Source organism: Abramis brama, assembly GCF_963993115.1.
Source record: "Abramis brama genome assembly, chromosome: 4".
NCBI classification, from domain to species: Eukaryota; Metazoa; Chordata; class Actinopteri; order Cypriniformes; family Leuciscidae; genus Abramis; species Abramis brama.
Genome location: NC_139966.1, coordinates 24,247,853 through 24,319,941, shown reverse-complemented (window position 1 = coordinate 24,319,941; position 72,089 = coordinate 24,247,853). Strand labels below are relative to the sequence as shown.

The 72,089-nt window shown below is 40.6% G+C and overlaps 3 long non-coding RNA genes across 7 annotated transcripts; 1 reads left to right on the top strand and 2 right to left on the bottom strand.

The window, feature by feature from the left end:
- Window positions 1-14,917: 14,917 nt before the first annotated feature.
- On the bottom strand, window positions 14,918-16,441 carry LOC311080670. The gene is made up of 2 exons (XR_014605673.1): window positions 15,848-16,441; window positions 14,918-15,719 (listed from the first exon to the last, which is right to left on the bottom strand). It is a non-coding gene; the product is annotated as an uncharacterized lncRNA (long non-coding RNA).
- A 6,193-nt stretch (window positions 16,442-22,634) lies between these two features.
- LOC311081517 lies at window positions 22,635-30,960 on the bottom strand. Of its 5 annotated transcripts, XR_014605903.1 has the most exons (5): window positions 30,831-30,960; window positions 30,553-30,604; window positions 30,243-30,350; window positions 23,189-23,352; window positions 22,635-22,788 (listed from the first exon to the last, which is right to left on the bottom strand). It is a non-coding gene; the product is annotated as an uncharacterized lncRNA (long non-coding RNA). The 5 variants fall into 5 exon arrangements; XR_014605902.1 differs by having other exon boundaries at window positions 22,635-23,352; XR_014605904.1 differs by lacking the exons at window positions 22,635-22,788; window positions 23,189-23,352 and adding an exon at window positions 29,231-29,251.
- A 17,560-nt stretch (window positions 30,961-48,520) lies between these two features.
- LOC311081889 lies at window positions 48,521-50,168 on the top strand. The gene is made up of 4 exons (XR_014606046.1): window positions 48,521-48,701; window positions 49,502-49,570; window positions 49,835-49,988; window positions 50,098-50,168. It is a non-coding gene; the product is annotated as an uncharacterized lncRNA (long non-coding RNA).
- The last annotated feature ends 21,921 nt before the right edge of the window (window positions 50,169-72,089 follow it).

Below are 72,089 nucleotides of genomic sequence, written 5' to 3'. Positions count from 1 at the left end.
CTTTGGATACAGGAAGAAGAATTGGAAATGACGCATATTGCGTCTTAAGGTTGTCCGTACGTCCCGACGCTAACCGTGCGTCGCCGTTTACATCGGGATATTCCCAACTGATTACAAATTCCATGTATACAGGAGTAACTCTCTCTGCTCACGCATGTAAACGGGTTATTCCGAATGTTTCAGAAACCCAAATAGTGACCCTAACCCGACCATAACCCGGATATTGGCTGCATGTAAACGTAGTCACTGCGGTCTTAGGTGCACAACCCCAGTCAGCCCCGCCCTTGGCCGTGGGGGCGGTACTTCCGCCTACGTCTCTGTGACCTTTCCAAAGTGGTGACGTAATAACTGGCATAAAAGAATATAAATGTCTATTTTTTTTTTAGAAAATGACAGATAGTTTGGCTAGATGAGACTCTAATCTTCAGCTGAGAGCGTGCAAAAGCCGTTTGGAGCTCTTCAAAGACCTTAAAACTGGGTTGATTTGGACTTCAACATGTTAATATCAATTGAAATCCATTGTAAGGATAAAAATCCTGAAATGTTTTCCTCACAAAAAGTTAATTTCTTTTCCACTTAAGGAAGAAAGACATGAACATCTTGGATGGCATTGGGGTGAGTAAATGATCAGGACATTTTCTTTTTGGGGTGAGCTAATCCTTTAAGGTGAACAATAACTTTCTTGTAGAGCAAAAACAATCTCTGTTCCCTAAATGTCTGCGTTATAAAACAATCTGTGTTATAAAAAAAAGCTATATAAATGAAGATGACTTGACTTGTAATGGCCCAAGGGCAGTATGGCCAAGAGGTTAAGGCACTCCTAATAGTACATGCACATGGCTGGGCAGCTAGGGTATTTTGTAGGTGGTTACTAGGGTATTTCCAAGCAGTTGCTAGGGTGTATAAGGTGGTTATTCATTGTCAACAAAGAAGCTTACCATTTCTGTCAGTCTTAGAGGATCTCTTCATTTTGGTCTTTATGTAAGTGTCAGGGCCTTGTGGGTGAAGAGAAGAGACAGCCAATGATATACAGGTGCTTCTTAAATTAGCATGTGTTCATTTATTTCAGTAATTCAACTCAAATTGTGGAACTTGTGTATTAAACAAATTCAATGCATAACGACTGAAGTACTTTAAGTCTTTGGTTCTTTTAATTGTGATGATTTTGGCTCACATTTTAACATAAGGTTATGGTAATGACTGTTATATTGTCTGTTTTGAAATGTAAATAATATAGTCCTTAAATTTATTTCTTTATTTTTGTATGGTATCTAATTTTTTTTATATTGGGTTTCATTTGTGTTATGGTAACAGAGGTCTTTTATTTTGACGTTCGCCCGCGTGAGCGGATATAATGCGCATATGGTCCAAACATTTCAGTATGGAACGAGACCCAAACATACATGGTTGTGGTATCAAAGGTTTACGGTTTGCAAGGAGTTTAAAAGGATTTAGCTCCTGGTTTAAATGGAGAACAAGGTACAGTTATAGACTTCCTGCTATCTTTGTTTTGTTTTGATTTATTTTCTTTGTATTAAAATTAATTGTTGGTTGTTTTGTATAATGTTTAGGTATGTTTAAGTCATTAATCTTTACTTATGTGGTTTTGATGTATGTCTATTTCAAGGTTTATTCATTTTGGTATTTTGTTTTCTTTTGTACAAGCTTTTACGTTGATTCTCAACGAGTCAATGGTGTCCAACGGTGATCGTATGTGATGACAGACATTCAAATAAAGTGTGTGAGAATCATCAATCGAAGAGTCCAACCTTTTTTAAACCAGGCAGCTACAGTAAAAGCTTGCCATCATCGGGACATTCTAAAACGCTTAACGTGAAAAACGCTTAACATGGCTTACTGTACTAAGACAGTGATATTAAATGACCAAACTCAGTACACAACATATTTATATGCCATACTATGTATAAAAAATCAGATGAGCCCAGAAATTGCACGCAACGCGTTTAATTACACGTTAAGCATTTTTCTCCCATAGAAAACCGTTATAAGAAAACGCTTAACGTGGATTACTGTACTAAGACAGTGATATTAAATTACCAAACTCAGTACACATCATATTTATATACCATACTGTGTATAAAAAATCAGATGAGCCCAGAAATTGCACGCAACGCGTTTAATTACACGTTAAGCATTTTTCTCCCATAGAAAACCGTTATAAGAAAACGCTTAACGTGGATTACTGTACTAAGACAGTGATATTAAATTACCAAACTCAGTACACATCATATTTATATACCATACTATGTATAAAAAATCAGATGAGCCCAGAAATTGCACGCAACGCGTTTAATTACACGTTAAGCATTTTTCTCCCATAGAAAACGTACTCGGTTACTAACGTAACCTCGGTTCTCTCTAGAGAGGGAACGAGTACTGCGTAAGAACTTACGCTTGGGGGAAAGTCTCTTTCCGCGAGATACTGAAGCCAAAAATTATCCTTAATTTTTATATAATGCAAAACGCGTTGCAGCAGCATACAGACATAGGCGAGGCAGCTTACGCGCCTATTGGCTGCCCTGCGGCAACTGCAGCAGCCTATCGAGAAGGCGCTCTTGACACCTTGACCAATGGGGGTGCTTCGCGCCCATTTGCATAGCGTCCGCCGAAATAGGCGTGGCCTAGGGCTATAAATATAGCGTCGAGAGGCTGGTTCAATGGTTTTCATCGCCGGAGCGAACCAGAGCGAACTGCAGGCACGGCAAGGATACGCAGTACTCGTTCCCTCTCTAGAGAGAACCGAGGTTACGTTAGTAACCGAGTACGTTCACTTAAGAGAGGTTCTCTCGTACTGCGTAAGAACTTACGCTTGGGGAACACAATGTAAAACGCCGTGCGTGCTGAGATCCAATACCAAAGTCCCAAGGGCATGTGCCCGGGGCCCATATGGTACATGATCATCAGGAACTCACAGAGAGCCCAGGAAGAGAGGCTAAAGCATCATTCCTGAATAAGTAGCATCCCATCAGGGTGCTTTAAGATAATAGTGTTCCACACAGTCAGGGTGAAATTAGGCCTGATCTGATGAAAATTATGGGTCTTACAATTGCCCTCAGGGCTGCATAATCGATCCGTGAGCATTGCTCATCAACTCCCAGTATTCTGAGCTGACATCGGGGCAGATAGTACTGGCTTATTAGACCGACAACAGCTTAGCCTGCAAAGCGGGAACTTCCAGGTTATAAAACCTGATAAATGTAGACGGGGAGGCCCAGCCTGCCGCCATACAGATATCATGTAAAGAAATCCCACTAGACCAAGCCCACGAAGAGGCCATGCCTCTTGTGGAGTGCGCTCTGACACCTAATGGGCATTGTAGGCCCTTAGAGATGTATGCCAGCGCTATGGCATCCACTATCCACCTGGATAGGGTCTGTTTCATCACAGCTAGCCCTTTAGAGCGCCCGTAGAATAAAAAAAATAGCTGCTCTGTCTGTCTGAAAGCAGACGAGCGAGACACATAAGCTCTTAATGCCCTGACCGGGAAGAGCAAAGCGGCGTCCTTCTCCTCGTCAGGGACCGATAAGGCCGACAGGGAAATGACCTGGGACCTGAAGGGTGTGTTGAGGGATTTAGGAACATACCCGTGTCTCGGTTTGAGCCTGACAACAGAGTCATTTGGCCCAAACTCCATACATGTCGCGCTTACTGAAAGCGCTTGCAAGTCCCCCACACGCTTTACTGAAGCGAGAGCCAAAAGAAACGCTGTCTTGAAGGACAAGTGTTTGATATCAACAGATTGGATTGGCTCAAATGGGGCACCTTTCATGGCCTCCAAGACCGTGGAAAGGTCCCATATGGGAACTGAAGGAGGTCTGGGAGGGTTTAACCTCTTCGCTCCTTTTAGGAAGCGAATGACCAGATCGTTCTTCCCAAGTGACTGGCCTAGCGTTGGTTTAGCAAACGCCGCTATAGCTGCCACATAAACCTTGAGCGTGGAAGGGGTTCTGCCCTTTTCCAGAAGCTCTTGTAGGAAGGAAAGAACGTCCGTCACCCAACAGTCCTGGGGCGACGCGCCACGGGCTGTGCACCAGCTAGAAAACACAGACCATTTTGAGGAATAGAGCCGTCTCGTAGAGGGCGCTCTAGCCTGCGTGATCGTGTTTAGCACTCCCGTAGGGAGGTGAGCAGGTACCCATTGATGGCCCACACGTGTAGGGCCCAAAGCTTCGGGCGAGGATGCCAAATCGAGCCCTTGGCCTGGGTGAGGAGGTCTCTCCTCTGCGGTATCGGCCATGGGGCAGAGCTCGCTAGCTGCATCAGAACTGGGAACCAAACCTACTAGCTACTAGTAGTACCGAGCATCCACTTTCCCTGATCCGCTCTATTACCTGAGGTATGAGCGAAATGGGGGGAAAGGCATAGAGCGGGCAGCGGGGCCATACGTGAGCCAGCGCGTCCCTGCTCTTGGAGAAGTATATCGGGCAGTGAGCGTTTTCTTGAGACGCAAACAGGTCTACTTCCGCTTTGCCGAACTTCTTCCACAGCAATTGGACTGTCTGTGGATGTAGGGACCATTCTCCTGCCGGAACATTGTTCCTGGACAGTCTGTCTGGTCCCAGATTCAAGTGGCCGGGCACATGGGCTGCTCTCAGAGAGCGAAAATTGTGCTGGGCCCAGACCAGGAGGTGTTCCGTCAGCCTGTGAAGGGTTCGGGATCTGACACCTCCCTGGTGATTTATAAAGGCAACCACCGCCATGTTGTCCGAACGGACTAAAACGTGGTGTCCTGCTATCTGGGGATAGAAGCGCCTGAGCGCTTTGTCGACTGCCATCATTTCCAGGCAATTTATGTGTAGAAGCTTTTCCCGTTCTGACCATAGGCCAAAGAACGGTCTGCCCTCGAGCAGCGCTCCCCATCCCGAGGTGGAGGCGTCCGTGGACACCACCTTCACACTCGAGGAAGTCCACAGGCTTACTCCTGACCGGTACCAGTCGGTCGCCGTCCAAGGTTTCAGAGCTGAAACGCATTTCTGATTGACCTTGAGGCGAACACGACCGGAAGTCCACGCTCGGTGCGGCACACGCGCTTGTAGCCAGAACTGTAGTGGGCGCATCCGAAGGAGGCCCAGCTGAAGCACTGGCGATGCTGCGGCCATGAGGCCCAGCATCCTTTGAAACTGTTTGAATGGGACCATAGCGCCGCAGCGGAAGCTTTCCATCATGCGCTGAACGGCCAGTCTGCGTTGTGGCGATAACTGAGCTGTCATAGACAGCGAGTTCAGGTCTGTGCCCAGAAAGGATATTTCCTGACTGAGAGACAGCGAGCTCTTCGCCCAATTGACTGTGAGACCTAATTTCTTGAGGTGCTCGAGCAAAACGGTCATGTGTTCTGTGAGCTCTGTACGAGACTGAGCCAGAACTAGCCAATCGTCCAAGTAGTTCAAAACTCGCATCCCCCGAATTTTCAGGGGAGCGAGGGCCGCGTCTATGCACTTCGTGAATGTACGGGGTGCTAAAGACAGGCCGAACGGTAGGACTGCATACTGATATGCCTGGCCCTTGAAGGCGAATCTCAAAAATCGCCTGTGACGTGACGCTATTTGTATCTGGAAATACGCGTCTTTCAGATCTATCGACGCAAACCAGTCCCCCTGGCGAATTTGCGAGAGGATTTGTCTGGTCGTGATCATTCTGAAAGGGCGCTTCGAAAGCGCTCTGTTCAGCCGCCTTAGATCTAAAATGGGTCTGAGACCCCCGTCTTTTTTCGGTACCAGGAAATATCTGCTGTACAGGCCCCCTTCGCTCTGAGCTTGAGATAGGGGTTCTATGGCCCCTTTGATGAGCTACTTCCTTCTTTACCGTAGTTTCGACTCGCGCCTCGCAGCGGCGAGGGCGTCGAGCGAACTGTAGCGAATAGCCTCTTCTTATAATGTTCAGCACCCATTCTGATACTCCGGGAAGCTGTGCCCATGCGTTCGCATGAATAGCTAGGGGTTGAATGAAGTCTGCGCTCTGGCCGTGACAGTGTGGTGGCTGAAGAGCTCTTATGTGCTGAGACATAGGTGCCGTGCTTGCGGCAGACGAGGCGGGGGGTGCGCTGATAACAGCGGGCAGCCTGCCCGCACTCAACTCTGATACAGCGAGCAGCTGAGAGGAGGCGAGCGGGCGAGACCCTTCGGGGTTTAACATGTCTGTGAGTGCATATGGGCGCGACACAGTGGGCACATGAGAAGCACTGAACACATCTTTGGCCAGTGACCGTATGTGTTTTGGTTTCGTTTTTACAGAAACCGGAAGACATGCAGTGTGCAGTGTATGTGGGCACTGAGTTGTGGGCACATTCACTACTTTTAATGCGCAATCGACCTGAGTCGATTTTATGAGCGCGAGCTCTGTGTGAAGAGCTATGCTTGTGTGTAGGAATGAGCACGTGACAGTAGGCATTTTTTCTACACTCATAACACCATCGGCCGTGGCCGGAATACCAGAAATTACACTCTTTGAGGGATATATCTGGGTCGCCGTAAAAACGTCGTTTGTAAGCAGGCAAGCGGGCTGTGTTACCGACTTGTTTACTGCTAAATAAGCTGGAACAGTCACATTTTCTGGAACTGAGCGAGCTGGTAGTTTTGGTGGAAGTCTGGCCGCAGAGGGACTTGAACACCGTCGTTTTCCTAGAAGGGCTAGGACGACTTTGAGGTCTCGGGCTTGATTTCAATCTTTGGCCGAGGACCACGTTGAGGGCGGCGGCCAGAGGAGTGAGAGCGCGGTCTCGAGCTTCGGGCCTGTTTCCGCTGTGAGGCGGCAGCGGGCGGTGGCTGCGGCTGTGAGCTTCGAGCAGACGGCTGTTTAGAGCAACCTGTTGCGGAGCTAGCGCGCTTAGGCAGGAAATGTTTCATGGCCTGCAACGTCTTCTGTACCTCAGCGAATCTGTCCGCAAAATCCTTGACGGACGATCCAAAGAGCCCAGCAGAGGAGATGGGAGCGTCGAGGAACGCAGCGCGCTCCGAGTCCGGCATCTCAGACAGTGTTAGCCACAGGTGTCTCTCAGCAACGGTGAGAGAGGCCATAATCCGCCCTACGGCCTGTGCAGCAGACTTAGTAGCGCGAAGAGCGAGGTCTGTAGCGCTTCTCAAATCCGCGACGCTTACAGCTTCCAGTCCTTCCTCATCAAGTTTGCAGAGAAGGTTGGCTTGGAAAACTTGTATCGTGGCCATCGTGTGCAACGCAGCTGCAGCCTGTCCAAGGGTGCAGACCAGGGTTTCGCGAGTTCTTCGTGAAGCTCAGGAAGAAACGGCGCGGGTCTAGACGGTGTTGCAACACGGTCCCCTTTAAGAAAACAGCCATCCAGTCGGTTGTGTGCTGGCTCTACGGGCGTCGACCACTCGAGGCCGAGGCTCTCAACGGCCTGAGAGAGCAGACGCGTCAGCTCTGACTCAATGCTGGCCCGTTTCCCAGACGGCTCACGGGCAGGGGGTGCGAGATCCACAGAGCTCGGATAATCCTCACTGCCTGATGCTAGGATAGAGCAGCTGTCCTCCTCCGCAATTTCCACATCATCAGATTCATCCGCGACCGAAACGGCGGCAGACAGCGGCCGTTGTCTGGGGGTGATCGACTCAAGTGAAGTGGGCGGTGAAGCTGGCGGGCGAACCGGCGAGCTTGCCTCAGTGGGAGGAGGTTCAGGGCCTCGCTGAGCGCGGCGCTTCTTACGGCGCGGCGGGCTGGGGTGCAGACTCATGAAACTGTGCTATGCGAGTCCTCAGAGTCGCCATAGACATCATCTCGCAATGAGGGCATCCGCCGTCAGCGAGCGCGAGAGCGAGCGTGATACAAGTCGCGGGGCGAACACACACTAGCAATGAAAAGGATATAATGCACCGGATAGCGCAGCAGGAATGTCAGCAGAAGGCGGCGCGGCCAGCGGCTTCGATGCAGACTCGTCCCGCTGAAAGGCTTCTTCAGACGGCGCGGCTTCTCTCAGGGTCCAGCGATGCGTGAGCTCCGCTGAAGAGATGAAAACCAGCCTCTCGACGCTATATTTATAGCCCTAGGCCACGCCTATTTCGGCGGGACGCTATGCAAATGGGCGCGAAGCACCCCCATTGGTCAAGGCGTCCAGAGCGCCTTCTCGATAGGCTGCTGCAGTTGCCGCAGGGCAGCCAATAGGCGCGCAAGCTGCCTCGCCTATGTCTGTATGCTGCTGCAACGCGTTTTGCATTATATAAAAATTAAGGATAATTTTTGGCTTCAGTATCTCGCGGAAAGAGACTTTCCCCCAAGCGTAAGTTCTTACGCAGTGCGAGAGAACCTCTCGTAAGAGAACCGTTATAAGAAAACGCTTAACGTGGCTTACTGTACTAAGACAGTGATATTAAATGACCAAACTCAGTACACATCATATTTATATACCATACTATGTATAAAAAATCAGATGAGCCCAGAAATTTAACGCAACGCATTTAATTACACATTAAGCATTTTTCTCCCATAGAAAACGTTATAAGAAAAAAAAAAACTTTTCCTCTTTATCTCCCTTTTGTGAACACGCCCTTTTAGAGCACATGGTTGCCTCCAACCAATCACAAATCTTTGTTTTTGATTCGTCCAATCACCACACAATGTAATTTTTTGAAATGCATGCAACTGTTTTCTGTAGGTATATAAGACACTGTCAGTGGCACAAACTGTTATTTGTGCAGTCGCCTTGCTAGAGTCGCTGTATGTCTTGCCGTCATTCAGTTGGATTCAGACTTTTGAAATCAAATCTAAATTTCTTTATAAAAAGCCTTTTTAAAGGCTACAACTCATTTTCATACTAACTACCAGGGTATTCTTAATATACATATATTATATTATATTATATTATATTATATATTTTTTTGTTGTATTACATTGTTTTTGGAATCGAATTTTCTTTATAAAAAGAACTCAATTTTACAACTCATTTTCACTGGTGTCATACTAATTACCAGGGTATTCTTCATATACATTTATTATATTATATATTATTATATTTTTTATTATATATATTATTATATATTATATTTTATTATATATTATTATATGGCCACAGGTGAATATAAAAAAAAATGACTTTAATGCAAAAACAGTCAGAGTTTACACTTAAGTTTGACAGCCCTAGTTTAAATTGATTACTGAGTGTCTGTGCAGCACAACATGGTTATCATCTAACAAGTTAACTTCTCGGCTTCAACAGGCTCGGTCAGCTTTCAGTGTGCACATTTCAGAATTTGCATATTTCATTAGCCCGTGTTTGATGTTAAACAATGTGCATCCTGCAATAGCAAAGCTCAGTACACAGCTGTTGCAGCGTCTATGTGTTTGTATGAATGTCTGTTTATTTATTTATTTTACATAATAGATTTTTTTGGTGACTTGCTATTTTTCAAAAACCTTTTTGTGAGATTTGCCTTGACTAAGTACGAATTACAATTATTTTCACAGAGCCATTATGTCCACAAGGAGGAGGAGGAAAAAGCCTATAGACGATGCAAAGACATACATTCTGTCTTGCACTGACAAGGATGGGTTTATGCCGAGATTCATTGACCGTTACAAAGGTAAGTTGCAGAAGATTCCTTGACACAACTTGTGCATTTCAAAAGCAAAAAAGTATTATTGTTGATGTAATGGCAGGGTACAGTTTTTGTGTGTTTTCAGGTTATATATATTCCTATTTTATTTTTTATTTTTTTGCCTTTGTCAAAGACAGACAGTGATCGAAGTGAGTGTGATACTTGCAAGATTGTCAGAGTGCTTTGTCAGAATATTCTACTGAAGTGTCCAGAGAAGTAGAGCCTATTGCTGTGGTAGACTAGCTGCAGTTTAGAGTTTAAGGCAAATTTTCATCTTGATTGATCCCAAATAAGTGACATGGAAAGGAAAGGGCAAAGTTAATAGGGATAAAACATCTGCATTATAAAACATTAAAAGTAGATGTCATTAGCACTGCAACCCACTACAGCACCCAGGTGTTGATCCGCCATCGTCTTCTCTACTCCTCAGAACCTGAGCGGAGTGGGGTAGGAGCTTGTGGCCCCCCGCAGAGTTATTACATAACAACTCCAGTCTGTTTTAGGCTGCCTTTTAGTGACTGCCATTGGTTCACAGCCATTTGAATGCAGAAATACTCAAAAATGCAATTTTGAGCTTAATTTTCTAAAGATATGTCCTCTAGCTTTAGAAAAATGCCACAAGAACATGTTAACAACACGAAAAACATTATTTTCATCGGAGTGGGTCTTTAAAGCTCATTTGCACAATACATTATTTAACTAGTCTCTCTATTTGTTGTATATACGTTTGTTATATTGCTTTTCTGTGTCCTATATTTATTTTGTAAATCAGGAATACTTTGTTTTTTATATTGCTATTTAATATTTAGTTTCATGCCTTGCTGCGGCTACAATGTAATTTTCCAGTTTTGGATCAATATAGTACATCTGTCTGTCTGTTTATGTCAAAATTCTGAGTTGCATGATGTTCTTACGCTTCACTGGTGTTACCTGCACTAAATGGTACACGGCACTCTCAGTTTAAGGGAACCGAACAGAGCATAGACAGGACCTCAGTGATGCATTGATGTGGATGGGTCTGCATCAAAAACATTTTTTGGCCACATAAAGTCTGATCAAAAAAGCACTTTACCTGTAGAGTGTGTATCACAACTGGGAGAGTGCTGAGCATTGTCTGCAGGTAATACACTGACTAGACGCAAGAACCTCAACCTCACTTTGAAAATACTGTAGTATCTCTTTTTGAGTCCCAGAATGAAATGTTTAATTATTATATATTATTGTAGGAAGAGGAGTGTTTGCCACACACCCCATTGAACCCGGGGACTTCGTGTTGGAGTACAGGGGTAAACTCCTCACACAGGAGGAATGCAAGTCAAGAAAATACTCAGAGATTGAAAGCACATTTCTCTTTGACTTTCAGTGGCAGAATCATCACTTATGGTAAACATTGAAAGATGGATGTTTTGTATTGATTTAGAGAAATTACGAGTTAACCCTGAAACAAGGGTTTAATACTTGATGAATGAATTAAGCACAAATACTCTTAAATTATTTTGAAAATAACTCTTTCAATAAAACTTTTAAAAAGATGTAAAACTATTACCATTTTTCTGAAACTTTTCAGCCTGGATGCATCTGAAGAAGATGCATCTCTCGGAAGATTGGTCAATGACAACCACAAAAATCCAAATTGCGTTATGAAAAAAATCATAGTTGACAACAAACCACATTTGTGCCTTTTTTCTCTGAAGAAAATAGAAATAGGAGATGAAATTGATTACAACTATGGTGATTCAAAATGGCCTTGGCGCAGTAAGGTGAGTTGGTTAGATTAAGTATAGAGATTTCTTTTTTTTAAGTTTTTGTTGCAAAAGCAATTTTGTATTTCTCCAATATTAACCATGTTTCCAATATTACTCTTGACTGTCTATGGAAATGCATTTAATCTTTGATCTGTGATGTGTGTTAAAATGAGTTCTTCTTTATCTGCAATCCAGTTGAAAAAAAACCAAGCTCCAGCCACAGCAGAAGAGAATGAGACCAGCCCTGTTCCTCAGATGCTAAATGATAGACCAAACTCAGATCAGACCTGCACACAGGTAAAAGTACATTCAAACACATTCATCTATGCTGACATGTATGTGGTGGTGTTCTAGTACTAAAGTGGACCAATGCTTATGTGGCTTTATATTGGGTGTTAAAGGCCAGGTAATGTCACACACACCGGCATGTTTCCAGTCATGTTCTTATGGGGTCCTTCCATCTTCCAAATACATTTGTTTCTCTAGTCTCTCCTTTACACACTCATATGTCTCTAGTCTGACCCATGTGGGGCCCTTCCGTCCAGTTCTTACTGTAATTGTTTTTAATGCACTATGACAACACCTGACGTGACCTCAACTATGATTTTAACATTCGTAATTGTATACTGTATCTGAGCTGTTAGATGTTTTAGAGCAATATTTTGATTTGATCCACTGCAAACTCCTGGAATAGACGTGAGCTGCTTTTTAGTCCATGCTCTCAGTTGAAGTTCAGTGCTGTTTCATTATTAGATGACCTTATTAGCCTGTGAATGTCTCTTCATACAGTTTTGAGTGTCTTCTTGTCTGTCTATTTCAGGTGAAAGGCCTTCAGACTCCTGCTGCAGCAGTAGAGAATGAGACCAGCCCTGTTCCTAAGACGCTTAATGATAGACCAAACCCAGATCAGACCTGCACACAGGTAAAAGTACATTCAAACACATTCATCTATGCTGACATGTATGTGGTGGTGTTCTATTACTAAAGTGGACCAATGCTTATGTGGCTTTATATTGGGTGTTAAAGGCCAGGTAATGTCACACACACCGGCATGTTTCCAGTCATGTTCTTATGGGGTCCTTCCATCTTCCAAATACATTTGTTTCTCTAGTCTCTCCTTTACACACTCATATGTCTCTAGTCTGACCCATGTGGGGCCCTTCCGTCCAGTTCTTACTGTAATTGTTTTTAATGCACTATGGCAACACCTGACATGACCTCAACTATGATTTTAACATTCGTAATTGTATACTGTATCTGAGCTGTTAGATGTTTTAAAGCATCTTTTTGATTTGAATTTTGATTTTAAATATTTTGATTTGATGCACTGAAAACCCCTGTAATGGTCAATTGGACCATGGACCAATGCTCATGGGGCTTTAAAGTAGTCAGGTGACCTTATTGGGTTGTAAAGGCCAGGTAATGTAACACACACTGGCATCTTTCCAGTCCCATTCTTGTGGGGCACATTTTAATGCATTATGGTAACATCTGGGGAGAAAAAATAAGAAAATCTGCATACTGGGTTAAAGCTCACAGTTACCTTTTTTATTGACTAAAAAACAAACGTTTCGATCCAAATGGTCTTCCTCAGGCAACTATATGATAGTATTGTAATACTATAGTATAGCTGTACTCTGATTTTAACATTTATAATTGTACACTGTCTAAAAGGGCTGATGTTCACATTTCTGGATTTAGATTTTTAGTCAGACCATGCCATGTTTCTTTGGCCAACCTTTCAAATTCCATACTTAATGAATTTTTGTTTATTTTTAGGTATTTACTGTCCAAGGATTTTCACTGGTTGATTATCCAGATAGTGATGAAACTGATGAGGATGGTATGGAAAACGAACCTCTCACCCCACCCCTGAATGTTATTATAGGGCAGAATGATATTGGCCCAGATGTTTCAGATCATTTGTACGATTCAGATGAAACTGGTCAGCCAGCATACCGGGACAAACCCCGGTAGGCCGACGCTATCACTCCCGGACGCCGCGGCCGGTCTCTGTTGCCAAAATCCGGTCGAGTCCTCCTCCTCGCCTGGTGCATTAATTATCAGTTAAATAGAGATCACCAACAATCAATCAGTAATCATTTATTAGAGAAGCTCAACTCTTCTTTTCTGACTGATTGCGGATTTTTTATTGATAGGGAGACAATTGTGAGGTGAGGAAGACACTTCGGAAAATTGACTAATCTCTCCCTCTCTCTTGAGTAGTTCCATGTCTACAGGAATGACACTATATCATTATGATGAATCATTTGCTGTGAAGTCATTACATTTAACAATCAAATGCATGAAAACTGAAAAGTTACTTTTTTTAAAATAATTTTGTCAATGTTTACTCCACCTGGAAGGCAGTTGGACATGGGCCTCAGCAGGTGGATGGAGGGGTATTATTGGTCAATAATTTTCATAGGTGTCTAGCTCACCTGACAACCTCTGAATGGTCTCCCTATCAATTAAAAATACAGCAATCATACAGCAAAATATCTCCATGTCTCCCTTTTTGCAGATGGATAGAGTACAAGATTTTACCCACAGTCTCTATGATTCAAGTAGTGACAGCGCAGAGAAGACTCCTTTTTTTTAAGCCTGAAAGGGATTCACAGAAGCTGAGAAGAAAGTCTTGCCGTCCCGTAAGTCTTTTTTGGGGGGTGGGGGTGGGGGGTTCTTTTGTGTTTTCATGATTGTGAAAATGTCTGTTGCTCTTGCTAGTGAGTCTGATGGGGATTCTTCTAATTTGTAAATTTACTTGTTCTGAAAATGGTCCATACAGATTTTTCTTCATTTAGTATCCTGAGCCTGTTCAATCAGTATACTCAGGTTTTTTATATTTAATGTTGCAGAAATAGTTATTAACCCTCTGGGGACCAAAAACGCGCCCGCGCGTTTTGCTCGTTTTTTTTTTTAGCAATGAAAAATAAACACAAAATGCTCTGTTAATTTTGATCTTTAATTTTCGTGTTATACATCAATCGATCCTGTTCAGTTTCTATTTTTTTTCTGTATACTCACAATAAAAATAAAGTGTTTTGCTTTTTGACAAATAAAGAAACTTTAACATGATGCGATTTCTGCCTTCTCTCTGTCAGTAAACTCCCATTTGAAACGCGTTCGAAAATGATCTATAACTCAGCGAAAATTCAGTCAAACAGGCAAACAGACCCACGGGCATAAAGCTTGAGATCGCAGCTTTTAAATGAAGTAATTTATATAAAAAACAAATATTATCAGCTTCTGTAATCTGTATAAAAAGAGAGCGATTCCAGTCGAGCTCATTACGAGCTCATTGACTTTAATTCGTTCACGCCTACTCACGGAGCGCGCTATTCACAAGATAATGTGTTAAGCCATCTATGCAAAACAGGTAAACGCCCCCAAGCAAATGCATTAAACGCTTCAAGTTTCATCATTCAGTCACCTGCGCGTTGGGAAGATGACACGGTACACCGGTGCGGAAGCCCTTCAGCTCGTCCTGGATACTAGCGACGAAGAGTCCAGATTTTCATCAGAAGACGAGCGCGACTACTCTGATGACGACCGTTTGTATTTTGAGGAGCGAATTGATCCAGCCGTGGATAGAATTTCGGATGAGTAAGTATTTATTCTTACTTGCATTAGTTGACAAGCTATTCAAAACATGAGCTTACATATTATACTGGGTGGACTTGCCATCCAGAGTATTGACATTTGATATCTACCTATATTCAACACGATCTAATGAAAGTGCATATCTATACCATGAATTTAATATCTCGTACCATTTCAACGTCAAAAATGTTTTGTTTTGTTTTTTTGTGTACATATGCTACACCCCTTGGTTAAGAAAATTTGTATTTGTATGTGTAGCCTAGCAGTAAATGATATGTTTAGATCATTATGTATGAAAGATAGAATTTAGAAATTATTTTAGAAAGTAGGCCTAGTAGGTGTTTAGATTATATTTTGACTATATAAATGCTGCCTCATTATCATTAACGATGCATGCTCGCAAATATCAGTTGTAAATGTGTGTAAATGTGCTGAAATGTGTAAATATACCCAGTTAATGAAGTGCACAAATGTGTTAGGCTAATGTTTGCGGTGTGCCTCTCCGGTAATGGCCCATTGACACGCATATAGACTTATTGCACGTGTCTAAAATTATTTACATCAGTTATTCATTATAGACTAATGCTACTATAGTTATATTTATGTAATAATATTCTTCAACTTTTTTAAAAGGAATGTAGCTTCATCACTACCTCCGCCTGCAACTCGGAGTGCGCTTAGCAACACAGTCAGAAATCAGAAAGAGTAAGTACATATTTACCAACTGCCTTTACTTTTGTTTATTTTCCTCACATTTGATTTGCTTAGAGCCCGCATCAACGGGGCATAAGCATTTACTGTGAGATACCTGCCTTTACTTTTGTTTATTTATCGCTCACAATTGCTTTGTTTATAGCCGACTGATTATTTATTTTGGTCACATTTGATTTGCTTAGAGCCCGCATCAACGGGGCATAAGCATTTACTGTGAGATACCTGCCTTTACTTTTGTTTTTACAAAATTACAATAAAACAGATTGAAAAACAAAACATTTGAATCTCCTCATTCTTTGTTAAGGCTGCCTCACTTGATGGCCCATTAGCACTTGGGGGAGCGTCTATGTCACACCCCTGGTCTGAATCTCATTAATATTGATGACCCATTACCACTCCCACGCATAAACCTCTTCTGACAAAAAAACTGTTTTACAGTGTTTAAATCAATGTAGTGTTTTATGTGAAAAATTAGGCAGGATGATTTTCATATAATTTTGAAGCTAGAATTCAAAGGGACAACATCCATTAGTCAAAAGTCTTGTGGACACATATTTAATATGTGTTTTGTGTTCTTAAATCAGCAACTTTCATTTTAATTTTTTCCAATAACCACGCATAAACATTATTCTCTTAAAAATACAAACATCTACATACACGTTGCTCGCATATTATGGTAGCCCTGTTTGTGCTATATAGAGTGAATTTACACCTTTGCCATTAACATGTTTATAAATAACTGAAAAAAGCACAAATGTCAGAGCATGTCAGAACATCTCAACGACCCCAAAAACAGCTTGGTCCCCAGAGGGTTAACAGATGTGTTTGTTTTTAAAGATTCAGATGAATCTCATGGAATCGGATGACTCAAACTTAGGTAGCGAAGAGGAGTATATTCCAAATCCCATGGATGAAAGCACAGAAAGTGATAGCAGTATGGAATTAACCCTGGAAAAGGAAAAAAAGAACAAAGGTGCATCATCCAGTCAGAGCAAGTTTAAGCCCAGAGAGAGAAGAAGTAGATCCTCCCGAGAGAGTGGAAGCGAGTCCTCCAGACAGAGCAAGTCTAAGCCCAGGGAGAGTGGAAGTAGATCCTCCAGAGAGAGTGGAAGCGAGTCCTCCAGACAGAGCAAATCTAAGCCCAGGGAGAGTGGACGTAGATCCTCCAGAGAGAGTGGAAGCGAGTCCTCCAGACAGAGCAAGTCTAAGCCCAGGGAGAGTGGAAGTAGATCCTCCAGAGAGAGTGGAAGCGAGTCCTCCAGACAGAGTGGAAGCGAGTCCTCCAGACAGAGCAAGTCTAAGCCCAGGGAGAGTGGACGTAGATCCTCCAGAGAGAGTGGAAGCGAGTCCTCCAGACAGAGCAAGTCTAAGCCCAGGGAAAGTGGAAGTGAATCCTCTAGTCATAGCCAATTTGACTTTAGCCAGAGAAGACTTTTGGAAAGATGTCATGATCCCACACAAAGATTTCCAAATAGCAGAGTTGATGAGAATGGGGATGGGAATAAAAGGAAATCGCAACATATTCTGAAAACAATGTTTCAGTGCCCCTGGAAGAAGAGCAGTATATCATTGTCAGTCCTACTTTAAAGAAAGATGATGGATCCAGAAGCTATAACAAGAAACATTTCTGCTTTTATTGCAGGAAGTTTGTCCAGAAAATGTCAAGACACTTGTGGCGTAAACACCAAGATGAATTTGATGTTGCGAAAGCATTCAGTTTTCCAAAAAACTCAAAGGAAAGAAAACTACAATTGGACTACATACGAAATAAGGGAAACTTCGAGCACAACAGTCATGTTTTGGAAACACAAAAAGGAAAACTAATCCCATGTAAACAACCGGGAAAAAAATCAGAAGGACATAAATTTGCACATTGCATTCACTGCTATGGGTTGTTCTCAAGAAGAGCGATGTGGCGGCATTTCAAGGTCTGCAGCTTCAAACCCGAAAGTACTAAACCAGGTAAAAAGAGAGTTCAGGCATTGTGTGCTTTCGCTGAACCTTCTCCATCGGAATATACAGACGCGTATTGGAAGTTCTTGAGTGTAATGATTCAGGACAAGATTGCAGTTGCAATTAAAGGAGACAACTGCATCCTCAATTATGGGTTCAGGTTGTTCAAAAAGAATGAGAAGATAGTCAGTCAACACCAGTATATATGCCAAAAACTGAGAGAACTTGGCAGGCTTTTATTGGAAGCTAAAAAAAATCACACGTGTGAAGTCCATTCAAGAACTCATCAAACCTGAACAGTACTCCCAGGTTGTCAGAGCTGCAAAGAACCTATCTGGATTCAGTAAGGAAATTGGGATATACCAATGTCCCTCTCTTGCACGCAAGGTAGGACACAGCCTGCATTCGTTGGCTATGTTTATCAAGTCCGAAGGACTGAAAAAGAAAGATAAAGAAACCATTAAAGATGCTGAGGAGTTCGCACAGTTGTATTTAGAGAGTTGGAGGTTTGATATTGCAGGCCAGGCATTAACCCAGCTTAACAGGGCCAAATGGAATGCACCGCAACTTTTACCTCTTACACAAGATATCCAAAGGCTACATTGCTATCTAGAAGAAAAACAGCAGCAACATCTCAAAGATTTAAAAGAACATCGTTCATCCACAAATTGGAAGGAACTTGCAAAAGTAACGCTGACTCAAGTTATGCTTTTTAATCGGCGGAGAGCAGGTGAAGTGTCCCGAATGCGCCTGTCTGCATACTTATCGAAGGACACATCAGAGGAACAGGGAGATGTAAATTTGGCCCTCACAGCGCTTGAGCAGAAGCTCTGCAGGCATTTTGTGCGAATAGCAATTGTTGGAAAAAGAGGAAGGAAGGTTCCTGTTCTTCTAACCCCATTAATGAGAGAATCACTTGATGCTCTTACTGAGAAGAATGTGGGGTGCTGAAGGACAATTAATATCTGTTTGCATTGCCACAATCTGCCCATTACCTCAGGGCCTGTGACTGCATGAGGCAATTTGTCAGTGAATGTGCTGACATAAAAAATCCTCAAGCGCTAACATCATTTCAACTGAGGAAACATATTGCTACCCTGTCTACTGTTCTAAACCTCAAAACCACCGAGCTCGACCAGTTGGCAGACTTCCTTGGTCATAATATCGCTGTTCACAGGAAACACTACAGGCTCCCAGAAAGCACCCTCCAATTAGCCAAAGTAAGTAAAGTCCTCCTTGCAATGGAACAAGGACACCTAGGAGATTACAAAGGAAAGAGCCTCGATGAAATACAAGTCGATGTGAATGGTAATTAACTTTATATTCTTGAAGACACAATATATGACATTTAGTCTTCCGCATTCAGAAAACAACTATTTACCATGTAAAACATAGGGCAGTAATGGTGACGGGATGAGAGATAATACTACTGTTGTATACTCTTGCAGATTGCCCATAGTTTCAGCTTTCCAAACTCACTTTTTTATCAATTATCATTTTAGAGACCATTGACATAGAGGGACCTTTAGCAGAGGACATTGAAGGTATGTGTATACGATGTTCCTAAATTGATTCTAAATGATCCGTTTTAGATATTTTGTGTATTGTATTGTGTAAGTTATTTCCCTCTCCAGATGTCAGTATGCTAGGAGATGATGGGTCAGACGATGAGGTCAGCATGTCATCCACGCAAGAATGTACCTCCACATCACAAAGTCAAAACCAGGGAGTGTCTGCAACCGGTGAGCTTGAACGCAATTCTTACCTTTCGTGCATTTCACACAGCACGTGGCAAAAATTTGAACATCAACAACTCCACCTCCCTCCTTTGTCCCACCCACCTCTTTCTCCTGAAACTCTGTCAGGAGACCTGTCTGATGCAGAGGCTGCACAATCAGTCAAACACAACCCCAGTTTTAAAACTGAACACTGCATCAGTACTGCCTGAAATTACAAGTAGCATTAACTTCGAGGTTAGCGTGAACCCACCTGTTGCTTATAGGTTGCTCTAATCTCTCGGCACAGACTTCATACAGGGATAGCACTGCTACTCCAACACGTCCCTGTCACTACAGAACATCTGGAATGTGCGCGATAAGGTGATGCAGGACAATTCCCTGAGCACATTATCCAAGTCTGCTTCATGGCCGTACCATGGGTGCAGCAGGCGTAATGATATGACGCAGCGCCTAAAAATAGTCCCCAGCTTGGTAACTTCTTCCAACGTGACCGGGACTAAGTTTGTCTAACCTATTAGACCTATTTTCAGGCGGTGCGTCATATCACTACGCCTGCTGCACCCATGGTACGGCCGCACAGTTCCTTGATTATTACGCCGGAATGAGAGTATAGTTCCTAGCCATATAGGCTTAGAAAATCGCAACTTTTCATTTTCCGTCGATCTTAGTACACGGTTTAACTACAGAAGAGTCAAGTTTTAAATAGGAAAAATATTGAAACTCTTTGGTCATTTTGAAAGAAATGCTACTGGACTAGTCTGAATCAATGATCTATGCTAAGCTATGCTAAAAGTGGTACCGTCAGACCCGGAGTTCGGCTGAATGGATTCTAAAACGGTAAAACTCATCTGTTTAACTCTGGGGGAGTTGTAAAATGAGCATATTTCCGAAAAAAGTGGAGTATCCCTTTAAAAACGGTGGTTGCTAACAAGTTGCTAAAAGGGACTACATCCTTTGGCGGGGACTTTAGACGTCATCATGACAAACAGGAAATCTCTCATAGCCCGTGTTTCAGCCTCACAGTCTTAGAAGTTTACCTTTCAGTTAATATACATAACGTTATATATTTAGTCTATTCAAATTGTAGTTAAAGGTAACCGATTACCAGTTCTTTATTTCTGTGGAGAGACTGTAGTTCGACAATGGTGTTTTTTGTCCCAAGATGCAACCACAAGTCGTCGAATGAAAGATGCTCGTTTTACCGTTTTCCGTCCGATGTTACCCAGCGGAGACTGTGTTCGTGCCGTAAGGTAAGCTCACACAACGATGGGTGGGTCCTGCACCCTGATATTTGTGAACTTGGCTTTTACCCACTTATAATAATATGATTGTATTTGTAAACAGCATTAGTTAAGGCATTAGGTAACAATGATATTAATCTTTGTTATTTTAGTAGTAAATGTTAATTATATTTAATGTGCTATATAAACGTGGACAGATCAATGAAGAAGATTAATGTAAATGCTGAAAAACTCCATTCTAATTTAATACAAATATTTTATTGTGTGACTTTGTAATTTTAATCTGTAAAGGTGTTCCATAAAACTAACATTGCTTATTTTGAATTTATCCTTAGACGAGCTGACCGGAAGCCCAGTGTCCATTCTCGCATCTGCAGCTGTCATTTTCCTGCAGGGGAAAAAAATGTCCCTGTTTTGTTTTTATCCACAAATGATGTTCCCACTGGACAAATTTGGGAAGATCATTCACACTCCCTGAGACAGGATAGCGCTGATGTGCCTAAAAATGTTCCACCACCCATGGATGAAGAGGAGGAAATGGCTACACAATTGAATTATCAGTTTTTGCAATTAGTATATAGTTTGTTTTTAGTTTACTTATTTTATGAAAATAAAGATGTTTACTACAACTCTTGCTGTAAGTTTTCTGTGGCTCAGTGATTAGAGCATTTTGTTAACTGTGCAAAAGGTTGCGAGTTCAATTCGCAGAGAACACGCTATGTATAGCCTTAATGCACTGTAAGTAGCCTGTCTGACAAATACCAAAAATTAAATGTTAAACTATTGTATACTACTTGTATACTATTGTAACTACACTCCAGTCAGCTCACAGTAATGTGAATGTGAGATAAAATTTACTACACTGGCTCTCACATTGAGGCTTGGTAAATTTTTTTACCTTACCAGGTAAAAATATATAGAAATTGTTAACAAAATGAGTATATATGGTTTATTTAGGGAACATATATGGTTTAATTCTAATATATTCTAATAAGCATTTGTTGATGCTATTGGACAATTCTCTTTAATTTCAACATATACAGTACCAGTCAAAAGTTTGGAAACACTACTATTTTTAATGCTTTTGAAAGAAGTCTCTTATGCTCATCAAGCCTGCAGTAAAAAAAAAAAAAAAAAAAAAAAACAGTAATATTATGAAATATTATTACAATTTAAAATAATGGTTCTCTTTTTTAATATACTTTAAAATGTAATTTGTTTTTGTGATGCAAAGCTGAATTTTCATCAGCAAGTACTCCAGTCTTTGGTGTCTTATGATCCTTCAGAAATCATTCTAATATGCTGATTTATGATCAATGTTGGAAACAGTTGTGCTGCTTAATATTTTTTTATAATCTGAGATACTTTTTTCAGGATTATTTGATGAATAAAAAGTTAAAAAGAACTGTATTTATTTAGAATAGAAATATTTTGTAACAATATACACTACCGTTCAAAAGTTTGGGAACAATAACTATTTTTTTTTAAAGAAATTAGTTCTTTAATTCAACAAGAATGTGTTAAATTGATAAAAGGTGATGGTAATGATTTATATTGTTAGAAATGTTTTTATTTTGAATAAATGCTGTTTTTATGAATAAATGCTGTTAACGTTTTACTCATCAATGAATCCTGAAAAAAGTATTCCAAAAAAATATATTAAACCGCACAACTGTTTCCATCATTGATAATAACTGAGTATCAAATTATCATATTAGAATGATTTCTGAAGGATCATAAGACACCAAAGACTGGAGTACTTGCTGATGAAAATTCAGCTTTGCATCACAAAAATAAATTACATTTTTAAGTATATTAAAAAAGAGAACCATTATTTTAAATTGTAATAATATTACATAATATTACTGTTTTTTGTTTTTTTTTTAACTGCAGGCTTGATGAGCATAAGAGACTTCTTGCAAAAGCATTAAAAATAGTAGTGTTTCCAAACTTTTGACTGGTACTGTATAATACAACTATTATATTAAATGTTTGGAATTTAACTGTGTTATGCTTGTTCAGAGATTATTTGTATACAGTAGTTATCTTAAATACATAGAACATTTATAACTCCTCTATCTCTCCCTAGTTTTACTTACCGAGACTCGATAAACCTTGTCCCTCATGCTGGCCCGTACAATACCGGCAAGTAAACCAGCATCTAAGCTGCACTGTTCTACATGTCCAGATTTATAGTGGTTCTCTCCTCGATCTATGGTTTTTCTAGCGTCTAAGAAAAAGGACATAAGATTGGAAAATGATACGGCCATAGCTAACGTTAGTGCTTCTGAGATGGTAAAAGCGCTTTTTTTTTTTCTGGCGAATTAGCAAATGGTATGCAAACATACAATCAAACATAATACAGTGCAAGATAACCTTTAAAGTTTATTTTGGGGCACAATGATCAGGCATAATAATCTTAATCACAAAGAAAATAATATTAAGGTTCATATAAACTAACAAAATAACAAACGATTTTTAATCCAAAAAAAATCTCAGAGAGGCACGCATAAACAAAAATAGTTTCTAACATTTTTGGAAAAAACGAATGGGCAATATTTCTCATGAAAAAGTGGATAAGTGTTCATACACAGCGCAGATCATAATGAGCGAAAATAAAGAAAACTTGCCAGTTCTGCTCCCTCATTCTTGTCCTCCAGGCGATTCTCTAAAGCTTCGAGCTCTTCTTCAGTGTTTGCCGGCTTCACTTCATAACTTGTTCCAGCAGATGAGGTGGCAACGTGAATTGTATCCTTGATTTTGACAAGGAGCTGAAGAACTCTCTTCTGGAATTCTAGCCAAAAAAGAAGCGACCAATTATTATTTTTATGGACAGACACTCTTGGCCAGGGCTGAATGATCTGGTTTAAAAATAAAATAAAGAAGGGAAATTGCTACAGCAGGTATTACAAATGAAGTATAATTCTAAGTAGTGGGAATGATCAAGAGTTTTGCTGATATTTCTTCAATTTGCCTTGAGGACAGCCTACACCCTCTCGGTCCCTGTTTTAGAAAGTTCAGCAATCATCTGACAACCCCTAGGGCAGACAACATGCATATAGTCCAGCACAAACGTTTGTATGCACTGCAAGCCTGCAGCGATCAAGGGTGAACAACCAGTCATCTTCTGTTCTAGCATCAATCTTCTCCTGTGTCTGGTAGTTGAATACAACCCTGTTACGTAACACCAAGAGCAGCTCATCAACCAATGTGCGTGTTGCCTTATTTTTTACAGCCCATTTTGCCAAATCACTTCTTAGATCACTTGATTCCTCCTCGGACAAAGTTCCAATTTCCGAATCACTTTCACCATCACTGTCTGAACATATAAAAACTAAATATTTTTAAGCTTAAATGTTTTATAAATAAAATCATTAACCCTCTACCGCATGGTGTTGCCATATGGCAACATACTCTTTCTGTTCATTTCCTTGCCACTGTCTCTTTAAGAAAACATTCTCGTGTTTTTTGTTGGAATGAGAAGACCTTAGTTTAGCCAATGATGTGCTTTGGTTAAGTCACATGACATGCAGGGTTTTTTTTCTGGCGCGATTTCTGACAGACTGCGTCTCTTGTCGGTAGTTTCTGAAAGCAAATTTAAACGTCATTCAGAAACAAGGACCAGCCCATATCACAAACACACAAAAAACGGAAACTTCACCTCAGGTAAGTTATGATGACATATTCACCACTCAAAAAAGTTTTTATGAAATTAGTTTTTGGTAAATCGATCAAATGTCTATGTTGCCAAGCGGCAACACTGTGCAATAGTGGAATGACATTTTTGCAATAGTTTAGCTAGCCAGAAAGGTCAGCTGCAATCTGTTAAGCTGTAACAATAACAATATTAATGCCAGTGATATAATGTTTATTAGTCATATGTTAAGGACTGCCTAGGCATTTGTATTATGGAAAAAAAAATCTAATTTAAATGGCATTTTTACTTTTGATTAGATACAGTATGAATACAGATATATCAGTGAGCACTGCCATATTCTATGGCAAGGTAAAGAAGAGAAGGGCAGAACTAGCTCTTCCTGCAGATGAAAGTGAGGATGAGATAGGATTTAGTGACCATGAGGATGATGTGGATTGGACAGTAGATGGGAGCAGTGATGGAGACAGTTCAGGTATGTTAGCTCAGAAGCAGACAAGACAGGTATTAGTCTAGCAAACAGTGTTAGCTAGATTATTCTGATGCATCTGGATACGTTAGACTTGTTATTTATTAATTATAATATGTATTGGACCTACTGTATTTTGTCTGTCAACACAAACACTGTATTGTTTTGAATACTTTTTAATCCTTTCAGCAGATGAAGAGCTGCAGTTTGAAACTGAAGAGGGAATTGTGCCAGCAACCGAAGAGAGAGGTACATAAATGCTATCTATTGTTATAGAGAACTGTGTGTGTGTGTGTGTGTGTGTTCATGTTTTTTCTATCCTGGTGGGGGACTTCAACCTGAATGCACACAGACTCATGGGGACTCGTGTCACCGTGGAGACCTAAATTGAGGAAACAAGCTTATAAATCATACAGGATGAGTTTTTTTTGAAAATGTAAAAATGCAGAAAGTTTTGTGTGATGGGTAATATACAGTTTGTAGTGTATACAAACCATTACATCTATGGAGAGTCCCCACAAAGATAGTGAACCAGACGTGTGTGTGTGTGTGTGTGTGTGTGTGTGTGTGAGTGATGGGTAGGTTTAGGGCTAGGGTTAGTGTAAGAGGAGAGAATATACAGTTTGTACAGTATAAAAACAATTACGAGTCCCCGAGTACTTGTGCAGAAAGTGACAAAGAGACAGAGTTATGGGTCAGGTCAAAGAATAGGTCCAGAAATCGAATCATCCGTAGCTTCCTACATGTTTTTCACATAACATTAATGCATGTTTGCTTATGTTTCATTAGATCAAGAAGAGGTTAGAGCTGCCCTGTGCCCACCATTCCAAAAGACGAAGAACCTGAAATGGAGGAAAAAGAGGAGCACTGCTGCCGTTCCAGGATGGAAGGGCAGCCTCCCTCATGCTGACCATGTTAAGGAGCCCATTGAATACTTCAGGGGTCTTCTGAGCAGAAACACAATTGAAAATATGGTGTTCCAGAGCAATCTCTATGCCATCCAGTGTGACCCAACCACGCCCTTGAATGTCACTTTTGAGGAGATAGACCAGTTCATGGGGATATGCCTTCACATGTCTGTACATGGCTTGCCACCAGTGGTGTAGTCTACGTGATACGCAGGTATACGCCGTATACCCACTAGAAAAGGCCAAGGATTTCCGTATACCCACTTAAAAAATCGTGAGGATACGTAACAACTTCGTTTTGTGTCAGAACTTTCACTTTCATTCATAAATTCACCCCGTCTGTGTTTGCGAAGCGACACCGAATCGCGGAATCCAGTCACAAATGGAGCTTTCTAAGCGAACGTCACCGAATTTGGCTATTTTTGAATGAATAAATCAAAAGTAGGGCTGTACAATGAATCAAATCTCGATATGGACTAGTGTCTGTGAATATTAAAGTTAAAAGAGACTGCAATTGTTCTCCGCGTCTCTGGGATGAATGAGCGCTCAGTGTGTGCTCCACTACACACACACACACACACACACACACACACACACACACTGAAGCACGCGTGATCACGCTCGTGGTGTTTTCAACGTTTCACTGTATTGAGACATGAGCTACTACATGTGCACTTCATCGCAGAGCTGCTATGAGAGTCACTTCACGAGAATTTCACCATTTCATTTGATAAAAGTCATTCATTCGTTTCATATACAAACACATAGAAACTGTTATGTCTTTACGACAACCTGTCAAAATAAAAGTTCGGTATAACTTGAAGAAATTATAACAGAAATATATTACTATTGCACAGTATAGTATACTTCAAGTAGGCCTAATAATAATAATAATAATAATAATAGTTTATTTAAACACACAGAAACTCAAATGTCTACAACACACCAAAATAAAAGTTTGGTCTAACTCAAAGAAATTAGAAAGAAATTGCACAGTAAAATGAATAAAAATAATAATAATAATAATAATAATAATAATAATAATAATAATAAAATCTATTAAAACGTTATTTTAAGGGAATATCACAGAAGTTTTCATACATGTTTTAATTTAAAGAGTAAACTTGCCAAAACAATAACACCATTTTTTTTCTCAAAAACACCATTTCTAAAAGTAAATTTGTATTTGTGCCTATAATGTTTATTTATTTATTTATTTTTTTAATTGTCAGCTGATAAAACCTGTGCTTCAGGGGCCATATTCATATAACATCTAAGGCTAAATGTAGCTCTTAACTGGCTGAGTTAGATGGTGATTAACACTAAACAGTAGAAAATCAGTCCAGTCTCCCCAGCTGTAAATGTCATTGGCTGTTAAAGTCTTATGTTGCTTAAGTTATAATAAATTGACATGTTGATAACACCTAATATTTCATAATGCTCTCAATTACATGTCGATGCATACTGTATGCATTAGTGAGTGTGGTGGGGTGACGGTCTGGGATGGGTGAGTATGAGGCGGGGGGGGGGGGGGGGGGGGTATATTACAGTATACTCACTACAAAAAACTAGACTACACCACTGCTTGCCACATACCCGAATGTTTTGGGGCACAAAGACAAGAGTGGATTGTGTGGCTGACACAATGTCAATGAAAAGATGGGAGGCTATCAAACGCTTTCTACACTTTGCCAACAATGACGAACAGGTGCCTGCTGGACAGCCTGGCTATGACAAGCTGTTCAAAGTGAGGCCACTCCTAACAGCTTTACAGGAGAGTTTTAATCACATCCCAATGGATGAGCACCTATGTGTTGATGAGCAGATTGTACCATTCAAAGGTAAAAGCCAGCTGAAGCAGTACATTCCAATGAAGCCGAAGCGTTGGGGCTACAAGATCTTTGTGCTGTGTGATCGGAATGGCATCGCCTACAATTTTGATTTCTACACTGGTCCAATCACTTCAGCGGAGGGTTTTCCAGACATTGGTGCCAGCGGAAATATTGTTTTGAAGTTGGCCTCGATTGTGGTGCAGTATATGTCCCACAAAATGTTTTATGACAACTGGTTTTGTGGTGTTGATCTTCAGTTGCAGCTTGAGAAAGTAGGGATCCACAGTGTGGGAACTGTAAGACAAAATCGTCTGGCTGGATGCACCTTCACAGAGGACAAGGTTATGAAGACCTACAGACGTGGAACATATGAAGAAAAAGAGACCACACATGACGGTACAGCACTAACAGCAGTGAAATGGTTCGACAACCGCCCAGTTACCCTCCTAAGCACATTTGCAGCAGCCACTCCAACCTCAAATGTGGAGCGGTGGGACAAGAAGAGGAAGGAGGTCATTACAGTGACGCGTCCAAACATCATTCAACTCTACAACGAAAGCATGGGTGGGGTGGATCTCATGGATTCTCTCATTGCTCTTTACCGCACCAAAATCCGCTCAAAGAAGTGGTACCACCGCATTGTGTTTCATATGTTGGACTTGACCACGGTGGAAAGCTGGCTGCTCTACGGCAGAGACTGTAAGGATGTGGGGCTCACACAAAATGCACAACTGAGTCTGCTTGACTTTAAAATTGACATTCCTCACTGCCTTTGCAAAGAAAACAAGGGAGGGCTGAAGCGCAAAGGTAGGCCCTCACAGAGCACTGAATCAGCTTTGGATGGGAAAAAACATCGGAGACCTGCCTGCCCACTGCCACCACAGCCAGTACGACTGGACCAGACCAACCACTGGCCTACCATGGTGTCTCAAAAAGGCAGGTGCAAGTATCCTGGCTGTAAGGGTATTGTTAGGGTGAAGTGCACCAAATGTGAGGTGTACCTGTGCCTCACCTCTGAAAAAAACTGCTTCGTGAAGCTTCATACAGAAAAAAGGTGAAGTTTCAAGGATTATGGGATGGGGGTCATGTTCAGTCTTTCTCTCATAAGATTGGGTAATGTTGAATTTCCATGAACTGCAATGTTTTTATGTAAATGGTTTTATGTCAATGTTGTATGATACATGATGAACAGTATTATATTTGATATTAACTGTATACATTTGCAATTTAATAATATTAATAAAAAAAATTATGAAATTCAAAGAATATAAAGCATTATTCAGTTAAAAAGAATGGAATAAATAGAATCAGTTGGAAGAATCATTTGTTGGAAAGTATGTATAAGGTGTTGTTTATAAGTACTGTGTTAAAGCTTATTATAGCACAAATTGAATCAACACAAACAACAAAAATATTAACTATAAGTAAATTTACACTTATTCTAAGTCATTTCCACTATTGTATGTTGTTGCCGTATGGCAACATATCATAAAGTACCTTAGAATAATATTTTTTTTTTTTTTAAATTCTACAGCACTTCAAGTTAAGCCATTCTAAGAAAAGAAAAAGAGTCAAATATTTTTTTATATAGGTCTAGCATAATGCGTGCGGTAGAGGGTTAAAAATTGAAAATAAGTCATAAACATTCAATCAAATGAGGTAGGCTGTGCTCATTTTTTAAATATTATCTTCCACATCAACCTGTATTTACATTTTACAAAAATGTAAATATTTTAGTTTTAAGGGTAACAGTTACTTTCCGATTCAAATAGATGGTTGGGTTAGGTATGGGGACAACTCACCGTTGAAGGATGTGTTCTTCCAAATCTCTGGAAAAGAGAAGGAAGAAGAATGAAATCTCAACCTTATTTTTAAAGTTTGTGGATGGAAAGTGTGTCAATGTACCACCATGGCCTAATGGTTAGAGAGTCAGACTTGTAACCCGAATTATTAGCCAGGGCCCATCCGTAGTTGTTGAAACATGGGTTTCCTGTTTACAAACATTACAGGGTGTGCGTGCATACCAGAGGCAGAAAGCCAGATTGGTGAGCTACTGCAACAAACTTAAGTTTGAAGCTTTCCTTATTGTTTGTATAACTGCTGACTCAATAAAACGTGATTTTAGTCGGATCTCATTGTCTGTCTTTAATTTTGCAGTGTTACTGTGATGTGTGAATTAATACTGTACTGTAAATCAAAGATTTGATCATGGATTATGTGGGAAGCCTTAGTAGGCTACCTCCAACTGTGCTGATTATTCATTCGGTTCACATCACGTCACTGTAGCTTTGCGCCGCCATCACGGTCTCAGTAATGCCTGCAATATGTTGTGCAGTTGGCTGCAACAACAGCTGAAAGAGGAACCCTGAACTGGTATTTTATTCTATACCAAAAGAAAAGGATAGAATAGAGAATCATTTATTTAAAAGTCTTGAAGTCTCATGTTGGTTTGTGGTTAATTATATTTCCATTATACTCTCAGTGCCCAACATTATACAGACAGATTTCGACAGATAATGTTTTTTCTTCATTTTATTTGTTGGATCTGTTTAAATGTTAAAGCACTTTATCATGGTAAGTTAGTAAGATTTGGAGTTGTTTTGAATATAACTGTCTGTCTTGTCTGTCTGTTAGTTAATACTTACCTAAATCTAATAAATATTTTTCTGAAGTTCATAAAGATATTGTCTTCGTCACATGCGCTTTAGATGTTATTTTGTGTGAGTAACGTTAGCTCTGCAGACGCATAATCTCAGCCTTGAAATGCATATTAAAGGACTAGTTCTTCCAAAAATGATAATTCTGCCGTCATTTACTCACCTTCATGTGCAAATCCTTAAGTTTACTTTCCGTGGAAGACAAAGGGACTTTTTTGAATATATAGCCTAATGGAGACTCTTCTTGTCGATGTAATGAAAGTCCCGCTCTCTTTTCAGGGAGAAGTAGTTCTCACTCAGCTCTCTATATTGTCTTTCGAGTCAGGGGAAAGCTCATCTAAAGGAGAGAGAGAGAGAGAGAGAGAGAGAGAGAGACACACACACACACACTTTACTAAGGAAAGGCAAACACATTGTGTAACAAACTAACAGTGTCAATTTATGAATGAATCAAAATTAGGAGTTTGGCAAACCTGCAGCTGATTCCAGATCAGGCATGACACTAGGTCTCTCATCGGGAGCTACCTACAACAAACAGCAGAGGAAGGCATATCAACATTAAAATATCAGCAAACTAGAAGCATAAACAATCTAGGCTGCTTTCGAGAGAAAACAACATATACAGGCAAGACACAGAAACTGGCAGAAAAAAAAAAACTGTCAAACAAATGAGGTCAAAATATTTATGGTAAAAAATAATGGTAATGGTAAAATAACAAAAAAAAAAAAAAAAAAAAAAAACCATACAGACCTTGACACCTTTCCAGCACTGTCTTTGGTGATGCTGATATGAGGGAAAATGGAGGTGTGCACAAACTGTGTGCTTGATGTCCTTGCATGTTTCTGTTGTACTGTTCATTCTAAAACCTGTAGAAATTTCCCGCACATATTGTTAATGTATAAATAAATAAAAATATCCTTAAAAAAAAAAAACTGCAGGATTCCTGTAGGTTATTTTTCTAAGGAAAACAGTTTAATTCACACCTATTAACATATGGATGCATCTTGTACTTCTCTTACATGTTTGATTTACTTTCAATTCTTAAGATAGATTTCAAAACTGCATTTTCAAAATTATAAAGCTCCTTTAACAAAACAAATGTGCAAACGCGTTAGTCAGCTCTGGGAAAAACGCTCACAATCCCACAAATTATCATACTATGATAAAAGCATACATTTCCACATATTATTCCATATACTACTTACCTCTCTCAACCATTTGTACATCAAAACAGAATGCTGCCAGCCACCATAAAGGATGCCACGCGTTGATAGTAAACTCGTATCTGTGGGGCATGGTTCTTCGCTTGTATGCATGCTTATTGGTAACTCGCATATGATCGCCACCTATGGGTTGTTGAATATGTATTATGTTATGTATGTTTCCCTTCCAGGTAACCCAACACTGACTGCACAACCGATTCATTTTAATTGTTAATTAATTTTGTAAATCTAGCCAATTTAGTTAACATATTTATATTCTAAAGTTTATATATAATTATATTTATTAAATTATTGTGGTATATCACTTTCTTGACAAGGTAACGCAAGGTATCATTATAAAAATGTACATTTAAAAAATAAATAAAAAAATAATATACATTTGTGCGCGTGCCAAGCCCGCGAAACCTGGCAGCAGGCATATAAGAAGGGGTTGTGACCACCGCGCGCAGAACCCGGTTTTCATTCCAAGTGGACATCCATATTCAACTACATTTCTGAGGTAAAGTACTTTTTACTTAACCGATGTAGGTAAATTACTTTTAAAACATACAAACCCCATACAAAGGTAAATGACACTTAAAACTTTGAAGAAAGTAAATAATAAAATCTAATTATAGCACATAGGCTACTATAGGCCCCTACTCAGGGTAACCAGATAAGTAAGTAAGATAAATAACGGCCGCTTTCACCTAATAAACATTTTTAATTGTCACAAAATGTATTAACTGTGTTTTCCAGTAAATGTACCACTACTTTTCACATAAACAATGGTTCTCTTACGAGAGTTCTCTCGTACTGCGTCTTAGCTAAGACGCTGCGGGAAAAGTCTCTTTTCACGAATATTGAAGCAAAAAATTATCCTTAATTTTAATATTTGTAAAACGCATTTGCAGCAGTATACAGCCATAGGCAAGACGGCTCGCTTGCTCATTGGCTGCTCTACGGCAAATGCATAAGCCTATCGAGCGCAGGCTGATGCAACATCAGACCAATGAGGCCACTTCCCGCTGACGCGGGCGTGGCCTAGCCCTATAAAGGTAGCTCGAAAAGGCTGACTCACTTGATTTTTCATCTCTTCAGCGAAGCTCACACATCGTTGGATCTCGATAAGAAGCAAGCGTCGTTTGAGTGTAAGCACCTCAGCGGGACGAGCCATCTGAAGTCGCTGGCCTTCGCCGCCTTCCACTGCCGTACCTGCTGCGCTTTCCGGCGCTCATATCCTTTTCCTCTGTTCTTGTGTGTGTGTGTGTGTGTGTGTTCGCCCCGCGACACACACTCGTAAAAGAGCTCGCGTCTTTTTAAAGATGCCTTCCTGCGGCTCATGTCGAGCCCCACTCAGCGAGGGAGACCGTCATGTGATCTGTGTCTCCTGTCTGGGTGAAGACCATGCAGCGCTCCCGCTCGCTGACGGCGGCTGCCCTCACTGCGAGCTGATGCCTATGGTGACTCTGAGGACTCGCCTGGCAGTATTCTCCGAGCCTGCACTCCCCGCCGCGTTGCCGCGCCGTAAAAAGCGCCGCTCCCAGCGGATCCCGGAACCCTCTACAACCCGACCGAGCTCGCCGGAGCGCCCGCCCGCTTCGCCGGCCTCGCCTGAATCACTTCCTGATGCTCAGCGCCCGCCGTCTGCCGCCGCTTCATCAGAGGAAGTCGATTTCAAAGCCGCGTCGGGGGATGAGGACACGTGCTCTCTGTTAGCTTCGGGCAGCGGCGATTGGTCGAGCTCTGAGGATCTCGCACTTGCTGCTCGTAAGCCTAACAGACGAGCTAACATCGAGAAGGAGTTGATGCGAGTGCTCACGCTGGCCGCGACGAGTCTCGGCCTCGAGTGATCTGCACCAGTACCTCCCTCTCAGACCCGGCTGGATGGTAGCTTTCTTCCGGGTGAGCGTACTTCTCCTGAGTCTAAGCCCGCCCCCTTTCTTCCTGAGCTTCATGAAGAAGTGGCAAAGGCCTGGAACGCTCCCTTCTCAGCACGAACACGTTCGTCTGTTTCACCAGCATTCTCCGCTCTGGATGATGCTAAAAACAGAGGCTACCAGTCACTTCCGCCGGTGGAACAGGCGATAGCGACGCACCTTTGCCCGCCCTCTGCTGGACGGCGGACGAAACCAGTGTTGCCATCCAAAGCCTGCCGCATGACGTCATCGCTGCTCGCGCGAATCTTTTCTGCTGCTGGGCAGGCTGCGTCTGCACTACACACCATGGCCACGCTGCAGATTTTCCAGGGAGATCTCCTCCGTAAACTGGACGAGATGGGACCTGATGCAATCTGCCTCGCGGATTTGAGGAGCGCTTCGGATCTCACCCTTCGCGCTACTAAGTCTGCCGCTCAGGCTATGGGACGAGTTATGGCTTCCGCCACTGTGGCTGAAAGACATCTTTGGCTGACGTTTTCAGACATGGCCGAGTCTGAGCGCACCGCGTTCCTCGACGCCCCGCTGAATCCCGCTGGCCTCTTCGGATCCTCTGTCAATGAGTTCATAGAGAGATTCGCAGAGGACCAGAAAGCGTCGCAAGCCTTTAAGCACTTCCTGCCGAAGCGCTCCAGTTCTGCAGCGAGTCGTGCTAAGCCGACCCAGCGGAGCTCTCAGCCACAGCCCCCTCCTCCCCCTCCTCCCCTCCTCCATCACGACAGCAACGCAGCGCGAGACCCCGCTCTCGCTCTACCAGCCGTCGCCCCGCGCCGCGTGGACCACGACAGAGGATTGTGGTGAAACCGGAAGCCCCGAACACATCCTAGCATGCCTAGGAAAGCGCCGGTGTACGAGTCCCGCTGCGGCCGGGCTCCCACCCAAGCGCGCCGCTGTTTCAGTTCCAGGAATTGCGACTGTCTCAGCGTCTTATGCAACGCGCAAGCCTGTACAGTTGCCCGCTTGCCTGCACACAAAAGCCGTTTTTACGGCTACCCAGATATATCCCGAAAAGAGTGTATTTTCTGGTGTCCCAGCCACGGCCGATGGTGCTATAAATGTAATGCTGATGCCCACTATTCAGTGCCCATCCATACATACAAGCACAGCCCTTCACACAGGGCTCGCGCCCATAAAATCGACTCAGGTCGATCGCGCGCACTACATAGTAAACGTGCCCACTCCTCAGTGCACACAAACACTATGTCACACACGTCTTGCGGTTTCTGTAAAAACGAAACCCGTGCACGTTCGTTCTGCTCAGACAGACAACGCGCCAAAAGCAGTAAAGGTGCGCACTTCCAGCCCACACTTACTCACAGACGATACGAGTCCCACGGGACTCGCTCAGCCCTCCCTCACTCGGCTAAGCGCCGTAGCGGGGTCGAGGACGAGCGCTCTGCCCGCTGTCATCAGCGCGCCCCACGCCTCGAATGCAACAGACATAACGCCTGTGTTACAGCACACCGAAGCGCTCTCGTTGCCCAGTCAACAGAGTGCGCTTCGCATCCAACCCTTAGCCATTCATGCAGATGCATGGGCAGCGCTTCCAGGGGTTTCGGGATGGGTGCTAGGCATTATAAAGAGAGGCTACTCGCTACAGTTTTATCGACGCCCTCCCCGCTTTACGGCGCGTGTCTAAACTACGGTGAATTCGGAAGTAGCACACCTACTCCGAGCCGAAATTTCAAAACTGATGAGCAAAGGGGCTGTAGAGCCTGTATCTCATGCTCAAAGCGAACGGGGGCTGTACAGCAGATACTTTCTGGTTCCCAAGAAAGACGGGGGCTTCAGACCCATACTGGATCTGAGACAGCTGAACAAAGCATTAGTGAAACGCAGTTTCAGAATGCTTACGACCAGGAAAATCCTCGCGCATATTCGCAGAGGAGACTGGTTCATGTCAATAGATCTGAAGGACGCATATTTTCAAATACAGATACGCCACGCACGTCACAGGCAATACTTGAGATTCGCCTTCGACGGCCAGACATACCAGTATACAGTCCTGCCATTCGGCCTGTCCCTGGCACCTCGCACATTTACGAAGTGCATGGACGCAGCGCTCGCCCCTCTCAGACTCAGAGGCATGCGAGTGCTGAACTATTTGGACGACTGGCTGATTCTGGCTCAATCACGATCAGAGCTCGTGGAACACAGGACCATGTTACTCGATCACCTCGAGAAACTTGGTCTCAGAGTCAACTGGACGAAGAGTTCACTGAACCCCAGTCAAACGATTTCGTTTTTGGGCATAGTTCTGGACTCACAGTCTATGACGGCGCGGCTGTCGTCACAGCGCGCGCTCGGCATTCAGCGCGCAGCGAGATCTCTCCGCTGCGGCGCGTCCTTCCCGCTCAAGGCGTTTCAGAAGATGCTAGGTCTCATGGCCTCAGCATCACCAGTTCTTCAGCTGGGCCTGCTCCGCATGCGCCCCCTGCAGTTCTGGCTGAAAGCGCGGGTACCGCGCAGAGCGTGGACTTCTGGTCGGCTGCGCCTCAAGGTCAACCAGAGCTGTGTTACAGCTCTAGAACCTTGGACAGCGAACGGCTGGTACCAAGCAGGTGCAAGCCTGGGGACTTCCTCGAGAGTGAGAGTGGTGTCGACGGACGCCTCCACCTCGGGATGGGGAGCGCTGCTCGAGGGCAGACCGTTATGTGGCCTGTGGTCAGAACGAGAAAAGCTCCGACATATCAACTGTCTGGAAATGCTGGCAGTGGAAAACGCGCTGATGCGTTTTCGTCCCCATATCAAGGACCATCACGTCCTAGTCCGTTCGGACAACATGTCTGTGGTGTCCTACATAAATCACCAGGGCGGTCTCAGATCCCGAGATCTGTACAGGTTGGCGGAACGCCTCCTGGTAATGGGCTCAGCACAACTTGCGCTCGCTGAAAGCAGCTCATGTGCCTGGGCTACAGAATTTGGGTCCAGACAGACTGTCCAGGAACAACATTCCCGCGGGCGAATGGTCTCTACACCCACAAACAGTCCAGCTGCTGTGGGAGAGATTTGGCAGAGCGGAAGTGGACCTCTTCGCGTCCAGCGAAAACGCTCACTGCCCCGCGTTCTTTTCCAAGAACGAAAGCGCGCTGTCCCAGAGGTGGCCGCGCTGCCCGCTCTATGCCTTTCCCCCCGTCTCCCTCCTTCCAGAGGTGATAGAACGGGTGAGGGAAACGAAATGCTCAGTGCTGCTTGTAGCACCACTCTGGAGGAACCAACCTTGGTTTCCAGAGCTGATGCAGTTAGCAGACACTGCCCCATGGCCGGTGCCATTGAGAAGGGACCTTCTCTCGCAGGCCAGGGGCTCGATTTGGCACCCTCAACCGGAGTTGTGGTCCCTACACGTGTGGGCTCTCAACGGTTACCCGCTGATTTTTCAGTAGGAGTGCTAAATACTATCACTCAGGCTAGAGCACCGTCGACTCGACAGCTCTATGCCTCAAAGTGGTCGGTATTCTCCAGCTGGTGTATGGCTCGGGGATGTTCACCCCTCGACTGTGAGGTGACGGAGGTTCTCTCCTTCCTTCAAGAGCTGTTGGATAAGGGCAGAGCCCCATCCACGCTCAAAGTATATGTGGCGCCTATCGCAGCGTTCGCTGAGACAACGCTCGGTCAGTCGATAGGAAGGAACGATTTGGTCATCCGCTTCCTCAGGGGAGCTAGGAGACTGAACCCTCCCAGACCCCCGTCGGTTCCTGTATGGGACCTCTCTACGGTTCTGGAGGCCATGAAAGGTTCCCCTTTCGAGCCCATCCAGACGATTAGCCTCAGACATCTGTCATTTAAGACAGTGTTCTTGCTGGCTCTTGCTTCAGTGAAGCGCATAGGTGACCTGCACGCGCTCTCAGTGAGCCCGTCGTGTCTGGAGTTTGGGCCTAGTGACTCGAGAGTCATACTCAAACCTAGGCACGGTTATGTGCCAAAATCCCTCAACACACCGTTTCGGGCTCAGGTTATATCCCTGTCTGCCCTGCCGGTGTTAGAAGAGGAAGGAGACTTGAGCTCTCTTTGCCCTGTCAGGGCTCTAAGAGCCTATGTGTCTCGCTCTGCTGTCTTCAGACAGACTGAGCAACTGTTTGTCTCGTTCAGTGGACGTTCCAAGGGAATGGCTGTTTCGAAACAAAGCCTATCCAGATGGATAGTTGACGCCATAGCGTTAGCATACACCTCCAGAGGTCTTCAGTGCCCACTGGGTGTCAGAGCGCACTCCACGAGAGGCGTTGCCTCGTCGTGGGCCTGGTCTAGTGGGATATCCTTACAGGATATATGTATGGCGGCAGGCTGGGCCTCGCCGTCTACATTTATCAGGTTTTATAACCTTGAGGTTCCCGCCTTGCAGGCTAAGCTGTTATCGGTGTAATTGAACACTGAGAATACAAGCGCAGTGCGTTACTACTATCTTACGGGCAGTATTACGTAAGACCCATATTCCCACATTAGTCAAGGTTGCCTTGTCTAAGTGATGTCATAATATTGCGTCTGCGGACACAGCTATATATCGGAACGGAGAGTTCCTCCTCCTGTTCTAGGACTCTCTGTGAGTCCCTCTGGTGATTGTGCACTGTAAATCCTGGGTTTCGCCTCCAGGTTTATGGTTGTTAATCCCTGCACGCACGGCGTCTTACATTGGGTTCCCGCAGCGTCTTAGCTAAGACGCAGTACGAGAGAACTCTCGTAAGAGAACGTACTCGGTTACTAACGTAACCTCGGTTCTCTCTAGTAGAGGGAACGAGTACTGCGTTCCTTGCCGTGCGTACGATTCACTTTGGTTCGCTTCTTCGATGAAATAAATCAAGTGAGTCAGCCTTTTCGAGCTACCTTTATAGGGCTAGGCCACGCCCGCGTCGGCGGGAAGTGGCCTTATTGGTCTGATGTTGCATCAGCCTGCGCTCGATAGGCTTATGCATTTGCCGTAGAGCAGCCAATGAGCAAGCGAGCCGTCTTGCCTATGGCTGTATACTGCTGCAAATGCGTTTTACAAATATTAAAATTAAGGATAATTTTTTGCTTCAATATTCGTGAAAAGAGACTTTTCCCGCAGCGTCTTAGCTAAGACGCAGTACTCGTTTTTTTTTATTTGATTTGATTTATTTCAACAATAATCATAAACTTATACAATTATGCCAGAGGCAGTTCATATACATTGAATACAATTTGTTGAGGATAAAATACACAAAAAAGCCACAGGCTTAATCTTAGGCTTCCCTCTACTAGAGAGAACCGAGGTTACGTTAGTAACCGAGTACGTTTTCCGGTTGTTTTCCCGTCCGCTATAATTAAATACGTTAAATGCCGTTACGTCTGTGACGTCATTTGGGATAGAGAAAATCCGCTCATATTGAAATGAACTTTTTTGAGTTTTTTTTTTTTGTCTGTGATGTTATCGTTACTGTAAAATAAATAAATTATACAATTATTAATAATACTATCTTTACTTTGTATGGAAAGCACGTTATTGTGGCTTGGCTGCGAGCGCGTGAGCGCTGGTGGTGTACGCGCAGCGCTCACGCACTTGCAGCCAAGCCTATGAGAGCGAGAGACGTGCATGGCTTATAAAGATGAGGTCAGATTTGCCATCCGTCTGTCTGTCATATTATTAATACCACTACATCTAATAATATTTATAAATATAAACATCGTTAAATAAATATTGTTTTATTAATAACAATAATTATTATTGTATTTTATTAATAATACATTAATAATAATAATATTTTATTTTATTTAATATTATTCTTTTCTTTTTTTTCAGTATATATTGCAGTCTGATTATTGTAAGTGATAAATCTAGCAGTCATCCAGATTAGTCTTTTTGATAACACGGTGACAATAATAATTTAAATAAAATAAAATATTATTATTGCATTAATTCGTACAGATATCTCTCTCTCATATTCAGACATGTTTCTTCTTTCTCTTCCCTTCCTTGTGTCAACAGCAGCTACAACACCCCAAAGGCTCTTTTAAGAGCCCTAGCACACAGCGACTTTGTATTTTGTAAGTATGTTTTGAATGCCTACCAGATATTTAAGTTATAAGTCAGATATTGGCCTGGAGACTCATATAGATTTCATGATTCAATTTGATTCACAAGCTCATGCAGTTTCTGATCTCTTTTTCGATTCATGATACAAATGCATTCACCTAAACCAACCCAATGATTATCTTTTTTCATTTATTAGATTTTACATCGTTCCTCCTGCCCTCCTCCATTATCATACATCAGAGTCACCAGTAATGCCTTTACAAATTAAACGGATATCTTAGAAAACAATCTACTGTAGCATTATTTCCAATTTAAAATGTTCACAATGATCATTAATGAATAAACAATCCATGTCAATTCATACAGTATGCAGTGTCTGACTACTAATGTTTTTGTTTTTTTAAACTTTGTTTATGTGTCATCAGCAGCACCCCAACTCTCAACGACTGTCAACCCAACGACTCTTTTGGCATCTTTGGCTTTTTTTCTTGTGAGTATATTTTTTGACTGAGTATCAGATATTTTTAGTATTTGTATTTAGTTCAAACAGATACATCATGCAGCAATGATAATTTGTCTTAAGGATTTAAATAACTTGTTTTTTATTATTATATTATACAATTTTATATACATATTCATTTTTTTTCATTCAAAAATTAATTAATTTAATTAATTAGCAATAAATCATATTGATGTTTATTTTATTTACTGATTTTTAAACAAATATTTGCAATAGGCTTGCCACGATATAATACCGGTTATGAGGAACAAAATCGACAGAGATGGGAGCAAGTAACGCATGTTAAAGTCAAAACAAAAGTCCTTACTATCAAGTCTCAAGTCCCAGTGTACAAAAAATGCAGTTCCTGCTAAGGATCAAGTCAAGTCACAGTACCAAGTTTGCGGGCACTTCCGAGCTTGTGTTTGTTTATATTATTTAATGTGCTTATTTTGCTTGCAATTTTGCAAATGAAAGGTTTGTTGTATTCTTCATACAGCACTAAATAAGTGTCTTTATACAAATAAAATAATGTATATTGTGGGAAATACACTTGTCCCTTCATTTTATGTCTAAACGTCTGGAAACTTGACCTATGTCTTCAATATTGGGATATAAAAAAGTTACATATTTAATTATAATCGTCACACGACTTTATCTGTAAACATGTTTTATTAAACTGTATTGTAAGTACCCTACATTAAAAATTTATTCAGGCTTTTGTTTGTCATTAAAAATAATGGAGACCGATTAAAAAAAGTTTTACAAGTGATTTCTTATACTTTTGCTCCATCTAATGGACAAAATGAGTACTATAGACTTAATACGGCTAATAGTTTGTAATTATAATTATTATAATATTGCTGTTAGCCCAAACAGAACAAAACAAGTTGAGATAAATAAAGATATTAAATATAAAAAATTAACAAAAAGATGATTGGCAGCATTTTTAATCTAATCTTTTGGATATATATCAGGTACAGTACATGCGTGTTTTTTCTCTAAAAAAAAGACAAACAAAGGAAAAAGGTTTGACATTAATTGCACTGAACTACACAATATTAACAATTATTTTTATCTATCTCTTATTTTTGTTTTTCAGGAGCATTTTCCAAAATCATCATTTTTATCAAACAATTACAATATACCTGTACATATAAATCTTTATATAACCAAATACATAATATATAATACTGACAATAACACACACATACCACAATGTCCTACTGGACTAAAAGGAGAAAGACTATGGCCAGTGTACAAGAGAAGGAAAGAGATATTTTAGATGAATACAAAACACAAACTGAAAACACTGAGGAATCTGTTCATGGTCACAAATGTCAAGACTCTGAAAGTATAGATCTCACATCTTCTTGTAATATAGTTTCCTCTCTTTTGTCCCCACATGAGAACTCATGTGATCTGGGAAAAAACACAGATGCTGATTTCTTCTGTGATTCTGACAATCTCTCTGATCCTGGTAGTATCCAATCAAATGAATCTGATAGCAGTAGCAACAATTCACTTAATCAGTTGCAAACTAAACTGCAAACATGGGCAGCATCTTTTTTCATCCCTCTAGTAGCTCTAACAGCACTATTGGCAATCCTAAGATCAGAATTTCCTGGTTTGCCCAAGGATGCAAGGACTCTTCTTGGTACACAGACAAAGGTACCCGTAGTAAAGATTTGCAATGGTGAATATTACCATTTTGGACTGGTAAATGGCTTGCAAAACATATTAGGTAGGATCTCCAATATTTCTGAAAATTTAAAAACTCTTGCTTTGCAGTTTAACATTGATGGCATCCCCCTGTTTAAAAGCTCCAGAACACAATTTTGGCCAATTCTTGCAACAGTTGACTGTGATGAAACACGATCTCCATTTGTAGTTGGTTTGTTCTGTGGCAATAGTAAACCGAGCTCACTCAGGGAGTATTTGAAAGATTTTATTGCCGAATTAAAAGTGGTTTTGCAAGAAGGCATTGTAAAGAATGATACTCATTTTAAAGTTGTTGTCTCCTCCTTTATTTGCGATGCCCCTGCACGAGCATTCATCAAAAATGTCAAGTCTCACAATGGCTATTTTGGTTGTGACAAATGTTCCCAGACTGGTAGTGTTGGGTCCGAGTCCACCATTGTCGAGTCCGAGTCGAGTCCAAGTCCTTAACAATCGAGTCCGAGTCCAAGTCCGAGTCCAAAGAGGGCCGAGTCGCACTTGAGTCCGAGTCCTTAACATCCGAGTCCGAGTCGAGTCCGGCCGAGTCCACAAAGATTTAAATAGTTTTAAATTGACCTTTCACAGAGACCCGCCCCTCTTACTGTCGCTACGTCTGACAAGCCTTTCTGCTCTCACTCCACATGTTCTCACACAGTGAAATATATATTGCGGAGCAAAGAGGACACTGACAATGCGCCAACAGACAAGACAAGGCTACTTCTGGTATGAAATAAAGTCTCAGCTTTCAAATTTTGTAATTTTTATGAAATTAAAACAATACACACCGTTTTGTGGTGCTTTAATATAGGCCTCAACTCAAGCAGCACATGAACTGATAATCTCTTCTAGTTATAGCACGAATTAAACATGAATGAACATCAGAACTGCAAAAAGAATTCAATACACAACATTTTTCAAGTTCAAGTCCAATGACTTTAATCTACTATCTGGTTTGGTTTGTTTGTCGGACAAAAATGGCAGGTATCTGCATTATCTGGTCAGATCGCATGTCAATCAAATTCTGGTGAAAGGTCTCAACACTGAGCTCTTAAATTAATATGTTAAACCTTACAAAATGATTCCAATGTATAGTTACAGTCATACGTTTACCTATCGTACATCTTTCAGATTCTGCAAGGTAATGCTCAAGAATATAACACGATGCATTAAGAGCCAGGAGTAAACTTTTGAGCAAGATGACGTTGATTTTTTTATTTTTATTTATTTTGATTATCTTATTTTGTTTTACATGCTAATATCTTATTTAGCCTCTAAATGGCAGGACTAAATTAATTAATGAATTTTTAAATAAAATAAGAGCAATTTACACCAATGATCCAGTTCAAAAATGTACACCCCCTGGCTCCTAATGGTTGCTTCCTTCTTGAGCATCACTAAATGTTTGCAGGGTTTGTAATAGTTGTGTATGAGTCCATCAGTTGTCTTCAGTGTGACAAGATGGATCTCACAATCATAGTCACTGCTAGTAAGGAGTCAAATATGCAGAAGATGCTGGAAAAGCAAAGAATGTGCAGGAGCTGGAGGATTTTTCCTCATGAACAACCATTAAAAAAAAATAAAGAATCAGGTAATGAAACACAATATTAAAATCAAGCCTATGTAATTTGTCTTGTATTTTTTCTTGTGGACTAGGCTATTAAACATCCATTATGTGAAAAAGATTTTTCAGGGCAGTAATAAATAGAAACAATGTTTTTATGATCATCCTCATTAAAAAATAAATAAATATTACATTTTGGAGATTCTGCAAGGTGTATGTAAACTTATGACTAAAGTGTAGGCTAAATCAATGTAACAAAAATCATAACATTATTAGACGCCAAAATATTGCTTTGGTTATCGCGTTCTCATGTTGCTATGGTTACTGTGTCAATCATCGCAATTTCATGACTCACAGGACTATAATTCTGCGGATTCTCTCCCACATTTAAATGCAGTTATCACTCTTTTTAATTTACAGTGTGAACGTAACCACTGGTCCTCTAGAAGTATGAAAAAATATATTATTTAGATTGTCAATAGCGCTCACTTTAAGCCATCACTTAGCCTACTTACCGCGTTCTGCACTCTCACTGAAACTCTCGTCATAAACACTGAAGTTGTCCGCACTGCACAGCGAATCTCTTATTTATATCGCGCCAAGACTTTGTTGTTTATGAGGAGATTTGCGAAAGGATAAAACTCGCGCTGATTCTGAACATACGTTTTGAGCGACTTCTCCGCATGGTGACTCAAAACGCCTCTGATTGGACACTGTGTTCATGCGCTTAATATACATATCTGTGATTGGCTACAATGCTCAACACTGACACAACACAATGTAAGCAGTTTCGTTTCGTTTTTGAATAATATTGTGTCCTTCAGTGCCCGGACTCGACTGTACTCGGCAAATTTTCCGAGTCTAAAATGTCCGAGTCCGTGTCAAGTCCGAGTACAAATTCATCCGAGTGCGTGACAAGTCCGAGTTCATTCAAAATTGGACTCGAGTCCGGACTCGAGTCCGAGTCCGAGTTCGAGTACCCCAACTCTACAGACTGGAGTATGGTGTAATAAAATGACATATCCTGAAACAGATGCTCCACTGCGTACTGACATGGATTATGAAATGATGACAAATGAAGAACACCATTTGAACAGTAGTTTAAGCCCTTTACACGAACTAGTAAAAATGGCAACCCAATTCCCGTTAGACTACATGCACACCTGCTGTCTTGGAGTAATGAGGAGGTTAATTCAAATGTGGATGAAAGGGAAAAAGCTTAGAACAAGGTTGTCATCACAGCGTATAGCAGAGATTTCTGACAGACTTGTTGCTCTCCGTTCTTTTATGCCTCAAGAGTTTGCCAGGAAACCTCGTTCTTTGACAGATGTGGATAGATGGAAGGCCACAGAGTTCCGCCAGTTCATGATATACACTGGTCCCGTTGTGTTAAAAGGATGTGTTGAATCTGCAATTTATGACAACTTTCTTCTCTTTTCTGTTGGCATGTTTCTGCTGCTTAGTCCCGGCCTCTCTGATTCAATGATTGAATTTGCTAAAAAGGCTCTGTTGTCATTTGTAACACATTACATCAGATTGTATGGCACAGACGAAGTAGTTTTCAATGTCCACCAGGTTATCCATCTTGCAGACGAGTATAAAGCATTCGGCCCTCTTGATAATATAGCGGCATTTCCATATGAGAATTACCTGGGTGAACTGAAACGATTGGTTAGAAAACCAGATCGTCCTTTACAGCAGGTTGTCAAAAGACTTTCAGAAATGCTTCCAAAAGAATCTCATCAATCTAATCTGTCATCAAGTTCAAAAGAGCTAAAAAAGGTGCATTTCTCAGATTTTGTTTTGTCACCCAAACAAGGAGACAACTGTATCAAAATCGACACAGACATAGCCATAATTAAGGATATAATCAAACAGAATGAAAGCGTTCATATAGTGTGTCAGAGGTTCCAAAACACAGAATCATTTTACACTTATCCATGCGACTCCTCTGCACTTGGATGTTATAGAGTCTCTGTCTTGCAAGAAAAGACTGAAATAGTACCTTTGTCCAGTGTAAAACACAACTACGTACTTCTTCCTGAAAATGATAATGGGTTTTTTGCAATACCCCTTCTCCCTTCTGTTTGTTCAGCAGAGTGAGCACAGATGTAGTGTCAGGCTTTTGGAAATTATTTTAAATTTAAATAAACATAAAATATTGAAAAAGTTGAAATAAATCCTATAGGGTTATAGGATTCTATCATCATTTACTCACTCTCATGTTGGTCAGGGGCTGTAGCGGTCACTGGATGCTGGTCAGGGGCTGTAGCCGACACTGGATGCTGGTCAGGGGCTGTAGCCGACACTGGATGCTGGTCAGGGGCTGGAGCCCCTGTAAAAAACCCACAGTAAATGATGAGCAGCTCAGCATAGTCTATATTTGGCCAGAGAAAACTGTATTCTTTTCTCAGGCATCCTTGAACGAACGGTTAATTTAACCCGTTTCGAAGTGTCCTTAACAGCAACATCATTGAAATCCACTAATTGAGAAAGTTCACAAAAGTCCGCCTTTATTGATTATCAAACATGACTGAATGAATTCAAAGCACACAATTGTATTACGCAAAACCCTGCTGTTAATTTAACTTGATCATAATTATTTCAGAAAGCCACATGATCTTTGAGACCAGTCCAGCTGTCTCAAGCCTCTATTCACTAGGTATGTGTTGCAATGTTATTCTTTAAAAAAATGTTTTGCCTCTTTTACATTGTATCACAGCTGTTATAATTGCACTTCCAGATCCACAAATCCTGTAATATCCTTTTAGAAATTTCTATCTGGATCGGTTGGGGGCCCTGTGTCTCACCTGGTTGCCCAATGACAGCAACATTACCCTGAAACATTGCTGAAACTCATTGCCCTGTGTATCATAACATTTAGGGCCCTATCTTGCACCCAGCGCAATTGACTTTGTACACTGACGCATGTATCATTCCTATTTTGCACCCGCGCAAAGCGCGCTTTTCCCTCCACAGAAGCACGTCGCTAAACTAGGGAATGAACTTGCGCTCCCTGGGCGGTTCAGCGCAAAAAAGGAGGCGTGTTCCGGCGCAAACGTTCCTTCATGCTATTTTGCAGGTTTAGAAAACAATTGCGCCACTAACCAGGAAAAAATAGTTTAAAGTCAGTGGCGCGTTGCGCATGTTATTCATATGCTATTTTAAGGGCCCATGCTTGGCCATAATCAATGTAGCGTGTGCACAACGCGCATACACTTTGATTCTCTCATCTACACAGAAGCAGCAGTTTTCATTTTTGCAAATCATACATTATTATGATAGATAGATAGATAGATAGATAGATAGACAATTTATTATAAAAGCATACATCTAGCTTACACATTTACCCAAATTATCATACACCTTTTTAACCGAAGTTAATTTGGGTGGGTTTCTCCATCCCCAACGTCCCTGACGAGAGCGTTGCTCTCCTTGGCTGTGAACCGCTCCTGGCGCGCGTCTGGCAAATCCGCCGTTATAATAGGAATCCGCTTTAGAACAAAGCGCGTCTGCTCTTAAAGGGAATGTGAGATGACGCTCTGATTGGTTTATTTCACGTTACGCCCAAACCACACCTATGAATAATGAAGCTACTTCAGACCAACCCATTTTAGATTTGCGCCTGGCGCAAGAGTCATTTATCCCGCTGGGAAAATAGCAACAGCGCCAAGACCCGCCCACAAAGTTACTTGCGCTTTGCGCTTTGACACTTGCGTTTCAGATCGTTAAAATAGGGCCCTTAGTGTCTTTTGCTCATATTTATTTCAGAGAGACACATGAACTACCCCACCTCTAATCCGACTACATCAGACATCACTTCAGCTGGTATATATTTCTGAAATGTAGTCTACTAAACATTGGTTGTCTTGTCTTTTTAACGCATGCATTTTATGTCTATAAATAAACTGCACATTTTTCTCAGAAAATCCACACAGGGTACACCAGGGCGGACACCAGGGATCACACCAAAACACGAACACCGAAGCACACCTGGACACACACTACGGCGGACACCAGGGATCACACCAAAACACGAACAACGGAGGACACCTGGGCACACACTACGGCGGACACCAGGGATCACACCAAAACACGAACAACGGAGGACACCTGGGCACACACTACGGCGGACACCAAGACGCAAACCACGGAGCACACCGGGGCACACTGACTGAACTGGTCAATGGTAATGATCAAAGCTATTTTTTCTATTTTGAAAACAGTTATTTGAAACTTTTTATTAGACCATGAAGTTTCCTATATGTTCTTTCTTAATTTTGGAAGACATTATTCTTTTAGGTGGGACTTACAGGCTAAATGTAGGCTACTTATTCACTATAAATGTTGACATCCATCCTAACTTTTCCTGCTGATATTTAATGTTAATGTCACTTTTTTTTTAAAGAGAGATACATGAACCACAACTCCAGTCCGACTGTCTCAGACATCTTTTCAGGTGATTCTTCAAACTGCTAACCTCTTTAAGACTAATTGTTTTACAGGTGAGTTTTAAGTGTATGAAAAAAACTGTTGTGTTGTTTTCTTCAGAAAATGCAAGTAGAGCACAACAAACACAGAATGAACATACCAACGGTAATAAATCAAAAACAAAAATTCCATTCCAATTTAAACAGTAAACCTGTTCTGCTGATGGTGGTTATTAATGAACTAGTAGAGTTTCTCTCTCTTAATACAAATAAAGTATTACTATATTTATTTACTTTATTTGTAGAGTTGTCTCCTTTCAAGAGGAATGTGTTAAAAGCTCTCCTGGAAATTAAGGCAGAGCTGAAAGAGCAGAGGGCAATGATCCAAAAATTACAGGGAGTCCCTCTACCTCAACCAGAAATAGGATGCAGCTTGGGTTTACCTTTACAGTCTCTTGAAGATTTTGATGCTTTGGAGAGGTTGGACGAGACAGAAAAAAACAGATTGGTAAATCTTGTAATGCAATTACACTTAACCTACGCTGTTTGGGAAATATGGAATTTGATTTAATATCCAGGTCTTGATAAGTATGGAAAAAAGAAAACAAAGATTATTGAAAATGTTTATGTTTCCAGACGATTGCCCATATTCAGTTTTCATTAAAACAGAAACCATTAGAGATGACTGTACTATATACCAAACATAATGCTGAAAATAATGCTGTAGAAACATTTACACTGATATGGTTACTGTAGACTTTGTCAGTTTGAACGAGTCAGGCCATTCTCTGTTGATCTCTCACCTATAGAACTTCACTGGATGTTTAAATTTTTTGGCACCAATCTGAGTAAATGCTAGAGACACTTGTCTGTAAAAATCCCAGGAAATCCCCAGAAATAGAAATACTCAAACTAGCATTTGACACCGGAAGCAATCATTTATGTTTGCAAAAAAACAAAACACACACGCACGCGCACACACACACACACACACACACACACACACACACACACACACACACACACAGTCTAGAGTCTGTGGATGGAAATACTTGGATGAGAGATTCACAGAGAATGGCAAAAAAAAATGGTAATTAATGTGAACACTGATCTCTTTTTTATTAGATTTGCCAGCTGTCACTTCTGTGGGTGGTCATAAACTGGAAGACACAGTAAGGAAAATGTTGAGCCACATTTTGACAAACAAACTGGCTTCATCATTTAACTGGGCAGGACGTGGACAAAAGAGGAGCTTCGAGACCTCAAATCTCTCGAAGATAATGTTCCGTAAGTAATAGACTAACTAATACTAAAAGAGCTTTTCACACTATCTTTGTTTAACAGTTTTGCCAAATCATTTAGGAAAGTCCCCTGCAGTCAATAATTGTATCTCTTAAAACTCATCTTTGATCACCAAAAAGAAAAGGCAAAAGTCAAAGCCCTATGCTGCAATGCGAGTTTAATTTTGTTCCTAATGTTTCAGGTGCATTGAGAAGTACAGCACAAGGTAAAGAGGCTTCCAAGGCAGACTTTTCTGAGGCAGTCAAAAAATGGTTGCGTTACGCTCCAGACAGAGATGGTGGCAGTGGCAGAAGATCATCTGTTATTTAATTGTTAATTTTTTTGTGTCAATCTAAATTAATTACAGTTATTATTATATAGTATATAGTATTGTTATATAGTTTAGGTAATAATTTGTGTATCTAATATCTGTAATAACTAATCTGTATAGGCCAACATGTTTCTCAATTGTTAAAATACTGATAAATTGTGTATACTTTGAGTTGTTAAATTAATTATAAGTATATTATATGTTTATTGAAATTATATTAAAAATATTATATGTAATATTACAGTATAACACTCTTGGCTTTTTACTGAAATATTTAAGGTTTAAACATTTTTAAATTACCCCAGGCTGTTTCAGTGAGAAAAGTTCTATAGGGTAAATAATCAACTAAATGAGGTAGGCTACAAATATAATGTTACATTGCTTGTAGTTATAATAATAGTTTGAACTATTATGCTAACAGATATTGTGGTCAACAATATATTTTATTTATTCATTTTATTTTATTTCTCTATAGGTCTATTTTGAGGTATTTGCCAGCAATGAGACTGACACCATACAGCAGAGTTATTCGTTCCACTTAAAGGTATTTATGCATGCATGTATTTCTATACTTGTTTACTTATTAATGCTAAATGGTTCAGGGGCTCAACAACTTTAGGCATGCAAGTTTTTTTTAAACAAAAATCTCATTTTAACCCACTACCTATTATACATGCATAGCAGCAAATATAAATAACGACAAAAGCAATAGCCTACTTTGTGTGAAAAAACAACAACTTTTCAACCGTTGTGGTTTAACTGACCGTTTTTTCTTTGTGAGGAAAAACTGGGTCTTTGTGCTTTGCAGGATTTATAGGTTGATTATATCTCGAAAGATCATCACTCACTTGACCAGTGGATTTGGATTTCAGCCGTGCAGGTTGTAGGAATAGACGAGATGGTGGAAGACAACTGAGAGTTCGTAGGAAGCGTCATAGGAAGCATAGGAACTCGAACTTGAGGTAGGCTATTCTAGACAAAACATACACGCTGATTGGTCGTTCTTAAATGAGCGCGGGCTGAATGAACCAATGACGCTTATCTATTTTTATTTTATTTGATATTCTCCAGCTGAATGTGATCTCCACATCAAGACATCAGATGCTGACCTGGAACTACAGATGTAGCCTACTACTGTACACACCACACCAACCTCTCTGCTTTTGCAGATGGCTTTTTACTATCATTTTAAGGTATTATAATAGCAAAACTGACCTGTGACAGGTTTTTTTTTTTTTTTTGGAATTGCAAACTTTTTTCTCTTTTTGTCTCCAACAACAAGTTACACCTTTTTGGACAAATTTTGCATATATAGATTGCTTGGAATACAAACAATATTGCATGTCCGATTGAAATGCGAAAAGATTTAGCAAGTGTGAACTGCAAAAAAAACAAAATCACATTAAATACGAATTTTACAAATCCGTTTGTGGTTCCTACTCGAATCGCATTTCTCAAAATCTTCTGAGTCTGACTGCTCTGGCCTTAGCTCTCTACGTGCAAGATTACGGAAATCCCCAAAATGCACTTAAATTAACACGCGAGAACATACGTGCTTAAGAGTCGCTGTCCATTTGCGAAGTGCTGAAAATGATATAATCGTATCCGTGAACGTTTAACCTAATAATCGTCATCAGATGTGTATTAGCAATCAAGACAAGTGTATAAAGCACTACATGATTTACTATTACTCCAGAGCACTCGTAGATCTACGATGATTTACGATGATTTTGCGAAAAAGACATATTAGTAATATTTATAAACATATTAAAGGATTAGTTCAGTTTCAAATAAAAAATTCCTGACAATTTACTCACCCCCATGTCATCCAAGATGTCCATGTCTTTCTTTCTTTTTTTTTTTTCTTTTTTTTTTTCTTTTTTTTATTGCAAGTTAAAACATTGTAGCTTATACAAGGTAAAAGATCAATGTCATATATACACATACAGAAGAGAGAGGAACATACATAACACCCCAAAAAAAAAAAAGAGAGAAAGAAAAGAAAAGAAAACAACTAAATATAAATATCAATATAGTGAAGTATGCAGGTACATTGGTAAGTTTAAGCAATGAGATATTTTAGTGATATAGATAGAGGCAATTTTAAGAGATCATAATAATTGTGACAGAGTTTGTAGTAAAAGTAGTATTCATACTACTATTAATAATAATAATAATAATAATAATAATAATAATTAGAACAAAAATAATAATAGTAGTAGCAATAGTAGTGGTAGTAATGGTAACACTCATATTCATGATAATAATAGTAGGGGTAGTAGTAGTGTCAGTACTGTAATTACAATAATAATACTAATACCATATTTTAGGCCATTCAATACGATCATTATAGATACACATTATTCTCTATCATGTCTTTCTTTCAAGGTTTTTGAGGAAAACATTCCAGGATTTCTCACCATATAATGGAGCAAATGTTATACCACGTACTGGACATTGAAGTACGCCACCCACGTACTAAGTATTTATTCACGTGAAATTTCTCGGCACTAACAACACATATGAGATCATTAAACGACAAATTAAACCCAATGTACTAATTGATTGCTGTACACAGTATTTAATTATTATTTGTTATTTAACACATATATCTACAAATTCCACTGTCAACGGTTTTGCTATAATAATACATCATAGGCTATAATACTGTATGTAATTATAAATGTCAAGGACATTTTGTACATTGAATTGCATTTGGTTGAGGCTTAGAAAGAATGCCTGAATGTGGAATGTCTGTGTATTTTGAGTGTAAATGCTTTTTTCTATATTACTCTTACATAGGGTTTGTATACAGAAGATTTAAAAATGTATTTGTAAATGTATATTTTGTATAAATAATAAAGCAATGTTAACTGAATGTGACGTGTGATTACTAAATGATTACCTACAGTATACAGACTAATTTATCAAATAAGTGATAGATTTTTAAAACAAGTAGAAAATGTGTTTATAATAACGCAATTTACACAATTGAAATCAACATCCTTTTAACGTTAGGTAAGCAAACCAACTTAAAATTTACGACAGCACATCAATACAATAAAATACAGACCCAAATGGACAACTTAGAAAGTGTTTATATATTTTGATAATAACTTTATTTTTTCATGGCAAGGTTGACATTTGCATGGAATCGCCCATAACCTTCTGATCCAAAGATGTAATCTCACAAATTTTGTGGCAATGTTAAGTCTATGAGACTTTGTTTTGGCTGAACAACCATGTCTGTACGATACTGTGTGGCTGAAATATGGCTTCTGGGTCATTCTACAGAAACGTCCACTTTTGGTATGGCAAGATGTCTTAAAATTGATTTCTTTTTCTAACATTTAAACTTACACCACATTATTAGACTACCCTTTGACTTTATGAATATGCATAAATGACAGCTTAATGATTTTTTATATTTTTTGTACATTTATTTAAAGACCGCATGTACCATTTTTTTGTCACTGGTGTTACCTTACTTCTTTGGCAATATTAAAGGTTTTTATGAAATATTATTTCTAATTTTTTTGAGCACATGTAGTCAGAGTTACCGAAAAATAATAATAATGCAACAAATAAGGAGATTATGTTTTATTTATTTTAATTAGGTTTGTTAAAAGTGTGCTTGAATGAGGTTAGTTCATCTGCGCTACCATCTATTTGCTATAACAATGAAAATATTTGAAAACCAGTTAAAATCAAGTAATGATGCAATCCTTTAAATCTTAACTTTTGAGTGTAGCAGAATTAAATGGATGTAACATTATTACTATGTCACATGTGACATTGTATTTAATGTGACAGAAAAAAAAACAGTAACACCAGTGACACAATGAATCACCAATGGCATGCATAAGACCAAAGATCATTATTCTTCAACTATAATTAAGTATATGAGACTAAATTGTTACATTTGGCATATAATCTAAATGAATAGCTTTGAATAAAGTTTATCTATAAATGGGAGTCACTGGTGTTACTGGTGTTACCCATAAGAAAGGTGACACCAGTGACAGTAACACCAGTGACAATTTTCATGAAAAATTAATTTTATAAAATGGCTGCTGCAAGGTAACAAACCACATGTTGTCAATCAGGGTATACTAACTAAATTAAGTAGTTTAATCCATTTGTATTCTCATTTTTTTTAAATTACCTAACAGTAAAGTAGGTCATACCAGTGACTTCAACTAAAAGCTTCATATGAAATCATGAGATAAATGAGAAGATTTCTGCTAACTGAAAAGAGACAGTGGATCTACCATGGGCTTATTTTCATAGATATTCAGGAAATTGGAAGAAGGAAGTCGAGTGATGTCATCAGTGTGATTTTTATTTCAAAATAAGAGATTTTTGTTTATTGGTAACACCAGTGACACAACTCCAGGGGACCACTACTTTCATTATAAATTTTATAATATTTATTCTGCATTTTTTTTATATATATCATTTACATAATATATTTGATAGTTATGTATACATTATTGTTTTTTAAATGGTGTAAAAATCTGTTATTGACCTCAAAATAAAGGATTTTCTCTCTGGACATGACTGTGGGGACGAGCACTTCTGTGGTGCTTGGAATTCTAAATAATTAATAAAAATCAAATATTGCCACATTGATGGCTCAAGAAGGTGTAATTGTTCAAATAACATATTGTTTTATTTTAAAATGTAAAGAAATTGTAACCCTAAAGTGTTTTTTAAGTGTAATATTTCTGTAAAGGCTAGGGACAGAAAAATTGACATTTTCATAGAATGACCCTTCTATATGTTGCAATATGGTTTCTAGGTGGCTCTAAACTGTTGCTAGGGTGTTTTGAGTGAACACTATATATATTTGATATATTTAAAATCACATTAAAAGCACTTTTTCTTTCATTTCATTTTTTTTCGCATTTTATAAATTGTATTTTATAACAAGTATATATGATACCGGACCTCAAATAATGTGAATAACAAAGAATTTGACACACTTGTAAAAATGCTCTTTATGTGAATGAGTGGGTGGCTCTTAAAAGAGCCGTTGTTGCCTTTAAAAGGACATTTGATGACTTCAGCTTTGGAGTTCCTCCCGCAGAGCTTCTCTGAGGTTGCTCAGCAGAAGCTGGTTTCCTTCTGGGCTCAGGTGGACTCCATCGCTAGACAGATGTTTCTGTGGCGAATGCAGCGCATTGAGTCTCCCTGCCAAGAAGCCAGACACCTTCCCGTTGATCCACCGCTGGCCCTTTTCCACGCCGTAGCCAGTCCTGCCAGTCTGACCTCTCCAATTCAGACGGGGCAGAATGTGTGAAAACACCAGCCTGGTACTGGGAAACATCATGAAGCATTTGGCCAGGTCACACTTTATTTCCTGAAGGAAACCAAGGCGATCGCGGCCCTCCTGACACAAACTGTTCCCACCCAGGTGGATGATCAGGATGTCAGGAACTTGAGCTTTGGCCCGAAGAGAACGCAGAGCTGGAAGAAGCTGCTCCCAGAGTCTACCTCCTCTGCCATCCCAGCTGATCTCACAGCGCAGATCAGTTTTCGTCCAGGCCCTGCTCACAGATGTGAGAATGCAGCCTGCGAATTATTGAACTGTCGACGATCTAAACTCATGGTGCCATCTCAAATTTAAATGACCCTCTTACCATTTTAAAGTACCGTCTGTGAATATATGTACTGTCACAGATAGCCTGTGACCTATGACTAAAAGGACTTTTATTTTGAAAGGACTGCTGAAGTGCATGTACACCCATAAACAGTTTACACCAATACACACACACACACAATCTACATGCCGGCAAAATAAGGTTTAGGTGGTGTTATAGGCCCTCTGCTTAGTTCCATGGGTTTTTTATAAATATTATTTTATTTTATTTTGTTGGTTGTTTGTTTTGCCTCAATGCTTAATGTTTTGTTTTGTTATATGATTTAACCTTCAAAGAAACCACACCAAACTCTTTTACAATTGTTAACAGTTTATTTCCCCTATACATATACACATAAAATACTGTTATACTCACATTGTGGGTCACCGCTCTACTGGCGAACCCATGTGCAGCGACGGCTGCCATTTTAAAGCTTCCATTTGCCCAGTATGAAGGGCACTTTCATTGCCAGTGACATCACAGGGGGAAATCAGGGAAACTATCATTTCTCAGACATTTTTCTTTGCAATGTTTAGACATCATTTTGTAATTAATAGTGTGATGCATAGGTTGCATGTTAATACCATTTGTTTAAAATATTTGTGTAGTTTTATCTTGCTTTAAAATGATTATTTATTTATACATGTATGTTCCAGAAGTGGGAGGAGCCTAACTCTATAAAAGGGCTCCTGGTAGCCATTTTAAGGAGAGTGTTTGGAGTGTGTGATTGATTACTCCTTGTATTTTTGGGCCTGGATATTGGCATAGCCAGAATACACATGTGAACCTCTTATGGATTTATATATATATATTTCTTTTGCCTTAGTTTTTGGTCACTGTATATATTTTTGCTTGGGAATCACTTTTGCACCAAAATAAACACCCTGGATTGAGAATTCTTCTCCATCGTCATTGATTTTACGCCTTCAATGACGGTACACCCTAACATGTACAATAACAATTTCCAAAAAAAATAAAAGTAATGTTACGATGTCCAGAAATCTAGAAATGGTACATTGTTGTTGAATTTATTGTTTAATGAGATCTACTGGGCGCTTGTCTGAAGTTTAAAATCATTGGTTACCCATAAGCCAATCACATAACGTTTGGTTATGACGTGTGTTATGCGCAGTCTCAGCCGCATCTAACTTCCACTGTAAACACATGTATGATGCGAAAACAAAACCATCGAGCGAAATACCGGAGTGAACATGGCTGTGAACGACTTTTGCAGATTATGTTAAGTAAATCTACGCATCCACGGTACAATTAGCGTCTACATCACGGCTCTCAGCCCGCCCTCTGTTCGTTGATTGGCCGGCTGTTTTGAGGCCGGAGGAAAACGGGGAGATAGGTCTCAGTATCTCAGACTGAGTACAGAAGCGAACTGAAATTGAGCGGAAGTCTGACGTAGTCAGGCTAGTAAAATAGAAATATTATAGACAATTTCACTAAATGATGATTTGTTGGAAAATAATAATAAATGAAAATTACTACAGTACAAATTGATTATATTATCGCAAACAACGTCGCAAAGTTATCAGCTATGACATATTTTTGCAAGCGTTAGGGTTATTATTTGAAAGAAGATCTCTAAACTGTTGGACAAGATGACACCTTGAGAAACACGGTTCCCGGATGGTTTTGTGGATAAACAAACCTTGCTAAACCTTTTTGTTGTAATTGCAGTTCAAAAGCACTAAAATATATCAGTATGTTACATACAGTTTCAGCGATTTCATAGGCCGTGAGGGAAACCTTCCTTTTAGTTGTCTTGCGTTGTCATGGAGATTGGACGCTTCTGGCAAGCACGAGCCGTTGAAAAACATTTTAAAAGTTCACAAAACAAACATCATATTTAACGGCTCTGGCACGCGTGATTTTTTCCCCCAAACCGGTTAAGCGCAAACCACGCCCCTTAACCGAAAACCACGCCCCGCAGCGATGACTCGCGTCTATGGCTCGATTTCATTGGTCAACTTTATCAAATCGCTTTTTATTACACAATCTTTTTTTATTACACATGTGTTTGCCTTTTATGGGTACATAAAAAGCAACATTACAATTCACAATATCAAAAAAAAAAAAAGTAAACTTTAAAAGGATGCAAGAAATTAGTTTTATGTGCAGTTGCTATTGTTAACAAGAATTCATAGCATAGAATTGATAAATACTAAATAAAACTTTTAACTTATATACTAATTAACATTTTGAAACACTATTAATTACCCTGTACCTGTAATTAACCCCCTCCCTCCCTCCCTCCCTCCCTCCCTCCCTCCCTCCCTCCCTCACACACACACACACACACACACACACACACACACACACACAAAAAACATGCAAACTTGTGGCATTTTAAGCTTGATGCGAGAAATTCATTGCAACAGACTCTGACAATTTGTGGCGTACCCTGACAACCCTTTCCCCTCCTTTTACCTGTATGTCTACTATAGTCATGCTCTGAACCAGAAGTACTTTTTCTGGGGCGTCCAGCTGTCAAATGACGCCTCGAACCAGTCTTGGTTGATCTTCAGGTCACTGCTGTTGGCTGACAGCCAATAATGGGACATAATTATAAAGTTTCTCATTATTTTGAGATGTTAAGTCATTTTTATGATAAAGTTTCTCTTTATTATGACTTAAAGAATCTTTTTTTTTTTTTTTTTTTACTCAATGTGGCGAAAACGGGCCATACACATCAGCTCTGTATGCTAAAGTGTGTTTATTTACCCTCACAATATATTGACAAGCCCTCGAGCTCTTCAGTGGATAAAACACCCTTCAGAAAAGAGTTAAGTAGCTTACAATATTACAACTTAATTCAAAGATTCCTTCAACATTTCGTCAACTGAAGGATGATAATAGGCTAATAATACCCCCTGACTTCTACTAATGATGTGAATCATAATTCAGAGGGAGTCGCTTCAGTGGCGCTGTGAATCATGTCAGGAGTCGACTGATGCGCAGAAAGATGATTTTATTCAAATAAATAAATAAATATTAATTTATTTACTTGTTTAAAAGGACTTCGATTTTGAAGCGTTATTTTGGGACATTATAGGTCGATTTTCTAGGCATCTGACTTTGAATAAGTAAATCATGCAGTAAAATAAAAATTGCTCCATAAATAGCATCACATTTGAGATATGTTTGAGTTGTAACCTCACAGTATATTCACCAAATTACATACAAAATATTTTTTATGTAAATATTTTGTAAGGCAGACCTGCTCATTGACTGGGTGTGCAATTGGATTGTGGCCCATTAGTTGCCCTGCAATCCACAGTTGTTGAGGTGACCTTCCCCGTTCTGTGGAGAGGGAATGGCGATCCCATGCTTGTTTAAAAATCTGCAAATGTCTATTAATCCGGGGCAGCATCACGTAATGAAGACAAATAAGGTCCAGTTCATTGTCAGGGTTTAGAGTTGCAGTGTCCATCAGATGTTGGAATCGCGTCTGATAGTTCACGGTCACAGCACACCAAACATCTCTCCATAGCCTCTCAATCCTTTGATTATGGACGCTGCGTCCAGTTATGAAACTTCTTCTGTCTGTGATAATTGACAATATAATGCACATAACATTATTTTGAAATAAGACAAACTGTATAAATACAGAAAAATATTTTTCAATGGCTAAATTACTTTAAATTAAATAACTGAAAGTATGTTTAATATACCTGGTCCTCGTTGGGGATGCTCAAGCATGAAGCGAGCCACATCAACATTCTCTCCACCTTTATCACTGCGAACACGTGTTGGAACTCCAAACTGTTGGACAGCTCCAAGAAAGGCTGTGAGAACAGTGGAGGCTCTATTGTTGTTTGTTGCAGTTAGGTACATTATTTTTCTGTGATACCCATCAATTCCTCCATGGATCACAATTCTCCAACTAGAAGAAATAATTACTTAATTTTCTGTATTATTGAGATAGTATAATTGTTGGATAAAATGTTTTCATGAAAGATACTCACCGAATTAACTTGTGATTTCCATCAATGTGCCAAAGAGCTAGTGGACCAGGTACTGTGTACACTCTTCTTGTGATGAGGTTTATGCCAAGCCCACAACAAATTGTGCCCAAAGGATCGACAAGCCGCAATGTTTCCATCACTCGAGATCTTTGAATCCTTGACAGAAGGGGACATTTTTTTTTTTACTGTTGTGAATATTTGTACATTGCTGCCCTGCCACTTTAACTTTAGTACAAGACTGTAATGCTTCTTCCAGCAGTGCTATATCGAGCCAGCTGTGGCCTATGTGAGAGCTGGAAAAGGAGTGGTTAGTGTCGGTGCACTTTTTAGCTGCAAAATAATAAAATGCTGAGAAGCATGCAGCTATACGAACTGTCAAGCCTGGTAACACTAGAATCGGTGTGGTAATATCATTTTTTTCCCTTTGTCACTTTTGATGTGCAGTCTCACCCTTATCATGCACAGCTTCAGACAGTGTAGTTTTTGGACAATTTGAAATCTATCTGCTGTAAAACGTCATACCTAGGAGGTTTCCCTTCCCGAAACCCAAGGGGAGAAATGCCGGGCGTATATCAAGCAGTGTGGGAGGCCCCATTCACCACTAAATGTCGACAAGATTAACAAAAACACCTAACTAGCTACGTTTGCTCCAAGGCTAGAACACGCTAATGTTAGCTAGCTAGCTAACTCAGCACAGCATTGCTTGGAAATAATGACGGTTCTTTGTTCATAATGCATACATTTGAAGTAAAATAAAGGACAATTCCGGCGCAAAACGAACCTAGGGGATAATAAAAGATCGTGAGCTTAGAATTATAAGGTCTATCTCCACTTTTGGTCGAAATTGAGTTTTTGACATAATAGGCGTTTATTAATGCCTGTGTTATGTTATTTTTGTAAAAAAATATTTTGTTAGTTATTATTAGTAGATTATACTACATAACAGTTTTGCCAGCTGGGATGTAAAAACGAACCTAGGGGATAATGATGTGTACCCACTCGATCGCGCTCTGGGACATGTTTACATGCTAATCGAATGTGTTCGTAGCTTGAAACAAGCTAGCGGACCGCTGATTAGCTTTCAACGCTAGTATTCGGGGCACAGGGAAAGGTTGGTTTACCTATCAACGGTAATTTGTGTTCTTCTTCTTAGACTGTATTGGCGAGAACGACCAAGTGGTGCGGAGTGTGGCTCTACATCTATATAAACGCATAGGCTATGTGCCCTAATTTCTTTGTTTTTTTAAACAGACTTTTTGGGGGCATTTTCATCCTTAATCAGACATCAAAGAGAAAAGAGAGGGTGTAGACAAGCTGGAAACCCACACACATGTAGCCTACATTTTTCATTGTGTTTACCAGGATTTTATGTTGATAAGGCAGCTTACCCTTACTGCACTTATGAGACTATTATGTGTTGACAACAGGTACTGTGCAATATTGTTGGCTAGTAAAAGTCTCTGCATGTGTGACGGAGCGGTATAGGCTTTTAATAAATAATTTAGCTTATGGTGATAATTGTCGACTACGCCACCCTGAATCAATCAGGGAATATCTAAATAACCCAGTAATGAACACTAGGTCACACAGGTTCGTGTGTGCCAGGGAGGTCAGAGACACAAGTACAAATAATTGGATAAACACTTTATTAATATACAAAAAGTTAAAATATGTTCTGCTTTAAAAGGCGCCCAGCGCTACATTTACTAATAATGACACTTAGCAAGAGAAATCATCACAGAGGGCAGTATAAAATGGCAGCACCAACACAACGACACACAAACAACCAGGCTGAGTCTACCGGCGGAAGGACCACTTAATGGCTTTTCCAAAAGCGCAATCCTACACACACCTACACACCTAGGCACTTCAAGTGTCACCCACTGCAACACTGCAAGAGAAGGTCCTTCCGCCTGGTCACCTCAGTTCCTGGGAGAAACAAAATAAATAAACAAAATAAACAATTGAGTTTTAATAAAACCCCAAAATAATAAACAAAGGAAATATCACAGCCAAATAACATATACAATAATCAAGGTTTAAACACTTGAAGGCTGAACTAAAGAAAATAACAAAAAAATAGAGCTGGTGCAGCTCACACACACTGATTCTCATACACTAACAGTCAGATTAACGTTATAACTTTTTCTGTCACTCTAGAAAGAAATTATAACTCTTGCTGTCACTCTAAAAGGAAGGAAGTAGACGATACAAATCCTGTTGACGTGTTTGCTTTCCCAAAGGCGCGATCACAGCGCAAACACCGTGGTTCTCAAAATGGACTCAGGTTATACAAAGCGCAATCACTGCAGAAACGAGAGGGAGATAGAGAAGAACGGTCCGGAGGAGGAGCGAGAAGAATGGTCCGAAGGACGAGAGAGGTGACCCACGCCTCACGAAAGCCTTAAAGGAAGCGAGATGTTACTAGTGCTCATTTTACTACAATTTCCAGCCATCTTACAGAACACTTACCACAAGAGGATATCCCTCATATATAATTCCCACAGGCTACTGTTTACAGCATTCATTAAAACCACCGATTAGCTGGGGTACAGGAAGCAACACATTAATAGTAACATGCAACCCACTATACCGCACCCAATCACTGAATACAGGAACAGCAAATACCTGAAGGGTGAGCAGACACTCACTCCGAGCTGATAAGTGTACTGTCGGAAAAGTGCTAAGGGAAAGCTACAATTTGAAGAGATGACAACATCAGTAGTGTTCTAAACACAGGATTTAAACCAGCCGCTACAATCACATACCTGAGCTTCCTGACGCACGAGGGGGCGGAGCAAAGACGTGACGCGCCTCAGGATACAGCCAACCCGCATTAAATAGACCATACTCCCCCCTGATAGGACACCACAACTGTCAATCACTTAACTAATCCTGTCACACATGCAGCATGAGCATGTCCATGCAACAGTCTGTGTATTTTCTTTGTGTGTATTTAAGCACTTTGTTGTGTTGAATTTTTTAAACAGCAGATATTTTTTGTTAGTCAAAGAAAAAATAATCATATCTTATCCCTATCTAATACTTTCTGAGGTTTTGAACCAGCTATCTTCAATTTCTTCATATTTCTGACTGTGCGTTCACACCGGACACGAATAGCGCGTCAAATTCGCGCCTGCCGCGTCTAGTTATACGCTTGACCACTTTGTGTTAATTCGCGCGTCAAGAGCGAAATTGGCGTGCGTAAAAACAAAAGTTTGAAGCGAAATTTACGCGCGTCGGAGGCGAAAGTTTCGAAACCCGTTGGCGGACATCTTTTTTAGATGTTTATCGAGCATTAGCATTATTCGAGAGAGTCACCGCTCGTATATGCTCTGGAGAGCAGAAACAGCTGCGTAGGGGACATCGTCGCTGTACTCGGGTCCACCAGACCCTCCGGAGGGTTTCAGGAGTTTCACAATTTGCTACAGGAGCTAGGTTTGGTGGACCTAACGGTGAGGACGCTGACGAGGACAGCGTAGGCCGGCCTCGGCCTCGAGTGGTCGCTGCCTGACGAGCCCGTACTGTACAGCCCGGCGCGAGGTTCACCCTCACCCGCACCCACCTAATCTGTCATTTATTTTTGTTTTGATAATAAATGGAGCCAGCCTCCAAAAGTGAAACCTGTCTTGTGAATTCTTTTTTTTTTTTTTATACACTAAATTGTGTTTGTTGTCTTTACATTAGATTAATAATGTTTCATATATCTAGAATAGATATGGAATAAATAGCATTCAATACAAAATGAGTATCATATATTGAAATCGAGTTTTTATGTGAAAGATTTGCTTTGTTGTGCATTTTAGTCATATTACAAAATAATTTATTGAGGCCAAACATAAAATAACATTGTAAACTGTCACTTCACCACGTGACAGCAGCAAGCATGCTCCTGATTGGTTAACGCGGCGCGAATTGACGCAGAAGTTCAGATTTTTAAACTCGGGCGGCAGACGCGAATTCACGTCAAACGCGTGAATGCACAAAAAGTACTAATAAAATCATTCGCGCTTAACGCGCCAGACGCTCAATACGCTACTTCCAGCGATCGGCCGGCTTCTAACTTCCTAACACAATCCAAACAAGGTGCAAACACTTCCTAACACAATCCGAACGAGGTGCAAACACCTCCTAACTAAATCCGAACACATCCTAACGCAAATCCGAAAACTCCGAACATATGGGACAAAAGAGCCAATCAATTCCTACCAAATGGTGTTTGAAAGAGCCAATCAGCTATCGAGTTGATATGCCAATCTCGCGCGCTGATTAGCCGACCTAGTTTCGTCACATTCCAGTTGTATGCATCTCACGGGGGACATCTGATATCCAGAGATTCAAGGTAACCTACCATCCGATTGTGACACTAATGTTAACCTATTTGTTCAAACGTTAATTCATGATTTTGAATAAAGATTATTTATTTGGGTCGGTACGCTGGCGTAGTAAGGTAAGTTATGGAGATATGATTACATTAGGGCCCGTGTCCCCTCAGTTTCATTTTTGTATTCATGGTCACAAATGAAATGTTTAACCTTTTGAGCGTTATGGTCGCATATATGGGATTTTTACTTCTGTGCCCCTGAGAGTAGGCTACGGTCCCACATGGTATTTAGAATGTTCAGTGACGTCGCATAACCCAGATTCAAACTGTGCTTTCGCGCATTTTTTAGCGCTGAGCCAGAGATGGACGAGCTCAGCGCTGACATACATCACAACTATGCAGTGTTTACTCTATTCTTGTCACAGTTCACTGGCCGTTTTCTTGCATGTATTTCGAGAGAAACTAGCCGCGTATTAGCTACCCTTCAAATTGCACAAATTGAAATTGCGAAAAAACTTCCGTTTATCGCAAAAAAGTTTTTACACTCGCATGAGGTGGTTTTTCAGGCAATTCGAAAAAGGAATATAATAATTTTATATTATTTTATTATAACATTTAATAGGCTAGATTTAGAAGATGATTTTATGCAAAAAAGGATCAAAGCTGAGTGTGGAGCGCGCACTGCATGGCACGGAGTGAACACTTGCATTTTCCTAACAACACTTAACAACTTAAAATACTCTATCATTTCTGGTCATACAGAAAATAATAATAGTCTACATTATTCGCAACTACTTTTATTTGTGTAAACTCACAATAACAAGAAAACGTTGTGCTTTTGTAAAATAAAAGAAACCAATCAGACGCGTTTTCATGATCTCCGTGAACTGGAGCGTGAGAACTGAAACAAAATAGTCTAGCCTATGTAGGCTAAAGCTTGAAATGTCCACTTTAAAATGAACAAATTCGAATCGAAAGATAGCCTACCTTCTGATTATGTAGCCTATAATCCGTAGGCCTATGAAAGGTGCATTTATCTCTAAAGGCACAATATCCGCTTAACAGCGGAGATGGAGATATGTTTTTAGCCGACACTGATTTAGAAAACAATAGTTGTTTATTAATAAACAATTAAAATGCCTCGCTTTTCAGACACATTTATTCTCATTAGCCTATAACTCACCTATAGGCTAAATCACCATTCTGTAGGCTGTGGTTCCAGAGTCATTCAGCACTGCGGGAAAAATATAAATTCCAGGTTCTAATTTGGCCTTAGAAAACCAGTAAAATCGACATGTTTTTCCATATTAATTTGTGAATGTTTTAAATGTTTAATAAAGGGGCAAAAGTCATAAACAAAGGTCATAAACAAAAATCTGAAAATTTGTCGATATTTACTTTTTTGCGCAGCATTTGGTGTAGCAGTTCAAATAAAAATTTTGGTGTTCAACTTTGGGTTTTAAAAAGACAACAACCGTTCATTGTTCGTTTTTCAATTACGGGTTAAAAAAGGAAAAACGAATGGACACAAAAGTAGATCGTTTGGACAGAATACGAGACAGAGTTCTTTATTAATTTCATAAAAGAAACAATAATTATGGGTTATGCAGATTCTAGCTGTTGCCACCGCATCTCTGGAAGTGCTGATAAATTTCTCCAGCGGTCCCCGCAGTGACTTATGAAAGTCTTCCTTCTTTTCGTTTTCCTTTTTTTTCTTTCCTCAGAACCTGATTCGTGTGCTTGCGAAATCGGTCGCGTTCTCTTGCAGCTGACATGTTGGCTTTCCCTCGCTTTAGCTTTCCCCCTCTCCCGTCTTCAGTGAGGACGCATTACATAGGCTAATAACATAGCGACAATGAAAAACCCGCTTAATTTGTTGGAATTTTTTTTTTTTTTTATGTGATATTGACAGAGACATGATAAAAAATAAATAAAAAAACAGCAGGATTGCGAGGCCCCCTAGTGGTGCGAGCGAGGCCCTGTGCGGTTGCACAGTTCGCGACGGCTCTGCTGACAGCATTCTCTGAACTGCGGTGCAAAGAAATTGCAGCCCATCTCACGTTATAGATCAAGATTATTAGGGCCCGAGCACCGATGGTGAGAGGACCCTATTGTTTTTGCTCCGTTTATTATTATTATTATTCTTCTCCAAAGTGAATCGCTTTTTAGAGGGCCTTAACGTGCTCAAACTCATGAAACTTTGCACACGCTTTAGAAGTGGTGAAAATTTACGTGTGATATGGTTTTCAAAATTGGGGGGGGGGGGGGGGGGCAAATTCGGTAAATTATTGCCCCCACATTTTGCCCCGGCTCTATGTTTCACGTACAGGTATGAAATTTGGTACATAATGGTATAATTTGGTTTTTAAACGACCAAACACACTCACACATTTTTCTATCGGAATTCAAATCATATAGTTGATGACATAAGCAAGTTTGTGAATATTTTGAATAGAAAAGGAAAAAGGAAATAAAATGCGATACATCTGGCTGCGGTGTGTCACGTGACAAATATGACGCGTCGCCATGGAACGGTCTAAAATACCAGTCGCCTTGGAAAAAATTCACTCTGGGGAGTCAGTTAGAATATTAAAATTAAGCGTGAAAGGGTTAATATATGCATAATAAATGATGCTGGCTTATCTTTTTATTAAGCGAGTTACCAGTGTGTATTGATCATTGATGGTATAAAGTTAAGCCCCCTTTACAATTTCACATGCCCCCTCAGTCATTTCATCCTGCAGCTGGGCCGGATTACATTTAAAACCATTTAAGTTTCACTAAGTATTAACAATGATATTACATGTTTTTTTGTTTTTTTACAATCGATTAACATTTTTTAAAAGATGGACAAAATGTGTAACTAAAAAACTAATTCAGTAAAACGTAGTGTAGGAAATATAAGCTGACTACGCCACCTTATTTAAGGCAGCAGGAGCCCTCTAGAGGTCACAATACTGATTATGGACAACAAATGTAGTTTGTAAAAAGATAATTTTATTGTTCCAATAAAACCATCAAATGTTAGAAACGTGTCAATAACATTCACAGAAGATGGAATTAGCTCTCCTCAAGACTGCAAGAGGGTCGGGCCTGCCCTTGTGGACCTCCTACCACCTGTAAGAGACAGAAGAAACCCCACAGCATACACCGCAAATTAGTAACCTTTAAGTCACTATTTCAGTGCCAACCTCCAGTACACACCACACAGCATTGTCACCACCCAAATCACCTACACCAAAGGAGATTTAGTGTAGATGCAGGCCCGGCCCTGTACAAAGTCTCTGAGCACTGGAACACACAAAAAGAGGAGAGCAGTACCAAAGAGACAAAGCAAATGACAAACAACATTTAAGATCAAAGTCAATATCAAATAACAATAAACCACAATATAAAATCGAAAATATACAAGAAACAGTGGCTGGTCTGCCCCTTTAACAATAAAGGGAACATGCATGTTAGTACACATCAATGCAGCCCACAATATAAAACAACCAAACAAAACATAGCCTACTTTAGCAAAAGTACAACTGCAACACAGTTACGCAATCTCAGCTCTCAATCCCCAAACATGATTAATAAAAGGTACTATAAAACAAGAGAAAATATAACCACATCAAATACATTTGTATATTAATTGCATCAAACTCATAAACGATCGGTCTTAAAGTGTATACTGCGTTTACCGTTATTCAGCATTCCAACACGGCCGTCAGCCCATTGAAGGTACCGCAGCAATAAAAGTTTGTCTGCCTCGCTTCCCAGACAGAGAATAAAACCTCAAGATCAGCCTAAAGAAGAAAATATAACATAAAGATGGAATTGCGCCATCAAGGCGCAGTCACTCCACGCAAACAAACCACACAACTAAAAACATACCTATATTAAAGGGTACAGAGGCTGCACATTGAGCACAACAAACACCCGCCAGAACTGCAGAAAAACCACCACCTGTTGCTATAAGAACCCTTTATGCGGTCTTAATGATAGAACTAGCCACCTGCACCTGACACTGATTGCTGGCCAGTCTCCTCCCACATTAACAATGAATATATTTAAAATAACTAATTTGCAGATAATTACTCATGAACAAACCTGATTTGACATTGAAGTTGAGATATAGTGTGACACAGAAGAAATATAAAATAACGTAATCATTTTATTGGTCTACTGTAAACCGTCCAACATATTCAAGTTAAACATTGCACAGGGAAATGAAAAAAAGGGAAATGTAAAAAAAAAAAAAAAAAAAACGAATCTGCTTTATATTTGTATTAATGTAGTTCCTAAAAAACAATATTATTCTATTTATATTTTCTATATCGGTTTACTGAATGACCAAGGCTGGTTATACCGAATGACTATGTCTGCTGCCCTTGACATTATGAATAGTTTAAACAATACACAGACACAAATAGCTACAAAAGCACATTTTATTGTACATATAATATTACTATTTTAAACATTAAAACTTTTCAATGTTATTGGAACAGAGATATTTACGTCACGTCACTGCCGAGAAATGCACAACTACATTAATTTGTTCCACAATATTTTTCAGATATGACCAAAACAGGCAAATCCGCCACCTATTGGATTGACATCTGCCATAAGTATGCCCAGGGCACCTTCCAGTTCAGTACAAGCAAAAGGCCTGGAAGCAAAAAATGGAAGGAGGCCCTGGAGCGAATTGATGCCTGTCCATTGCAAAGGGGGAATAAGGTGGACCTGTTTGGCAGGCACATAGTGTGCACTTGTGGGTTCCATAAGGTAGGTATAATATATCAAAGGCATGATAAGTCATGTAATAGACTATTTTATGGACCATCCCCTGATCTATTCTCAGAATGCACAGTTCTGCAGAATAATTGTTGAAATTATTTAACATGAATAGTATGACCTTCTTTTGTTCCTAATCCCTAATCGTAATTTTCTCCCAGACAACAGATTGAGGCAGGGCCTATGGTTCATCACAGGGTGAACAGGGGGCAGGGACATCACAGGGTGAACAGGGGGTGAAGTGTTCACTGTGTGGTGTGGTTGTGGAGGCAGAGAAGTTCTCCAAGCACCTCTCTGACCACCACGTTGAAGAGAGGTGTGACAGCTGTGGGGCCAGGGTCCAGGGTGCTGTTGGACTGCTCCAACACATTGAGTCCAGCCATTATGGGGCCCTATTGGCTTCACGTTTCAATAGGGCTTCAAAGAATCCTGCACCATCTGCATCTACGTGCCCCTCACCATCTCCAAGGCAGGCGCCTCCTCAGCAGCACTTGCCAGCACCAGTGTTTCCATCCCCGCGGCCCACTCCATCCGTGCGACCCACTCCATCCCCGCAGCCCACTCCACCACCACAGCGCTCTCCATCCCCGCGTCCCACTCAATGTCCAGCTCCCTCACTGCAGGCCACACCATCTCTGCCTCAGGCTGTTACTGATTGCAGGGTTCCCGCGGGGTCTTAAAAAGCCTTAAAAGCATTGAATTTATTAATTTGGAAATAATACCTTAAAAAGTCTTTAAAAAGTCTTGAATTTTGATGTCTGGGTCTTAAAAATTGTGCTGTATGTAACTTCTCCGTATTGTATTTTTCCTCAAAAGTTTCATTTGTCAACCACGATTATTTTTATTAAATAACGTAGTATATATAAAGAGTGGCGGAACCAATAATTGAGAATGCAACGCAGCCCCGGGTCACAGTGCACAGTACTGTGAACACGTGATGCCTTCAACACAGCACACAAAGCGGAGCTCGCTCGCGTGCTACCAGTAGCCCGGGGCTGATATGAGGTCGCTCGCCAACAGGCAGTTCACATACCGCGTCTTTTTGCGTGCTCAAGTTTATTAAAATGTGGGCATGCGGCAAGCGCTATTGAAACAACGCGCAATTTTTTTCCACCCGCTTGTTGCTGTGGAGAGTGCGTTGTATGGTTGCTTAGCAACGACGCCACAGGAAAATCAGACCAAATGTTATTAATAATATTAGATAAGCGGATGTGCATTGTAAATGTCAGTAATTAATCTTTTTTGACTCATTCTTTTTATAAAAAAAATATTTAAAGCCTGAAATATGTGAGGTTTATCTTTTTATAAAACCATTTTTGTAAAAACTTTATTTGAACTTGTACATATTAGTAGATAACATGTTGCAAGACACTCCTTTAAAATCTGGCCATCATTTTTAATAGTATTTTGATGTTTATGTAAACAAAACTTGCATATTGATAATTTTATGTTATTTGCGGGGTTTCGACAAACTCAGTAAATTGATTTCATAATAATCGTGAAAATAAATGTTCATGCCATTTCATCTCTAGTTATGATCAACTAAAATCAGCTATAATTATGTGGTTTTAGAGTATAATATGCAAACTAAAATTTTCTAAAATAATCTCTGAGCCTGTTCAATCTCTATTAGGCTATTAATATGCTGCTTCGTAATGTAAATAGATATGAGATGAAATATATTATTAGAGGGCAAGTTTGTTTTAGCTTATTTTCATTTTAGGCCTAAGGTTTTGGGCATTTGGCATGTTGTTGTGTGTGGAAGGTTACTAATGTGATTGCTTTGTCTGTAAATTAAATTAATGCTTTTTCAATTACTGAATTCATTGAAATAAAAATATTTTTTTCAGAATTCTTTTAATTATAATTTTTTTTTGGTTATGCGCCGTGTAGGTCTTAAATTTCAATCTATTTGGTCTTAAAATGTCTTAAAAAGGTCTTAAATTTGACTTACTGAAACCTGTAGGAACCCTGTGATTGGGAGAGCTTTCTTCCCAGTCAGTTCAAAAGAGTCCTTCAGCCAGCAGATTGGGTGTGGATTGCTAAGTGCCTCTATGAGCCCACAGGCCAGCTGAGGCAGAAGATCCAGGCGAACTGGTTTTATCCACCAGTGCAGCCCAAGCCGTCTCCTCCTGAGCCCGGGTGGTACTTCCGGCAAAGAATGTTCTTGTGGGCACCAATGAGGATGTGGGGGATTCCTTTTAAATGCCTGATTGGTGCATCTTCCGGCCACACTGTGGGCATCTACCCGAAGGTCAGGGAGGTAATAGACGTGGATAGCCGCTACTACCTGCTGGGTGGGGACTATCCACGTTGCAGTGCATGCATGTTGCCAGTGTGCCCATGGAGCAAGGACATTCTTTCACAACTGGATGTGGCACACAGGAACATGTTTCCAGCGGTGCTGACATCTAAGCTAGCTCTGGACAGGAAATGTGTGACCTTCCTCAGGTCAAGGACCAGCGGCAACAGTTCCTCCTACCTCCAGTCAGCAGTAGAGGAAGTCCACAGTGAGGAGTGGGCACGACGGACCATCCAGTACCTCTCTGACTGTGAGCATCATTTGAAGAAGGTTGCCCTTGTCCAATCTTCAACGACACCTGCATTTACTGCACCTGAACCCTTCAGGCCACTTCCACTCGCCCAGTGGTTTGAGACTGTCCACTCCAATGACATCCTCAGCCATCTGGACGAGATGAAGGGGGTGATTACCTCCACCTATGGCCGAATCCTGAAGATGGATTCTACTAAGAAGGTACAATACACAACAGTTTGAGATTGAGGTTTATTTTCAGCCATCCATGTTAAGTAATTGGTTGCTATGGACGCAGTTCTATTCACTCTGGCAATATAATCGTTTTTAAATCAATATTTTGTGTCAAATTATTGATTTATTTGGTAGGTAGCCATGTAATAAGCGGGATAATGTACAGCGTGGCGGTTGTTATAGCTTCGCGGCGGGGCCCCGATCAGCCTGTCGGGGTTGTATTCGCTATAACAACCGCCTCGCTATACATTTTACATTTAGCTGACGCTTTTATCCAAAGCGACTTACAATTGCTATATATGTCAGAGGTCGCACACCTCTGGAGCAACTAGGGGTTAAGTGTCTTGCTCAGGGACACATTGGTGTCTCACAGTGGATTCGAACCCGGGTCTCTCACACCAAATGTCTTATCCATTGCGCCACCACCACCCCATACATTATCCATGTTGTTAAGCATGTTAAGCATAATTAAGCATGTTGGTCTTTATGTTTGTTTTTCAGATCACAAAAAAGCTGGCTGGTGGCATTGGGGACACGGCTGCATGGATGACTAATATTGGCAATGAGCTTGGCCAGGTTCTGAACAGTGTTCTGACAACAGCTGAAGGAGCAGGACTGGAGGAGCTGTGCCAGGGCGTCGTCAGACGCTACCAGAATGCTGGTGAGCCAGAGCCTGAGGTCATCTATGTTGACCTGGATTGCTGCAGTCAGTCAGGTGGGATTTTGAGGGATTTTTCACAATCAAATGTGCATTGCAATATATTTTAAAAAAGTTAATAGTGGTGTGAAAAAAGTTCCCCTTTCCCTATTGGTGATGGTAATTTGTATTATTATTACCGTAAATGTAATGAAATTGTAATAAATTATAACGACTGAAAAGTAAGTGAAATCAAATGCATGCTTTTTGATTTTTTTCCCCCTCAACAGGTGCACCTGCAGTGCTAAACCTTTTTCGTCCATGGAAGTCTGTTGTAAGGCTAGATATCTTCCATTTTATGAGAAGATTTAACTGTGGCCTTACTACAGAGCACCACCCTCTCTATGGTACCTTTTGTTCTAAACTTTCCTCCTGTATTTTTGAGTGGGATCAGGAGGATGTGAAAGAACTTGAGGCGGCCAAGAGAGGGGAGTGGATGAGCAGCCATGGTAGACAGGCTCCAACTGAGGCACAGCTCATGGCCAGTATCAGCCCAGGTGAACTGGCAAAGCACTGTAGGCGGCGGACGCGCAGTGCTGAGGAGATCCGGGTCATGATTTCAGGGCTGCTGGAATCAGTGTGGGAGCTAACTGACACTACAGGGTTTCGCCTTGTTAACCCTGACAGTATGCGCCATGTCTGGGAGATGCAACTAAAACATCTTGAGTGCATCCAGGACCCTCCACATGTAGAGCTGTACACAAAGACGGGGACACTCCAGAAGGGTGGCAATGTCCTAAAAGTGCTTAGGTGTGCCAGGGGGTCATCCTCACTGGAGAGTTTTCACCGCCACCAGTGTGCCTTCATTCCTGGTAAATTCAGAATGTTAAATTGCAGTATGTTATGTAGATTTTTAAGTTAAAAAGATACTTGTCTC